Source organism: Coregonus lavaretus, assembly GCF_964263955.1.
Source record: "Coregonus lavaretus genome assembly, chromosome: 3".
In the NCBI taxonomy this organism is placed as follows: Eukaryota; Metazoa; Chordata; class Actinopteri; order Salmoniformes; family Salmonidae; genus Coregonus; species Coregonus lavaretus.
Window position 1 is genome coordinate 49,009,965 of NC_139990.1, and position 72,089 is coordinate 49,082,053.

Sequence of the window (72,089 nt, forward strand, 5' to 3'; positions counted from 1 at the left end):
TCTTCAAAATGTGTTATCTTGTGGTGGTCTGACAACCACTTCAGTGAGTCGCCTGCAGATGGCGGTCAAACCCCACAAATGATTCTTCTAGGCGCCTGTTGGTGGAGCATCTGGTGGCGGAATAGTTAACATGGGGCGGCCCTGGCTTTAGTGACTTTCTTTCTTTTTTGAAGAAAAAAAAAGAACCGACGGAGCGGCAAGAGCCGTGGGATGCAAAACTGAACTGGACATACTGAGGGGGAAAATAGAGGGAACGCTGATGCTACAAAATATGGAGTCTTGCCCGATGTACCTGTGTGTATTGTACAATACATTGATGTAGCCAGCCAATATTTTATATTTATCTGAACCGTTTTTTGTGTGACATCTGCAATGATGCGGGTCGGGGATTTGAGCAGGACCGCAGCGATAGTGCTCTGTCTTTTGGGATGCAATGTGTGGAAAGCGGTAACCAAAACCCTGCAGGAAGACAACGATATAAAAGGTAACGTAGGTAGCTAATACAAATTGTTCACTTTATTTAAACTACTTGTGCGATGTTATGCCCAATAAGTTCGTCTTGCTAGCTAGTTACGTATATAGCTAGCGATACCTTGGCTTTGATGGCTTGTTATGTGCTAACGTTAGATAGTTAGCTAGCTACGTTCGTTAGCTTTTCAATTGGCCAGCTATATAATTTGGCAGGTTTTTTCAGCCACGAAACGTTATGAATATCGCTCTCTGTGGTCGTTCGTGTTTAATCTAGCCAAGGTATTATATCGTTTGAATGGTTTAAAGTGATTTTGTGTCTCACAACGTGCCTTCCACAGAAACAACACCACATCTTACCTAGCTGATATTGCATGTTGTTGGCAAAATAGGCTAGCTAACGTTAGCTGCTGTAGCTAACGTTAGTTGATGACAAGTTATTCTGCAGCCTCTCAATTGAAATGGATACTTTTGGTTTTTACTTTGTTCCTGATTCAGATAAGGTGGAAACGTGATTTGAGCTAGATTTTTTTGCCCTTTAACATTGTGTAATGGATTGTTTTCAGACCAGCAGTATTCCACGAGAGAGAACTTTAATGCATTTTGTGTATTAATTTGACTACGTATACAGTAGATTCCTCTAGACATGATTATAAGCTAGATACTGCAGATGTGAGTGGGAGGAGGAATGTCCCTCTCTCACATACACACACACACACCACCCTCTCTCTATAAAGAGTGAAAGGCAGTATATGACAGGTGGCTCTTGCTTCATTGCCTCTTCCTTCACAGCCTCCTGCTGAATTGGGGGCAGGGCTGGAAATGGTTTAGGCTGGGCCCAACCTATTTGGATCATTCTGTTTTTTTTTCATTGTTACAGACATGAGTAAAATGGCAGCAGAGGTAGTTCATTCAGCCACTCCAAAGCTTCCCTTTTATAAAGAGTAGAGTGCTTCCAAGACTAGCCGCATCTGTTTCTCCCATTTACTCACTCATTCACTCATTCTCACACACACACACTACTTTGCTTGGAGAACTGTGCAGCTCTGTGTGTTGCTTCTTCAGTTTTGATTCTAATTTAGTTTCTTAATCATATTGCTGTGACTGTGTGTGTGCGCATAGTTGTGTGAGAGACTCTAACCAAACAGTAATGTATTAGACTATTTTGTGTCTGTCTGTCTGTGTAACTGAATATGAAGTGTCCCCAACTATCAGGTGATGTCAACATGAGGTAGTAGCCTATTAAGTTCTGTAGCGAAAATGATTGATGCCTTCTGAGCATCTCAACTCAGTTTTGTAAATTGTTATTTTATTTTACTGTCTCTCTCTCTCTCTGACCCAGTATAACCTTCAGCCCTCCTTGGGGCTCTGGTCGATACTGATGGCTTCTCCTCTTCTCTCCTCTCCAGACGCATAGCTAGCTATATACAGTTGAAGTCGGAAGTTTACATACACCTTAGCCAAATACATTTAAACTCAGTTTTTCACAATTCCTGACATTTAATCCTAGTAAAAATTCCCTGTCTTAGGTCAGTTAGGATCACCACTTTATTTTAAGAATGTGAAATGTCAGAATAATAGTAGAGTGATTTATTTAAGCTTTTATTGATTTCATCACATTCCCAGTGGGTCAGAAGTTTACATACACTCAATTAGTATTTGGTAGCATTGCCTTTAAATTGTTTAACTTGGGTCAAACGTTTCGGGTAGCCTTCTACAAGCTTCCCACAATAAGTTGGGTGAATTTTGGCCCATTCCTCCTGACAGAGCTGGTGTAAATGAGTCAGGTTTGTAGGCCTCCTTGCTCGCACACACTTTTTCAGTTCTGCCCACACATTTTCTATAGGATTTAGGTCAGGGCTTTGTGATGGCCACTCCAATACCTTGACTTTGTTGTCCTTAAGCCATTTTGCCACAACTTTGGAAGTATGCTTGGGGTCATTGTCCATTTGGAAGACCCATTTGCGACCAAGCTTTAACTTCCTGACTGATGTCTTGAGATGTTGCTTCAATATATCCACATAATTTTCCTTCCTCATGATGCCATCTATTTTGTGAAGTGCACCAGTCCCCCCTTTTTCCTCTAAACATAACGATTGTCATTATGGCCAAACAGTTCAATTTTTGTTTCATCAGACCAGAGGACATTTCTCCAAAAAGTACGATCAGTTGCAAACCGTAGTCTGGCTTTTTTATGGCGGTTTTGGAGCAGTGGCTTCTTCCTTGCTGAGCGGCCTTTCAGGTTATGTCGATATAGGACTTGTTTTACTGTGGATATAGATACTTTTGTACCTGTTTCCTCCAGCATCTTCACAAGGTCCTTTGCTGTTGTTCTGGGATTGATTTGCACTTTTCGCACCAAAGTACGTTCATCTCTAGGAGACAGAACGCATCTCCTTCCTGAGCGGTATGACGGCTGCGTGGTCCCATGGTGTTTATACTTGCGTACTATTGTTTGTACAGATGAACGGGGTACCTTCAGGCATTTGGAAATTGCTCCCAAGGATGAACCAGACTTGTGGAGGGCAAAAAAAAAAATTCTGAGGTCTTGGCTGATTTCTTTTGATTTTCTCATGATGTCAAGCAAAGAGGCACAGAGTTTGAAGGTAGGCCTTGAAATACATCCACAGGTACACCTCCAATTGACTCAAATGATGTCAATTAGCCTATCAGAAGCTTCTAAAGCCATGACATAATTTTCTGGAATTTTCCAAGCTGTTTAAAGGCACAGTCAACTTAGTGTATGTAAACTTCTGACCCACTGGAATTGTGATAGAGTGAAATAATCTGTCTGTAAACAATTGTGGGAGGGGACTGTGTGTGTGCCTATGCATACGACACACTGCATTGCAGCACTCTGCTTATCCTCGGGGCTTGTGCACAGACTACTAAAACAGTGCTTTATACACACATGCACGCACGCACGCACATGCACTAGCACAACACCTGTATTCGTTGAGGCATTGCTGCAGTTTTCCACCAGATCTATAATTTAGTAGTACATATATTTGTTTCTGTTCTGTCTGAACGAAATCAATGACATAATGCTAATTAATAACAGAAAAATATAACATATTTATTATTGGATTAAGAGGGACTGAATATGATCTGTGACTTTTGTTAAGCACTAAGCAAAACACTGAATAGTGTCTGTTGTGTACCTTCAAATTACATTTTTTAAATTGTATTTTTCTGTCACAAAATAGATGTTATAGCCTAGCTAGCACAGTAACAGTAGCTATATTGTTTGGAAATTTAAGAGTTTATTTCCAAAACACTATATCCACAAATGTTTCACATTTGTGTTTTTTCATCAGAAATGAATGCTTATGGGTGAAGTTCTATAGTTGCCGAGGCAGAGAGCTCATGTAAATTCTGTACATATTTAATCGTTTTTATGTATTTCTTTATTTTTTATAAAATGTGTATTTTTCATGAACTAAATGAGTGTAGATCAAGTCTTGATATCATGAATTGGATTCCTGCCTGTAACTTGATGAAAATCAGCGTTGTCAACAAACTAGCTAATGCTAGCAGAGAAGTTGGAGACGCCCTGATAACACTGAGCTGCCTGCCTGCCCTTGGACATGCTGACATGACCACCACCTCTGCTGACCATCTAGCAGAGTTTCTAAATCCTCTCATGCGCGCTGCCCATCTGCTGGAGGTTTGAAGAAGCACTCCGACTTCATCTAGCTACTGTTGTAGCCTAAATTACTTTACTTTTTGTTGTTAATTTTGCTTAACAAGCTCTTTGAGATTCTGTCTGCAATGAAAAGCACTATAAAAGTTTAATACATTATTATTTATGTGTGTGTAAAATATTACTGTCCTCAGATTTTTAGTTAATAGATTTTAGATGGTTTTGTTGCAAAATGCTATATATCCATTGTTTAGATGGAATAGAATGTTTGTATCCTGTATATTTAACGTATATGAATTCAACACATCATAAATTAACCTCATGCTATAGTGTTTGGTTAGAGTTAGGCCTTGTCCCAAATGGCATCCTATTTCCTATAAATTGCACTACTTTTGACCAGAGCCCAGATCATATGTATTGATACAGTTTTTAATATATTATTTTATGTTGACGTCACAAATGTATCAGTTGTACCATTTTTAAATTAAAGGTCCAATGCAGCAGTTTTTATCTCTATCTTACTGTGATTGTTTCCAATTTAAAAAAACAGACTGACAGTTATTTTCTAACAGTTCTTACACTAAAAGGGCACAATCATAATTTTCACAATTTCACAATATTATCCCAACTTTTAGTTTTTGACTGCACTAGGTCTTAATTATTTTAATGATTTGTCACATTAGACTGTGTAAAACCATGCAGTGCAACTTTTTTCACTGAGAGTGAGGTGAATATATCTAGTTTTGAAACAAAATGTGATGGTTTGTTTCTCTGACATGAAACCATCTAGTGATAAGTTTCAAACAAACATGTCTGTCATTTAACAACCCCAAGCCATGATTAGATGGGGGGGGGGGGGAACACACCAATCTCTTTCAGAAGTTCTTTAAACAAACAAAAAATTGATATATAGTGATTTGGAATGAAACACTTCAAATATACCTTCAAGTCAGTTTGCATTGTTTGTGTCACTGAAAGTGAAGGTTTCATATAAATACACACAGTACCTGAGTATGTTTTCTGCAGTTCGTCCACTATGTCTGTGAGTTTATCCACCCTAGCCCAGATTGGTCCACTATGTCTGTGAGTTTATCCACCCTAGCACAGATTGGTCCACTATGTCTGTGAGTTTATCCACCCTAGCCCAGATTGGTCCACTATGTCTGTGAGTTTATCCACCCTAGCCCAGATTGGTCCACTATGTCTGTGAGTTTATCCACCCTAGCCCAGATTGGTCCACTATGTCTGTGAGTTTATCCACCCTAGCCCAGATTGGTCCACTATGTCTGTGAGTTTATCCACCCTAGCACAGATTGGTCCACTATGTCTGTGAGTTTATCCACCCTAGCACAGATTGGTCCACTATGTCTGTGAGTTTATCCACCCTAGCACAGATTGGTCCACTATGTCTGTGAGTTTATCCACCCTAGCACAGATTGGTCCACTATGTCTGTGAGTTTATCCACCCTAGCACAGATTGGTCCACTATGTCTGTGAGTTTATCCACCCTAGCACAGATTGGTCCACTATGTCTGTGAGTTTATCCACCCTAGCACAGATTGGTCCACTATGTCTGTGAGTTTATCCACCCTAGCACAGATTGGTCCACTATGTCTGTGAGTTTATCCACCCTAGCACAGATTGGTCCACTATGTCTGTGAGTTTATCCACCCTAGCACAGATTGGTCCACTATGTCTGTGAGTTTATCCACCCTAGCACAGATTGGTCCACTATGTCTGTGAGTTTATCCACCCTAGCACAGATTGGTCCACTATGTCTGTGAGTTTATCCACCCTAGCACAGATTGGTCCACTATGTCTGTGAGTTTATCCACCCTAGCACAGATTGGTCCACTATGTCTGTGAGTTTATCCACCCTAGCCCAGATTGGTCCACTATGTCTGTGAGTTTATCCACCCTAGCACAGATTGGTCCACTATGTCTGTGAGTTTATCCACCCTAGCACAGATTGGTCCACTATGTCTGTGAGTTTATCCACCCTAGCCCAGATTGGTCCACTATGTCTGTGAGTTTATCCACCCTAGCCCAGATTGGTCCACTATGTCTGTGAGTTTATCCACCCTAGCCCAGATTGGTCCACTATGTCTGTGAGTTTATCCACCCTAGCACAGATTGGTCCACTATGTCTGTGAGTTTATCCACCCTAGCACAGATTGGTCCACTATGTCTGTGAGTTTATCCACCCTAGCACAGATTGGTCCACAATGTCTGTGAGTTTATCCACCCTAGCACAGATTGGTCCACTATGTCTGTGAGTTTATCCACCCTAGCCCAGATTGGTCCACTATGTCTGTGAGTTTATCCACCCTAGCCCAGATTGGTCCACTATGTCTGTGAGTTTATCCACCCTAGCACAGATTGGTCCACTATGTCTGTGAGTTTATCCACCCTAGCACAGATTGGGTCGGGATCTTGGCCCCATGCCCCAGAGAGACAGAACAGCAACACCAGCTGAGCTACAGCACCCCTCATTCTCAATCAATACCTCTTCGAAAACAATGTAGTCTATCATGCTCTGTCCCCACGTCTTTATACACACAAAACCAGGAAATAGATGAAGGAAATTGAGAGAGTGTATGTTAAAGAGGCCTAATAAGAGCAGAAACGGAGAGAGATGGGGAATCCCCCAAGTATTAATGAGATGACTCAAAGTATTTACTTTCGTCGACCACAGAACACTGTAGTTTCCTAGTGTACCAAGGAGGAGTTTGAAAGGTTGTGATGGTGCCAAAGAAAGCCTCTCGTGCAGAGTTGATGGAATTATTTTCTCTATACTTTAATCTCTGCCTACTAATTTACTATACTGGAATATTCATCAGGATATTTTAAAGATAGAATTTGATAGGTTATGTTAAAGATATTGTGGTGGGTTATCCCTATCCTAGTACCTGTGTTGTGTGTTTGCGTTGAGCCGGGAAAAAAACCTGTTTATAAAATCAACAGCAGGGGTTGAACAGGTACACACACCAGGAGTTAACGGTATCTAATAATAATAATAATAATATCTAGGACCTGATCTGACAATTAATAACCAGTGACAATTAATAACCAGTAACCATGGATACCATAAGCACAACCAGTCGACCTTTAGCACAGCAGCCCTCCGTCAGAGCAGCTAGTAGCCACAGACAGAGGAGGCTACTGTCCTGCCATTATTATGGCTCAGTGATGATGCCCAACTCCCTCTACCTCACAGCAGGGTCTGATAATCAATAACCTCCACACACTCACACAAACATAATGAACACACTGGCTCTTCCTCGCACACCCATACTGTCTGTCTCACACACGCCCTGCTGCTCTGGCTGCTGTTGCTTGGGCTAATTGGTGGTAGATCTCAGCATCGGGTCAGGAAAAACTCCCTTTGATGCCTTTATCCTCCATATGGCACACACACACACACATACACACACATACACAGAGAGAGACCGGGAGCCAGTTACTGAGAGAACGACTGGTTTAACAGGGCTGCTAAAACACATTTCTCTTCTTACACACATTTGTGTGTGTGTTTTGAGATGCACCTCTCAGAGGGCTTTAGCCTGTTTAAGGATGATGTCACCAGCGATTTATTGGATCAGAATGGGGAGGTGTGTGTGTAAGTGTGTGCGCGCACCACAGTCTCCCAGGGGAGCTCTTCAGAGTGAGCACAGCTGGTACCCCTAAGGAAGGACGGAACACTGGGACAGGAAGTGATGTACCATTAGAATGCCTCCCTCTCACTGACCTCTGTGTTGGGGGGAACGCCATGGTAACAGTGGATATTTTCACTACCCTTAAAAGACCCACTACAGTGAAAATTAAAATGGTTGTTGCAACTAGTTTGAGAAAAGTGATATATAGATAGAGAATCTGTAGTAGTCCGGCTCATTTCATTTTTTACATTTCAGTCATTTAGTAGACGCTCTTATCCAGAGCGACTTAAAGTTAGTGAGTGCATACATTTATTTTTTCCATACTGGTCCCCCATGGGAATCGAACCCACAACCCTGGCGTTGCAAGTGCCATGCTCTACCAACTGAGCATGGCTCCTATAGGACTCCACCCTATAGTCTGTATTTGTCTGATCCTCTGTGTGTCAGTGTATCTGTTACATTAATAATAATCTAGCCTGGGGAGATGGGAGAGCATGTCCTGGGGTTGGGGGACGGGGTAAGTGTGGGTGTGTATGTAAGGGTAAAGGAAGGGTATGTGTATGTTCGGGAGGGGGGACAATGATCAAACGCCTTAATTAAGGGACAATGATCAAACACCACTTCCATTATCACAGAGACAAGCGTCTGCCATATGGAAACATGTAGATTAGAGAGGGGGTGTGTGTGAGAGAGGGGGTGTGTGCGTGAGAGGGTGTGCGTATGTGGGCATGTATACGACAGAGGAGTAAGTAGATGGTGTAATAGCAGAGAGATGAGGAAGATGTGTGTTTTGTGTTGCTGAAATTAATTGTTCCCCTTGCTGTAGGTGACTGTACTAGACGGCGCTCCTACTTATTTCAGTGATGAAGTATGGCTAAAGTAGCCTTGTTAGATATTAGCACACATTACTGTTGTTTACATAACCTGCCAGACCAGACATTTGTTTACAGTGTTGGTACCAAGTCACCGTTAAGGTGTTAGCCAAGCTCCTTTATGAAACAAGCTGAAATGGGCTTGTGTGTGTGTGTGTGTGTGTGTGTGTGCATAATCGGACTGTTTTTAAAGGTCTAGGCTTGAAACACAAGCTCTCTTTTTTTACCTGGTTGTTCTCGCTCTGTCTCTCTCTCTGTCTCACTCACTCACACCGTATGACTCCTGCAAAGTGCCGTTCTCCACAATGGTAAAGGTTAGGGTTCTGGCCTGGGTAAAGGTAAGTGTTACCTTGCCAATGTTAGCCTCACACAACTCACGCTCAGTGTTCTAAATACTTGGAGTTCTCTTGTGAAACTTGTCTCCCATTTGGCTCTTATTTTCTGTTTATCAGTATACTCTCTCTATCCTCCATCCTTGTTTTATAAAGTAGCGCCGTATAAAATCTGCGATACGGATGGAATCACGGAATCCAGACAATAAAACAGAATTCAACAATATAAAGAAATGTATTGAACAGTAGGGAATCAACTAAATGTATTGAACAGTAGGGAATCAACAAAGTGTATTGAACTTTGTAGGGAATCAACTAAATGTATTGAACTTCGTAGGGAGTCAACTAAATGTATTGAAACATTATTAATTTGGCCAAGTTTATCATAAGACATGAACAGAAGGCATCAGTGATTCGGATTTCCTGCAACTTTCTGAAGAGGCAACGAGAATTCCCCGTCTGTGTGTGTGGTGCGTGCAGCTACCTCTGTGTAGCCGTTAGCGATGATGCTAATGAAAACAGTCTTCTGGTAGATGGAAAGGTTTTCCAAAAACATTCTCAAGTAAATGTTAACTACAAAGTAGCCTATGCTTACCTGGCAGAATTATATCATGATTATTTGCATCAATCCAGTGGGTATTTGTTTTGCAAACTCTACCAGAAAATATTAAGTGCTCACTGGAATTAAAGGTTATCTACACCCAAAAATCTACATTTCTCAAATTTTTCCCGGACCTCAAAAGTGGTGTCCTGATGTGGTTTTAGCATGGTTGTGGACGTAGAACATCCAATTTAGTTGTTGTAATCAAGTGCAATTTTGAGAGTGAACCTGAAAAAACAGGGGAAAACGGAAATCTGGAAAAACTAAACGGAATCAGGCAGAAAATTCAACAGATTTGATAGGACCCTAACAAAGGTCTAGACTAGACAAGCTTGGCCAGTCTGTGTGTTCCACTTGATAGAGTGGGTTGTTGCTCTGTCCCAGTTTAGCTCTGGCACTGTGTGTGTGTGTGTGTGTGTGTGTATCTGTGGCAAGCTTTACAATGCTCTGCTATCCAACCGAGTTAATGGTTTAATGGAAGTATGTTATTCAGCAGTTTCCAGGAAGGTGTGTGACAGTAATAAAGGAGATGTGTGCTCAGAGACTTCCTTCCTCAGCCATCAAGAAACAGCGAAAGGGCCCATTGTTTTGACAGAGCCTCACTATTGGCTGGTAACCAGGAAATTGGGTTTTGGCCACTCACTGTGATTGGCTGTTAACTGCCGATGTCAAATGTAACTGAGTCAGAAAGCTTATCCTGACTACTGTATATATGCCTAGGCTATGTTCTAGGATTCATCTTCTGTTGGGCTGGACATGGATACGCTTCATTAGGCAAAGTTTGTTCATTTTCAGATCAAATGGGACTCATTAGAGATTGAAGGCCAACTAATTACAGACAATTAGTGACAAGTCTGAGTCTGTGTGGTGCACGCTTACCAGTGGTGGAAAAAGTACCCAATTGTCATACTTGAGTAAAAATAAAGATACCTTCATAGAAAATGACTCAAGTAAAAGTGAAAGTCAACCAGTAAAATACTACTTGAGTAAAAGTCTAAAATTATTTGGTTTTAAATATACTTAAGTATCAAAAGTAAATGTAATTGCTAAAATATATTTAAGTAGTACAAGTATAAATCATTTAAAATTCCTTATTAAGCAAACCAGACGGCACAATTAATAATAATAATATTTACAGAAAGCCAGGGGCACACTCCAACACTCAGACATAATTTACAAATGAAGCATTAGTCCGCCAGATTAGAGGCATAGAGATGACAAGGGATGTTCTCTTGATAAGTGTGTGAATTGGACCATTTTCCAGTCCTGCTAAGCATTCAAAATGTAACGAGTACTTTTGGGTATCAGTCAAAATGTACATTTATTTTATTTGGGAATTTAGTGAAGTAAAAGTATAAGTTGTCAAAAATATAAATAGTATACTAAAGTACAGATACTTTCAAGTATTTTTTACTTAACTACTTTACACCACTGACGCTTACTTAGCAGTGTGTGTAACTCTCTCTCTCTGTCTCTCTGTGTAGAGGTGACTCTGAAGGTTCACCTGAGTGATGCCAGCACCCACCAGCCCCTGGGCGGAGCCACCATCGAGCTCTTCGCCAACCACACCCCTGTAACCACAGAGACCTCCGCTGCCGACGGCAACGCCTACCTGCGCTTTCCCTACCGCCTTGGAACCCTGCTGGTCGTCACAGCAACCAGACAGGGCTACGTGCCAAACTCCGCCCCCTGGAGACCCACCAGACTGCCTGGTAGGTCAAAGTAGTAAAATCTACAAAGTGTGTATGTGTGTGTGTGAACAATCTGAAAGTGCTGTGTGAGGATAATGGGGGTGTTCCATTACAGCTTTATTATAATAAGTGACCACGTCTCCGTCCCCCCCTCACACACACACACACAGCCCTCCCAAGAGGCCATGGGGAGAGGTGTGTGTGTGATGGAGGAGGGGGATACTTATTATAATAAAGCTGTAATGGAACACCCCCATTATCCTCACACACCACTTTCAAATTGTTCACACACACACACACGCTTATCAGCACTAGGAGTGACAGAGAGGGGAAAGGAGGAGTGACCGAGAAAGGAAAGGAAAGGAGGGGTGACAGGAAGACAGCGGAAGTAGGAAAGAGTAGAGAACTTTGGTCTGTTGTATGATATTTATTCAGCCTTTATTTTACATTTTAGTCATTTAGCAGACGCTCTTATCCAGAGCAACTTACAGTTAGTGAGTGCAGACATTTTCATACTGGCCCCCCGTGGGAAACGAACCCACAACCCTGGCGTTGCAAGCGCCATGCTCTATCAACTGAGCTACAGGGGACAGGGTGTCAATGCTGAGACCAGCGTCTCTTTTCCAGATGAGCCCTGTATAGCACCACAATACACATCACAATACAATAAACACATTCAACTACACATTCATATAAAAGGTCCCCTAACAACCATCTGAAATGCCCTAGAGGCACCAATTCCTCCACGTGTATTGTAGATCATTCCCCACGTAAGGTGCAAGGAATTTAAAGGCTGATTGACCTAACGCTCTAGACACCAAAGGAGTCTCCAGAGTTAACCAACCATGTGAACGGATTTGATAACTTGTCATTTTAAATCTTAATAGTTATGTTAGCTAAGGTAAGTCGGAGGTTTGTGGAGCAGGGCTTTGTAAACAAAAAGAGAGGAATGATGTGATCTACATGACTTTAAAGAGGTCCAGACAACCTTTTGGTAAAGAATACAGTGATGAGTAATAGAACTGTCTCCTGTGATAAAACGAATGGCGCTATGAAAAACAGCATCCAAGGGTTTAAAAGTAGAGACAGATCACAGAGAACATAAAAGGGAAAGCTAGAGATTTAAACTAGTCAAGTAAGATCTTCAAATATGTTTTCCTACCAACCACAATGTTAGAAAATAAAGAAAAGTTGAGAGGAAAACCAAAATTCAATAGATTACCTTTTATTAGTGAGAATGAAAAATGAGCCACAGTGTGGTTTAGTGTGGTCTAAGGCACTGCATCGCAGTGCTAGCTGTGCCACTAGAGATCCTGGTTCGAATCCAGGCTCTGTCGTAGCCGGCCGCGACCGGGAGACCCATGGGGCGGCGCACAATTGGCCCAGCGTCGTCCAGGGTAGGGGAGGGAATGGCCGGCAGGGATGTAGCTCAGTTGGTAGAGCATGGCATTTGCAACGCCAGGGTTGTGGGTTCGATTCCCACGGGGGGCCAGTATGAAAAATAAAAAATAATGTATACACTCACTAACTGTAAGTCGCTCTGGATAAGAGTGTCTGCTAAATGACTAAAATGTAAAATGTAAATTAATAAATTAATGACTGGGTCCCGTGTGGCTCAGTTGGTAGAGGATGGCGCTTGCAACGGCAGGGTTGTGGGTTCGATTCCCACGGGGGACCAGTACAAAAATGGATGCACTCACTACTGTAAGTAGCTCTGGATAAGAGTGTCTGCTAAATGACTAAAATGTAGAAATGTGTGTATTCCAGTGTTTTCCTCTCTCAGTCTGGAGCTGCTACCAGAGAGAGCTGCCACTCTGATGGTGTATGAAGACCTTATACAGATTAACTCTGGATCCCAAGGTCAGTGTGAGTGAGAGAGAGAGAGAGTACTTAGACACGGTCCTTGTCCCAGTGACCTCACACACATTAATAATGAAAGATGTCCACCCCTTTAAACCATCTCTCTAATGAAAGCAACACACAGGCAGCACGTGTCCTCTGTTCCTTTTACAATTACATTAGATACATTTTATCAGATCACATGTAATTTAATTGAACTGTATCTTTGTGTGCCTGATCAATGTGCTTGTTTTGCTTTCTGTGTGTGTCTGTGTCCCTCTTCAATAACCATACTCATTTAGAGTGTCCCATCCCATCTGCCCTTCTGTTGCTCTCCCATCCTCTCTGAGTGAGGTTCTGCTGCTGATACTCCTTTAAACATTGCTGACTGAGCTGTGTGTGTGTGTGTGTGTGTCCGTCCTCCAGGAGGGCAGGATAATTATGCTACGGTCTGGTGAATACAGTGTACCCCCTCCACACACACAGTGTGTTGTATCATGGTATTTTGAACCTGGAATCCCACTGGAGCGATAGACCTTGTCATGTGGCAGGAGGAGAGAGAATGAGTGAGGGGAGGACTGAGGGGAGGGGGGGGGGAATGAGGGCAGAGGAGAGAGAAGGAAAGGAGAAGGCGGGAAGAGGGGATAGGGGGAAGGGTGCAATGTCCAGGCTGAGGGAGGAATATCCATTGTAGAGGGAAGAAAAGAGAAGGAACTCTCAGGAGGAGAAGAAGAGGAAAGGGGAGGAGGAGAGGGGCTTTTTGGATTGGCACAGGAGACCCCCCCCCCCCCCCCCCCCCCCAGGCTGTTACCTATAACTCCTCTCCATTTTGTTACTCCAGTCCTGTTGATGTGATTATATCCCAGACCACCTCCAACACTGGACGTTCAGATCAATACCAGACCAATTCCAACACTGGACGTTCAGATCAATACCAGACCAATTCCAACACTGGACGTTCAGATCAATACGTGACCTCCTCCAACACTGGACGTTCAGATCTATACCAGACCAATTCCAACACTGGACGTTCAGATCAATACCAGACCAATTCCAACACTGGACGTTCAGATCAATACCAGATCAGGTTTACTGCAGGCAGAGGCTACACAGAGCTAGAGAAAACACAGACGGCTGCAGCGGTGTTTCATGGCCCAGGAATGCACACTCACCACAGTGGAAACACTATGACATCACCGCTAAGCCCCACTATACACACTTCTCTTTTGCACAAACACACAGTCTTGTTTAACTAACCTTGTGGAGACACACAATTGATTCCCATTCAAAATCCTATTTTCTCTAACCCCTAAACCTAACCCCTAAACCTAATCCTAACCCTAAACCTAACCCTTAATTCTAACCCTATCCCTAAATCTAATTCCTAAGCCTAAAATAGCCTTTTTACAAGTGAGGACCGGCAAAATGTCCTCACATCTCAGAATTTTTGGTTTGTTTACTATTCTCGTGAGGACTTCAAGAAATATCAGCCCAAGGAGGGAAGCACGAGATTGAACTTCATCCCTAGTCAATCTCCAAACATTTCTGTAAAAAACCCTTTTTTTTTTTTTTTTTTTTTTCTTAGTCTCGGGCTGTTGGAGGTCGGTGCACCCGATTCAGCTGCCCTGCGCACCGTGTAGGCAAACTGTTGCCATTTTGAACCATTTCATGTGTCTGAAGGTACAAACTCTTCCTTCCCGGCGGGCCCGGAGAGCAAATCAAGTGCACTATAGGCCTACCGCTGGCCAATCGGATGGCTTAGATTACCTTGTCTGCAGTAACGTAGCAGATATAAAAGAAAGCTACAGCAAAGTTGATACTGTGAGATTTCAAAACATTTAAAACCATGACTAGAGAGAGACTGTCAACGAATATGAGTGAGTGAGTTCATGTTTAAGTTCTTACTCAGCACTGTCAACACTTTGTATTCAACAGTTTTATAAGCCATAAAATGCGCGTTCTTCCTATTTCCACTCAGCTCTACAATGAGCACTGCAGCAGTAATGAATGAGTAGGACAGTGTGTCGATAGGCTTGCGTTATTATTAATAGCGGCTTGGGTCTTTTTTTAATATAGAGGAATATTTTACTTTCTCTGGTCATAGGAGGAACAACATGAATTTGTGCATGAGGCGGAAATAATGCGATGTGACTCGAGTTTCGCCAACAGCTGAAAGAAGGTGTCCCTTTTTGGTCAGTGTCAGTGGAGGAAAGGGAGAGCGGAGGGATGTTGAGAGGCGGACCCTCAGTCTGCTGCTCCCTCCCTCCGCTGAGACTGACCATCAGATGCAGGCACCATCAGCCCAATAAAATAAAAATAAAAAGCAAATTATTTAAATGTGCGCTCACTCAGCTGTGCCTCAAAAGTAATACAACAACGGATCTATTACCGGTGTGATCATATAGCCTACCTCAAATGTTTTAATATAATTTATATATTTCTTAAATGGCCCGAACAACAATGCATTGGCAGGGCAATTCAAGCAAAGCCAATATGCAGTGATAATGTATTGGGCCTATAGCTTACTGCACCAACCTCATTGCAACAGTACTGTTTTTGATTGGTTAATGTTTCATAGGCTTACGTTTATTTTATTTTTTAAATTTTTGCGGTAGATCTCAGCTTGCATTTTGACTCAGAAAGTGATCTTGACTCAGAAAGGTTGGTGGGTAGTGTTTCCTTGTTAACACTATCAACGTTTCCCTTTACTGTGGCAATTTTTATCGAATCAACGCAATATTAGCCACTTTCAATGCAACATACCGAAACAAAACAAACTATGCAAGATATTTTGTTGTAGGCAGAACGCAGAAGGCAGAACGCATCGGAGTAGGATTCTATTGCATTGACACGCACGACTCAGCCCGTACTCTACACAGACCGGTGCGGCATAACCAATCAGAGCTGCAGTAGGCCTATATGCAAATAGACCATTGCCATATATGAATCTGTGCCGTTTACTTTGAACTGGACTGTGTTTACAGCATGAACGGTTGTGAGTAAATGCGCTTGTTTTGAGATTACATTTACATTTTAGTCATTTAAGTTAGTGATAAAAAAATTTTTTATACTGGCCCCCCATGGGGAATCGAACCCACAACCCTGGCGTTGCAAACGCCATGCTCTATCAACTGAGCTACATCCCTGCCGGCCATTCCCTCCCCTACCCTGGACGACGCTGGGCCAATTGTGCGCCGCCCATGAGTCTCCCGGTCGCGGCCGGCTGTGACAGAGCCTGGATTCGAACCAGGATCTTTAGTGGCACAGTTAGCACTGCGATGCAGTGCCTTAGACCACTGCGCCACTCAGGAGATCAAAGCGATAGAGCTGCATGTAGCCACACATGCACATTTTGTTCATATCCTTTGCTAGTTCCATTATTTTACTTTGAGATTTGTGTGTATTGTGAATTGTTAGATACTACTGCACTGTTGGAGCTAGGAACACAAGCATTTCGCTACACCCGCAATAACATCTGCTAAGTATGTTTATGTGACCAATACAATTGTATTTGATTTTAGTTAGGGAGTTATTAGCCCAGTTATAGATAATTTGTAGTCAGCAATAGGAGAGTGATTGCTTCCTACAAGAGCACAAAACGTGTACAATCCTAGACCTCTTTGAAAAGCGAGTCAGGTGAAGAGCTTTTTTTTTGTCTTAAAGGGGCAGTGTTGTATTTTGAGACGGGCTTGAATAAGCTAAGTAGCCAATAGGCAGAGGGTAGCATCAGTATAAAAAATTTATGCACTCACTAACTGTAAGTCGCTCTGGATAAGAGTGTCTGCTAAATGACTACTAATATATATATATATTTTAAAAAAATAAGTGTCTGATTCTCTGTAATAATGCTATGGGAATAATAATGTATTTTATTTTGTAAAGTGGTTTCTTGCATCAAACAACACAAAAACATTTTCAGTCACCTCCTTGTCTGAAGGACAAGTGGATAAACAGGTTAATGTCAAGCCCTGCATGTTTTTTTCAAAAGTCTCATGAAATGTAGGCCTACATTGAACACCACACATTGGCTGCTACTGTAGGCTGAATGATAGAACAGCTATTTCCATGTTAAAATGTTATGGGATGCATTTTCTCCATTGTTTTTGATGGTAGGCCACTCTGGTAGGCCTACATTATGATCAAATAGCCACAGTAGCCTTTTGAGGGAACATTGTTCACAAGTATTGTAAAATGTGTAAACACACTATATACATCTTTCGACACACTTCACGTCTCACACACACACAGAGAGAGAGGGAGAGAGAGAGAGAATTAGAAAGGTGAGATTGATATAGAGGAGTAATAACAGAGTGATGAGAGTGAGCGGAGAGAAGGCCAGCGTTCATCACAAATCTTCCAGACATTAATTTGATAAGCAGCATTAAAAAGGGTTACAGGGGAGATGATCACTAAGGAACAGTGGATCTAAGTGTGTGAGTGGTTCCTGACCCCTCCCCCCTTTCCTCCCCAGGATTGAGGGGTCAGTCCTGGGTTCAGTTCCAGCGTCGAGCCCTGAGCCTCCCTCCCAACTCGTCCTACAGCAACCTCACTGCCCTGCTCACTGTGGCCAACAACCCCAGCCACATCCAGCACTTCCCCTACCTGCAGGGCCTGGGGGGCAACGGAACAGGTACCACCACTGGGACAGACTGGGACCAGACTTAGGTGAAATACACTGTTGGTACTATTCCATTGGTGCCGTTGTATCGGATAAACTAAATCAATTATTTGAAAGTATTTGACATATGGAGGAGGGGGATGAGGGGTGGATGGGGTGAAGGGAGTAGGGAAATTAGGGGTGAAGGGATGAGGGGTGGGTGGGGTGAAGGGATGAGGGGTGGGTGGGGTGAAGGGATGAGGGGTGGGTGGGGTGAAGGGATGAGGGGTGAAGGGATGAGGGGTGGGTGGGGTGAAGGGATGAGGGGTGGGTGGGGTGAAGGGATGAGGGGTGGGTGGGGTGAAGGTAGGGGTTGAGGGGTGGGTGGGGTGAGGTACAGCTCTCTGTAAGAGGCTCCATCAAAGATGCACTACCCAGAAGAGTCCCCTTTAACACAATATAACCTCTCTGTGCTCTCAAACAACCTGTGTGTGTATGTGTCCATTTCCATTTTTATCATTTAGCAGACACTCTTATCCTGAGTAACTTAGTGCATTCATCTTAAGATAGCTGGGTGGGACAACCACATACAGTGGGGGGAAAAAAGTATTTAGTCAGCCACCAATTGTGCAAGTTCTCCCACTTAAAAAGATGAGAGAGGCCTGTAATTTTCATCATAGGTACACGTCAACTATGACAGACAAAATGAGAATTTTTTCCAGAAAATCACATTGTAGGATTTTTAATTCATTAATTTGCAAATGATGGTGGAAAATAAGTATTTGGTCAATAACAACAATAACAAAAGTTTCTCAATACTTTGTTATATACCCTTTGTTGGCAATGACACAGGTCAAACGTTTTCTGTCAGTCTTCACAAGGTTTTCACACACTGTTGCTGGTATTTTGGCCCATTCCTCCATGCAGATCTCCTCGAGAGCAGTGATGTTTTGGGTCTGTCGCTGGCAACACGGACTTTCAACTCCCTCCAAAGATTTCTATGGGGTTGAGATCTGGAGACTGGCTAGGCCACCTCCAGGACCTTGAAATGCTTCTTACGAAGCCACTCCTTCGTTGCCCGGGCGGTGTGTTTGGGATCATTGTCATGCTGAAAGACCCAGCCACGTTTCATCTTCAATGCCCTTGCTGATGGAAGGAGGTTTTCACTCAAAATCTCATGATACATGGCCCCATTCATTCTTTCCTTTACACGGATCAGTCGTCCTGGTCCCTTTGCAGAAAAACAGCCCCAAAGCATGATGTTTCCACCCCCATGCTTCACAGTAGGTATGGTGTTCTTTGGATGCAACTCGGCATTCTTTGTCCTCCAAACACGACGAGTTGAGTTATTACCAAAAAGTTATATTTTGGATTAATCTGACCATATGACATTCTCCCAATCATCTTCTGGATCATCCAAATGCACTCTAGCAAAGTTCAGACGGGCCTGGACATGTACTGGCTTAAGCAGGGGGACACGTCTGGCACTGCAGGATTTGAGTCCCTGGCGGCGTAGTGTGTTACTGATGGTAGGCTTTGTTACTTTGGTCCCAGCTCTCTGCAGGTCATTCACTAGGTCCCCCCGTGTGGTTCTGGGTTTTGCTCACCGTTCTTGTGATCATTTTGACCCCACGGGGTGAGATCTTGCGTGGAGCCCCAGATCGAGGGAGATTATCAGTGGTCTTGTATGTCTTCCATTTCCTAATAATTGCTCCCACAGTTGATTTCTTCAAACCAAGCTGCGTACCTATTGCAGATTCAGTCTTCCCAGCCTGGTGCAGGTCTACAATTTTGTTTCTGGTGTCCTTTGACAGCTCTTTGGTCTTGGCCATAGTGGAGTTTGGAGTGTGACTGTTTGAGGTTGTGGACAGGTGTCTTTTATACTGATAACAAGTTCAAACAGGTGCCATTAATACAGGTAACGAGTGGAGGACAGAGGAGCCTCTTAAAGAAGAAGTTACAGGTCTGTGAGAGCCAGAAATCTTGCTTGTTTGTAGGTGACCAAATACTTATTTTCCACCATAATTTGCAAATAAATTCATAAAAAATCCTACAATGTGATTCTCTGGAGAAAAAAATTCTCAATTTGTCTGTCATAGTTGACGTGTACCTATGATGAAAATTACAGGGCCTCTCTCATCTTTTTAAGTGGGAGAACTTGCACAATTGGTGGCTGACTAAATACCTTTTTTCCCCACTGTATCCTCAGTCATAGAAAGTAAATTTTCCTCAAAGTAGTTGTCAGTGCTAGTAGGAAATAAAATAATAATAATAATAATAAAAAGTATAAAAACATAAGGTCACCCAACCCACCACTTAAAATCTCCTGTCACTCATCCTCTTTATACCCCTCTCCCCCTCTCTTTCTGTTTCCTCTCCTCTTACCTTTTCTCTCTCCCTTCTCTTCCTCTGCTCTTCTCCCTCTCTCTCCCTCTCACTACATCTCTCCTCTCCTTCCTCTCACTACTCCTCTCCTCTCCTCCCTCCCGCTGATCCTCTCACTACAACTTCTCCTCCTACCCTCTCACTCCTCACTGCTCCTCTCCTCCCCCTCTCTCCCTCTCACTGCTCCTCTCCTCCCTCTCCCTTTTCCTCTCACTACAACTTCTCCTCCCTCCCTCTCACTCCCTCACTGCTCCTCTCCTCGCTCTCTCTTCCTCTCACTACACCTCTCCTCTCCTTCCTCTCACTACACCTCTCCTCTCCTTCCTCTCACTACACCTCTCCTCTCCTTCCTCTCACTACACCTCTCCTCTCCTTCCTCTCACTACACCTCTCCTCCCTCTCTCCGACCCTCACTACTCTCATCTGCTCTCCTCCCTCCCTCACTACTCCTCTCTTTTGGCTCTCCTCTTCTCCTCTAACAGGAAGTGAGCGTAGGTTTGAGCTGACTCCAGTGGCGGCCATTTCTGTCCACCTATTGGCCAGCAAGGGGGTGGAGCTCCAGGTGAACGGACCAATCAGCATCTCCGTCCCTCTACCGGCCAATAGCGGCCTGAAGGAGAACCAACACATCCCAGCCTGGAGGTTCGACCCCAGTCTGGGTGAGTACACACACACACTCTCTCACACACACAGCTTTTCTGTTTTTCCCGTTCTGAGCAGGGAGCAGATTTTCTGTGTTTGGGTCCGGAGTTCCTCCTCTCTGAACTTCTAATCAGTGGGATAAGGTGTGTGTGTGTGTGTGTGTGTGTATGTATCCAGAAAGTTTATGGAATGTATGTCAGAGTCAAGCTGGGAAATGCATCACTACATTCTTATCTTTTTTAAAGGAACTGGGAAAAGAAAAGGCACCAGAATGCAACACACACACACACACACACACTGTACAGTGAGACGGGAGATTACAGTGTGGCAGAGTTATGAATGGAATAATTGAGAACTTTATAAAAGATTATCTACCATATTATTGGACATAACGCACCGTATTAAAATGCAAATCAAAACACAATACTTTCTGTTCCTGATTACATCCACATCACAAGATTGGCTAGAAAATGTAGCCTAACCTGTTTGGAAAATCACTCCCTCCCTCCCTCCCTCTCTCTCTGGCTACAGATCAGTACAGTTGTAGTCAGCCTTAGATCTATGGCTCAGCCAGTATTGCAGTGTAGGGATTTAGGAGGATAGCCAGAGTAGGGCTTGAACCAGTCACCCTGTGGCACACTACCAAGTACGTCCTGTGCTATGAAGGTCCAGTCAATGTGACCAACACAACGTGACTTACTGTTGCTGAAGGAGACCATTCACTAGCCCAATGAGTTGATTAGGACTGGGGCTATAGGAGCACACACAGACACACACACAGATATACACATAAGGTGTAAACAATCACACACAGTACTGTACATAGCCCAGTCCAGCACAGACATGTCCTCCTGAGGAGTCAACTCTCACTCTCACCTTTTACATGAGTCACATTGACATTGAAACCCACTGTTCCCACGTTGTCTTACAGCCAGAGGGTATTGTAGTCTTGTGTCAATACACACAAACACACACACACACACACACACACACACACACACACACACACACACGCTGTATGGGGTTAATATTTCCCAGCAACAGCCACCTCTGGTCCTCTGTGTTTTAGTCCACTGTTTCCCTAGCAACCCCCAAATAAAAAACCTAACAGGCCAGGGGCTTTAATTGAGTTTCTCCAGTGACCAGTTAGTGTGTGAGAGAGAGAGTTTGAGATTTCTCCAGAAATATTTCTGCCTGATCATTCTTTCTCCACACAAAGAAGCCAATGTTAGGAGGGAGTTTGTTGTTGTTGACTTGGCCTGCACATGGACAGGCTGCATGTAGAGAGGGGATAACATACACACACTTTCACAGGTACACACACAAGCTTTAACACACAGACACACACTCTCTCAAATCTGTTCTGCTAGTTTAACTGACAGCATTTATTTTATTCTGTGATGTTTTGGAGCACTGAGCTGAATGATGTCATATACTGTAAGAAAGGAGCATGTTTACCTCCTAGTGTGTGTGTGTGTGTGTGTGTGTGTGTGTGTGTGTGTGTGTGTGTGTGTTTACTTACTAGTTCTGTTTGTTCCGAAAGTAAGGCCACAACAATCTTTTGCCTCTGGAGTCTGTCTCTCTGTCTGTGTGTTTGTTGTTACAGATCCTAAAGCATTAGAGGCTCCAGTCCAGTGTTTTTCATCCACACTCCATATATTACAGAGAGGAGTTAATGGTGTAAATACCAGCCAGTTCACATCTGAACCGAGTTCATGATGACATTCTTACAAACACACACAAAGGACTAGTAGCTAATGTAAAGGTGACCGGTGTTGACTCTGTGACAGGGAAAGGCATCTGGAGCACTGCAGGCTATATTGTCTGCGTGTGCATGCTTGCGTGTGTGTGTGTATATGTGTGCGTGTGTATATGTGTGTGTGCGATGCCTTACAGCCAGAGGATACAATACCCTCTGGCTGTAAGGCATCGTCGGAACAGTGGGTTTCAATGTCACTAATGTAAAAGGTCATCCAGTGAGAGTTGACACCTCAGGAGGACATGGCTGTGCTGTGTCAGGCTGGGTTGGGTTGGGCTGTTTCAGTGCTTAGCTGTACTTGGTCCATGGGGATTGATGAGAACAGTGTGTGTGTGTGTGTGTGTGTGTGTGTGTGTGTGTTAGGGATGGAGGCGACCCGAATCACAAAGATGCTGAGTCACAGGCATTTCTCTCCATCTCTTGTTTCTCTCTCCCCCTCCCTGTACATTAGTTCTTCCCTTCTAATTGAATTACATCAGAGCATCTATAATAGACAGAGAATCCTCTGCAGAGCCTACTGCTGCACTGTCATAGCCCCTCTCATACACAGGTCTAGGATCAGCCTACATACCACAAATCCTTATCATAACCAATGGGGACTAAATGAAAAACTGACATTCGATCAGTGTCCAGGTCGTGTTACCTCATCTTACACAATGACTGTGTCTGGCTGTGTTATGATGATTCTAACTCCTATGGCTCATGGCCAGTATGAGTTATGACTGTGTCACTGTGAGTATGCTGCCTCCCTGTGGTTGACTGGAGAACCGCAGCAGCACAGTGACGAGGCCAAATGCTTTACACTGATTTACTATGGTTGAAGAGTATATCTCTAACTCTGTGTGTGTGTGTGTGTGTGTGTGTGTGTGTGTGTAGGGGCCTGGTTGAAGAGCAGTCTGGGCTATGTCCAGAGGGAGGCAGTCTGGGCTATGTCCAGAGGGAGGGAGACCAGCTCAGCCTAACCTACATCGCTCCTCAGCTTGGATACTGGGTGGCTACCATGTCCCCACTAGACACAGGTACCAACACACACCATGTCCCCACTAGACACAGGTACCAACACACACCATGTCCCCACTAGACACAGGTACCAACACACACCATGTCCCCACTAGACACAGGTACCAACACACACCATGTCCCCACTAGACACAGGTACCAACACACACCATGTCCCCACTAGACATAGGTACCAACACACACCATGTCCCCACTAGACATAGGTACCAACACACACCATGTCCCCACTAGACACAGGTACCAACACACACCATGTCCCCACTAGACACAGGTACCAACACACACCATGTCCCCACTAGACACAGGTACCAACACACATCATGTCCCCACTACACACAGGTACCAACACACACCATGTCCCCACTAGACACAGGTACCAACACACACCATGTCCCCACGAGACACAGGTACCAACATACACATTTAAAACAGGTAAAACTTGTGTGTGTGTGTTTCTGCAGGTCCGGTGGTGACAAAGGACATCAGTACGTACCACACAGTCTTCCTATTGGCCATACTGGGAGGCATGGCTGTCATCCTCCTCTGCCTGCTCTGTCTACTGCTGTACTACTGCAGGTCTGTCCGTCTGTCTGGATCAATGGACTTCCCTGCTGACTTTCATAAGTGTGTCTTGTGTGTCAGTGAAGGAGTCTTGAGTTTCAACAGGACTGTCTTCTCTTAACTGAACTTTATCCCCCTCTCTCTCTCTCTCTCTCTCTCTCTCTCTCTCTCTCTCTCTCTCTCTCTCTCTCTCTCTCTCTCTCTCTCTCTCTCTCTCTCTCTCTCTCTCTCCCTCTGTCTTTCTGTCTCGTCCTCTCTCTCTCCATGTCTGTCTCCTTGTCTCTCCCTCTCTTTCTCCCTGTCTCTCTCTCTCCCTGTCTTTCTGTCTCGTCCTCTCTCTCTCTCTCTCTCGCTCTCTCTGTCTTTCTGTCTCGTTCCCTCTCTCTCTCGCTCTCTCTCTCCATGTCTGTCTCCTTGTCTCTCTCTCTCTCTCTCTCTCTCTCTCTCTCTCTCTCTCTCTCTCTCTCTCTCTCTCTCTCTCTCTCTCTCTCTCTCTCTCTCTCTCTCTCTCTCTCTCTCTCTGTGCCTCTCTCTCTCTTTCTGTCTCGTCCTCTCTCTCTCTCCATGTCTGTCTCCTTGTCTCTCTCTCTCTCTCTCTCCCTCCCTCCCTCTCTCTCGCTCTCTCTGTCTTTCTGTCTCGTCCCCTCTCTCTCTCGCTCTCTCTCTCATGTCTGTCTCCTCTCTCTCTCTCTCTCTCTCTCTCTCTCTCTCTCTCTCTCTCTCTCTCTCTCTCTCTCTGTCGTCCTCTCTCTCTCTCTCCATGTCTGTCTCCTTGTCTCTCTCTCTCTTTCTCCCTGTCTCTCTTTCTCCCTGTCTCTCTCTCCCTGTCTTTCTCTCTGTCTTTCTGTCTCGTCCTCTCTCTCTCTCGCTCTCTCTGTCTTTCTGTCTCGTCCCCTCTCTCTCTCGCTCTCTCTCTCCATGTCTGTCTCCTTGTCTCTCTCACTGTCTCTCTCGCTCTCTCTCGCTCTCTCTCTCCATGTCTGTCTCCTTGTCTCCCTCACTGTCTCTCTCTCTCTCTCCGTCTCTCTCTCTCCCTGTCTCTCCCTCACTGTCTCTCTCTCTCCAGGCGTGGTTGTGTGAAGCCTCGTCTGTCCCATCGGAAGCTGAATCTGTCATCTGGTCTGGAGGGCAGTAAGAGAGATCAGGCCACCTCCATGTCTCACCTCAATCTCATCAGCAGCGAGGTCAGTCAACAACCAGGCCAGGGACCACTGGTCTCTTCGTACAAACATGCTTTCTCCCTTTTCCACTGCACTTTGTAACTGCCTTTGCACTTTCTATTGTTAAAATCACAGCTAATATTCTGTTTTTTCACTTTTGTGTTAGTGTGTATTCATGTTATTGTTCCCCTGTGTCATCTGTATATTTTCTTTGAAGAGCATGTTAGAAATGGCGCTGTGCTACTGTCTGTGGAAACTGACACTAAAATCTTGTCTCATCTTTAGGTTCATTTGGAGCTGGTCTCTACGACAACAGAACCCGACATGACCACGCCCATGCTCAAACCCTCCTCCTACGATTGCCATGACTTGGTCTCCCATGGCAACCACAGTCGCATGTCGCTAGGCAACCACAGCCAAAGTCGTCATGGCTCATCGCTAGGCAACCTGACGCCGCGCAGCAAAGACTACCGTCAGTCTGTGGAGACATTCCCGTTAAAGTCAGCCCTCTCCACCGGGACGGATGCCGGCTACCGCCAATCATACACCTCCATCTGCTCATCTACCAATCAGCTCCCAGATAGACTTTCATCCTCAAATCAGGTGCAGGCGTCGGCAGCTCAATTGAGTGGTGTGGGGGAGGGAGCGACTAGTGTGTGTGAGGCTACCTCCCCCTGCTCTCCACCTGTCTCCCCTATCAGAGGGGAGGGGTGTGAGCGCAGACCCCCAGACTACTTCCTGTCCCGATCTGTGGACCACCTGGGCTCCCTGCCCCTCTCCCTCCCCAGGCCGGGCCAGCTGCTGTGCTGTGGCTCTGTGGACCTGCTGAGTGGAGGAGACGGTTACCCCAGGAGGATCCGGCCCACCCTGGTGATCCCAGCCCACTACATGCGCCTGCCGGGGGAACACCCGCTGTGTGGCCAGGCCCTGTTCTTACAGACTGACCAGCAGAGTGACCTGGAGACCATCCAGGCTGAGCTCAACGCCTCACACTCCCAGCAGCCTCTGGGGCAAACACACACCGACTATGCCACCGCCTCAGCCAACCAGGGACTAAGAGAGGGGCAAGGGGAGTGGAGCAGCCTATCAGAGTCCCTGTCTATCCCGACAGCACTTGGGGAGGCAGGGATTATGCAAATGAACGGCGAGGACACGCTATTGGCCGAGAAGAAACTGATGGAACTGAGGGGAGGGAAGCCCCTCACACACCCACGCGCCTGGTTCGTCTCATTGGACGGTCGGTCTAACGCCATCAGACACTCTTACATAGACTTGCAGCGGGCTGGACAAGCCAAGGGGAATCCAGGGGGAGGAGGTAGCCATGGTAACAACAGTGGTGGTAGACATGTCAACGGAAACGACGCAAGTCTGGACTCCGGTGTGGACCTGAACGAGCCCAGAGCGGGGCGGAGGGGGGTAGGAGAGAGGGAAAGAGAGAGGGGGAGGACAAAGAGCGGCCCTCCTGCCATGGCCTACACCCAGCTGGTATATGTGGATGACCTGGACGGGCCGGACAGCGAGGAGGAGGGGGAGACTCCTGAGTGTAGCCCCCAGGACAGCCCTTTGGGTCCAGTGTTGCAGAACACACAGGGACATCAAGAAGAAGAAGAGGAGGAACACAGAGGAGAGGGGATGATACAGGAAGAGGCTCCTTCACCCCTCTCCTCCCCCTCCTCCTCCTCCCCACCCCCCCTCCCAGAGCCAGAAGGCGTGGTCTTCAGGACTGAGCATGACCAGACAGCCCTACTGGCTGTTGCCCCTGATGACCACGGAGAGGAGGAGAAGAAGAGCCCCTGGCAGAAGAGGGAGGAGCGCCCCCTACTGGCAGCCTTTAACCTCAAATAACCTCTGACCCTTGAACTATGACATTACTTCCCCCCACCACCCCACCCCAGAGTGACATGAAGAAGGATTAGCCAGCTATAGATGTCCAGACCATTCAGGAAGTACATCTGCACTGGGAGCTAAATGGAACTGTCAGTGAATGGAAACGATTGGAACAGTTGGAACTCCGTTGGAACTCCATACATCCTAATCTCTTTTATGACATGTCTAATCCTTACTGTGTGTCATCCTAGCCCCACACTACATGGACAGGCCACTGACTAGACATGCCATAGAGACTTTGTCTGAGTGATACAGATGAACTCCTGAAGTTAAAAAAACAACGTCAGAGAACATGTTATGCACAACTGCTATGCCTTTAGTAAATTAGCCAGCAAAAAGAGGCTGTAGAATGAAGCAGAGACAGACAATGAGTGTGCTTCAATACTTATCAGCAGCTTCCTTTCCTCAGTCTTATCTGCTTCAGTCCACTGATCTGAAAAGCATCGGACAAGTAAAAGCAATATGGCGGATGTCTATTGGCAGGTCTAGGTAGAAGGGGTAGTAGTGTTTTAAGAACAGTAACTAGGACACAGGATATACATACGGCAGGAAAGGAAGCTACTCAAATGTACTCTAATGTATAATTCTGCAGGTAGACGTTGCCCAGAGCACAGATCTACGATCAGTTTTCCCCCCACAAGTCTTAATCTGGGCGGCAGGTAGCCTAGCGGTTATAGCGTTGGGCCAGTAACGGAAAGGTCAATGGTTCGAAAATACCCGAGCCAACAAGGTGATAAATCTATCGATGTGCCCTTGAGCAAGGCACTTAACCCTAATTTGCTCCAGGGGCGCTGTACTACTATGGCTGACCCTGTAAAACAACACATTTCACTACACCTATCCGGTGTATGTGACACTAAAATATATTTTGTTTTGTTCTTTTTTTAGTTTTCCACTTTCCAACATTAGGGTACCTTAGATCAGTGTATGTGTAACTTCAACTTCCCATCCACACGACTGGTGAATCAGATAATGGGATACACCCCCCTCTGTTGGTGACTGTGGATATTGCAGCACTATACCAGTGAGGTTTTATATGAAGGTTTTTAGGTGTTGAACCACTGACTTCGGCATACTTTGCTCTGAACGGCTATGCATCACTTTTATACAGTTGCTTGAGATGCCTTGTTTTGTAATTTTAAGTACTCTGTGATTTTAGTTGCCAAACTATTTTACTCAAATGAGTTTATGCTATTTTCTACTCGGATATGTTTTATTGTTTTTTTCCCTTACTGTAAGTACAGAGTTTTAACACACGCACACCCAAGCCTTTTCTCTGATACCAAACTGCATCCTGTCGTTTTGAAACCACTATAATCGACTTCCTCGTTCTCCAAGTGCCTTTGAACAAGTTGACTCGTACACATCAGTTGATCAGTTCAACTAGCTATTTATTTCTCCTCTCCCCTGTTGAGCTCTAACCCTCCACTACCTCATCCCTCTCTCCTCTCCTCCCTCTGTCCCTGGCAGACGGCATGCAGTAACCCCCCTCTCTCCTCTCCTCAGTCACAAAGGGAGGATGCTGTGTGGCTATAGCTAGATTGTTTATTGACTTTTGCATCTGCCTCTGTGTGCCTGTGTTTTGTCAGCTTGAGTGTGTGGGCCCGTCTATGTAGTCATGTCTTTCTGAGCAAGCATGTGCAGACGATATACTGCAGGTCATGTGTGTGTGGGACAGCATATGACATCTGAGGCATATTACAGTGTATATAGTTCTCTCTACATGTTGACGTGTGAGCTAGTGTTGTGAATGACCCCTCATCCTCTCTCTCTCTCTCTGTACTCCATCACCATAGTAACCACTCTGGGAGAGTACTGTATGTTACTGTACCCTCCATTCTAAATGTCTTAACTGGTTGCTTGTATTATAATTTACGCTTATTATTCTGAATAAAGAGACAAACTGGACTTCTGCATCTTCTGTGGATTGTTTAGCACTAGTCTAGAGACTATAGAGCAGGTTTGGGTGTAGTAGAATTAAGGAGAACATAATTGAGTCATCCTCTGTAGATCAACGTCAAATGTGGGCAAGCTTCAGGATTAGACTGTATCCGGATGCATGGTTCACATTCTGCTCTTATGGTTTTTGTTAATGTATCTGATAACTAATGCAGTAGTCATGGCTACATGTTCTTCAGCACTGAGCCACACTGAATTATAGTAAAGCTTTTCATTCACTTATGTTTGACCTATTTGTTTCCATTAGGCTTGTCAGATTTCATGCTCCTTTTGACGGACCTGTATATAGACAAGAAATCGATCAACATCTTGCTGACTGGGAGAACCTGACTCCCCCCTCAAGGCTTTCCCGGTTGGCAGTTACTAACGGGCGGATTTAAGAGAGCAGTATATCAACCCACTGATGGCCATATTGGGACATAACGGCCAGAGAACTTGCAGCTCAGCCGTTTCCCCCCAAATTCAGTAGCTGGCAGACGCACTCCATAGCGTGGCAATGCTGATGTGTTAAAAAAAAATATATATGATAACTTTTGATCTACACTATATATACAAAAGTATGTGAACACCCCATCAAATTAGTGGATTCGGCTATTTCAGCCACACCCGTTGCTGCAGGTGTATAGAATCGAGCACACAGCCATGCAATCTCCATGGACAAACATTTGCAGTAGAATGGCCTTACTGAAGAGCTCAGTGACTTTCAACGTGGCACCGTCATAGGATGCCACCTTTCCAACAAGTCAGTTCGTCAAATGTCTGCCCTGCTAGAGCTGCCCCGGTCAACTGTAAGTGCTGTTATTGTGAAGTGGAAATGTCTAGGAGCAACAACGACTCAGCGTGATGTGGTAGACCACACAAGCGCACAGAACGGGACCGGCGAGTGCTGAGGCGCGTAGCTCGTAAAAATCATCTGTCCTCAGTTGCAACACTCACTACCGAGTTCCAAACTGCCTCTGCAAGCAACGTCAGCACAATAACTGTTCGTCCGGAGCTTCATGAAATGGGTTTCCATGGCCGAGCAACTGTACACAAGCCTAAGATCACCATGCGCAATGCCAAGCGTCGGCTGGAGTGGTGTAAAGCTCGCAGCCATTGGACTCTGGAGCAGTGGAAACGCGTTCTCTGGAGTGATGAATTACGCTTCACCATCTGGCAGACCGACAGACGAATCTGGGTTTTTCAGATGCCAGGAGAAGAACGCTACCTGCCCCAATGCATAGTGTCAACTGTAAAGTTAGGTGGAGAAGGAATAATGGTCTGGGGCGGTTTTTCATGGTTCGGGCTAAGCCCCTTAGTTCCAGAGAAGGGAAATCTTAACGTTACAGCATACAATCACATTCTAGACGATTCTATCACATTCTAGACGATTCTGTGCTTCAAACTTTGTGGCAACAGTTTGAGGAAGGTCCTTTCCTGTTTCAGCATGATAATGCCCCTGTGCACAAAGCGAGGCCCATACAGAAATGGTTTGGTGAGATTGGTGTGGAAGAACTTGACTGGCCTGCACAGAGCCCTGACCTCAACCCCATCGAACACCTTTGGGATGAATTGGAACGCCGAATGCGAGCCAGGCCTAACCTCACTAATGCCTTTGTGGCTGAATGGAAGCAAGACCCTGCAGCAATGTTCCAACATCTAGTGGAAAGCCTTCCCAGAAGAGTAGAGGCTGTTATAGCAGCAAAGGGGGGACCAACTCCATATTAATGCACATGATTTTGGAATGAGATGTTCGACGAGCAGGTGTCCACATACTTTTGATCATGTAGTGTATCACTGACCTCTCCTTGTATCGCTGTGATGTGATTTGGGAACGTAGCCTACTGCGCTGCAAACGTGCTGCGATGTGATTGGCCACTAGATGGCGCTATTTCAGACTTAACCCTCTTTGTTTTTTCCATCCCTCCCTGTCGCCTGTATCATTCAGCATATTTTTTTATATAAATATATATGTTTTCATCCATGATGGCGGAGGATAGCGAGTCCGCAGCCAGCCAGCAGAGCCTGGAGCTGGACGACCAGGATACCTGCGGAATAGATGGCGATAACGAGGAGGAGAATGAACATATGCAAGGGTGAGGCTCGGCTTCTCCAACCAGACAAAACGCAGCAGTCCGGGGAAGCACGCTTCCACGCTCTGATGGCCCGGTGCTGTGTAGGGGGTGGATGAGATTCTTTGGATAAAGAGCTCGCGCACACGTCTAACGTTTAGTTTATTTACGACCAAGGCCCATAGATGCCCTGTTCGCTAATAATGTTTTTATGTGATGATGGACCTCTGTTGTCTGAGTCCTGCTGGCTAGTGGATGTCATGGCAGTGTAGCCATATAAATTAAAGCTAGCTTTTCATTTGAATGAATGAGACTCAGCGTGCTAGGCGTTATGTAGTAATTGCTAGCTAACTGGCCAGCTAGCTAAATTGCCTGTTCAGCATGTGTGTAGCCTGTAGGATTGACTTGTTTATATTTAAAGCAATTGCGTCAATGGAAGGGCATAAGCTAAATGCATATATTTATCTAACTAAAAGGCTTATTTTGTTTTATACTACTGGCGCATTTGCTAGCTAGCTAACGGCAGCGCATATCCTTGGCTATCCTTCTCTGACGTTACAGAAGCAGGCTAGACCTAAAACCGTCTGAAAGCTAAACGTTGTTGTTAGGCAGAGCGATGGCTTCTCCGTTCCGCGTACACCCACTGAGGTATACCCACTATAGCCAACAGCGATAATCGTAGATTTATAAATGTCCTGCAACTCACGTAGTGTATGCATAATTTGGCCCCCATTTTAGCCTGACTTTAATTATTCAGCATGACAGCTTCCACTTGCATGACACTACTACTACTACTGCCAGTTAACCTTTACTCCAGAGCAGAGATGTAGCCAGCTAGCTATCAAATCTGTCTGTGTGTGTAGGAGTCCGGGGGGAGACTTGGGGGCTAAGAAGAAGAAGAAGAAACAGAAGAGAAAGAAAGAGAAGCCGAGCTCAGGAGGGGCCAAGTCAGACTCTGCCTCAGACTCACAGGAGATAAAGGTGCCTAACCTCTCTCTCTCCCCCTGGCCCAATTCCAAATCAAGCCCTATGCACTTGTGGAGATCTGACTGGATTTGACAGGTGTAAGCAATAGGGTAATAGCGCCACCTTGCCCTGAGATAGGCTAGGTGGAAGTTACACCATATTGCATATACCAATCAAATCCTCTCAGATCTCCACAAGTGCATAGGTCGTAAGGGGTCCATTTGGGATTTGGCCTCTCTCTCTTTCTCTCTGAGTGTGTGTGTGTTGTAACCTTCTCACCTGTGTGTAGAACCCAGGGCTGCCCATGCAGAAGCTGCAGGACATCCAGAGGGCCATGGAGTTGCTGTCCTGCCAGGGACCAGCTAAGAGCATCGACGAGGCCACCAAACACAAGTACCAGTTCTGGGACACACAGCCTGTACCTAAACTCAGTGAGTAGGGACACACACACACACACACACACACAGTGAGTGAGACATAAACACTCGATCACACACTTTTATTAAGCTACACAACATTTACATTTACATTTTTAGTCATTTAGCAGACACTCTTATCCAGAGCGACTTACAGTTAGTGAGTGCATAACACACACACCATATCACTAGATCGATTACTCACTAGCAATATGTTAATTCTTATTTTCCATATATCCCATCATCTTTTATTTCTTCATCATTCTACTCTACTAGATGTAAAATGTACATTGTTTTTCCATCTTTAAATTGTTAATTACATTGTTTCTTATTCAGGAGTGGCGTTTCAATTTGTTTTTAAATAAAAATGGAAAACCCTTCACTTAGCACATGAAAATCATGAAATCACAAAATATTAACACTGTTCACATCATACATTGTTGTGTGTGTGTGTCTGCTTGCGAGAGAGCTAAAGAGGGAGTGAGGGCCAGAGAAAGACGGAAGGAAACGTGTGATTTATAGGTTACTGAAGAGTTCGTTCCTCTTGCTCCAGTCCATGGCAGGGGCCTTCTTGGATGAGCGTTTCTGGTGAGCTCTCTCCTTGGCCTGGGCTAGAGACATGCTGAGGGCTTGCATTAGGTTCCTTAGCCGGAGGGGTACCTCTGGTGGAGGGGTGCTGGCAGCAGATGTCGGTAGAGAGGCAGTGGAGGAGGTGCTGGATGTAGACAAACTGACGGACATATACAGTGCCTATAGAAAGTCTACACCTCCCTTGGATGTCTTCACATTTTGTTACAAATTGGGATTTAATTGTCACTTTTTGTCAATGATCTACACAAAATACTTAGTGGAAGAATGTTTTTTTTATATATACAGTACCAGTCAAATGTATGGACACCTACTCATTCCATGTTTTTTTTGTGTTTTTTTTTGTCATTTAGCAGACGCTCTTATCCAGAGCAACTTACAGGAGCAATTAGGGTTATGTGCTCAAGGGCACATCGACAGATTTTTCACCTAGTCGGCTCGGGGATTATAACCAGCGACCTTTCGATTACTGGCACAACGCTCTTAACCACTAAGCTACCTGCCGCCCCCATTTTTCTTTATTTTCACTATTTTCTACATTGTAGAATAATAGTGAAGACATCAAAACTATGAAATAACACATATGGAATCATGTAGTAACCAAAAAAGTATACAGAAGATAGCCCTATTTGGTAAAAGACCAAGTCCATATTATGGCAAGAACAGCTCAAATAAGCAAAGAGAAACGACAGTCCATCATTACTTTAAGACATGAAGGTCAGTCAATACGGAACATTTCAAGAACTTTGAACGTTTCTTCAAGTACAGTCTCAATAACCATCAAGCGCTATGATGAAACTGGCTCTCATGAGGACCACCACAGGAAAGGAAGACCCAGAGCTACCTCTGCTGCAGAGGATAAGTTCATTAGAGTTACCAGCCTCAGAAATTGCAACCCAAATAAATGCTTCACAGAGTTCAAGTAACAGACACATCTCAACATCAACTGTTCAAAGGATACTGCGTGAATCAGGCCTTCATGGTCAAGTTGCTGCAAAGAAACCACTACTAAAGGACACCAATAATAAGAAGAGACTTGCTTGGGCCAAGAAACACGAGCAATGGACATTAGACCGGTGGAAATCTGTCCTTTTAGTCTGAGTCCAGATTTGAGATTTTTGGTTCCAACCTCTGTGTCTTTGTGACACGCAGAGTAGGTGAACAGATGATCTCCGCATGTGTGGTTCCCACCGTGAAGTATGGAGGAGAGGTGTGATGGTGTGGGGGTGCTTTGCTGGTGACACTGTCAGTGATTTATTTAGAATTCAAGGCACACTTAACCAGCATGGCTACCACAGCATTCTGAAGCGATACGCCATCCCATCTGGTTTGCGCTTAGTGGGACTATCATTTGTTTTTCAACAGGACAATGACCCAAAACACACCTCCAGGCTGTGTAAGGGCTATTTGACCAAGAAGGAGAGTGATGGAGTGCTGGCCTCCACAATCCCCCAACCTCAACCCAATTGAGATGGTTTGGAATGAGTTGGACCGCAGACTGAAGGAAAAGCAGCCAACAAGTGCTCAGCATATGTGGGAACTCCTTCAAGACTGTTGGAAAAGCATTCCTCATGAAGCTGGTTGAGAGAATGCCAAGAGTGTGCAAAGCTGTCATCAAGGCAAAGGGTGGCTATTTGAAGAATCTCAAATCTCAAATATATTTTGATTTGTTAAAAAAAAAATTGGTTACTACATGATTCCATATGTGTTATTTCATAGTTTTGATGTCTTCACTATTATTCTACAATGTAGAAAATAGTAAAAGTAAAGAAAAACCCTTGAATGAGTAGGTGTGTCCAAACTTTTGACTGGTACTGTATATTAATAAAAAATGTCAATCTTTGTCATTTAACAGATGCTTTTATCCAGAGTGACTTACAGTTAGTGCATTCATCTTAAGGTAGTTAGGTGGGACAACCACATATCACAGACATAGTAAGTACATTTTTCCTCAAAGAGCTTTTAAGGAGGCATTTATTTATTTTTTATTTTGGTGGGGGATGCTGTGGGATTATTTAAGATACTATTTGAAGAGGTAGGGTTTCAGGTGTTTTCGGAAGCAGGTTCCAACATTGGGCTGCCAGGACAGAGAAGAGCTTGGACTGGGCTGAGCGGAAGCTGCCCTCCCGTAGGGGTGGGAGGGCCAAGAGACCAGAGGTGGCAGAACGGAGTGCTCGGGTTGGGGTGTAGGGTTTGAGCATAGCCTGAAGGTAAGGAGAGGCAGTTCTTCTTGCTGCTCCATAGGTAAGTACCATGGTCTTGTAGTGGATGCAAACTTCAACTGGAAGCCAGTGGAGTGTGCGGAGGAGCAGGGTGACAACTTGGGAAGGTTGAACACCAGGCGGGCTGCAGATTAAACACTAATATACTTTGATTAGATAAGTATTCAGTCCCCTGAGTCAATACATGTTAGAAACACCTTTGGCAGCGATTACAGCTTTGAGTCTTCTTGGGTAAGTCTCATAAGAGCTTTGCACACCAGTATTGTGCAATATTTGTAAATTATTCTTTTCAAAATTCTTCAAGCTCTGTCAAGGTGTTGGGGATCATGGCTAGACAGCAATTTTCAAGTCTTGACATACATTTTCAAACAGATTCAAGTCAAAACTATATTGGCCGCTCAGGAACATTCACAGTGTCTGGTGTAAAGCAGATTGAAGCAGGTTCTCCTCTAGGATTTTGCCTGAGTTTAGCTCCATCCCGTTTCTTTACATCCTGAAAAACTCCCCAGTCTTTGCTGGTGTCAAGCATACCCACACCATGATGCAGCCACCACCATGCTTAAAAATAAGGAGGCAGTTACTCATTGATGGATTTGCCCCAAACATTAGACTTTGCATTTAGGCCAAAAAGTGTATTGCTTTGCCATATTTTTTTGCAGTATTACTTTAGTCCCTTGTTCCATACATATGCATGTTTTGGAATATTTGTATTCTTCTTTTCACTCTGTCATTTAGGTCATTATTGTGGAGTCACAACAATGTTGTTGATCCATCCTCAGTTTTCTCCCATCACGGCCATCGAACTCTATAGCTGTTTTAAAATCACCAATGGCATCATGGTGACATCCCTAAGCAGTTTCCTTCCTGTCCTGCAGCTCAGTTCAGAAGGACTACTGCATCTTTGATGTGTCTGGGTGGTTTAATACAATATTCACAGCATAATTATTAACTTGACCATGCATAAAGATATATTCAATGTCTGATTTGTTATTTTTACCCATCTACCTATCACTGCCCTTTATGAGGCTTTCGAAAAGTTCGCTGGTCTTTGTAGTTGAATCTGTGCTTGAAATTCAATACTTCACAGAGACCTTACAGATGTTTTATGTATGGGGGACAGAGGAAGGGGTAGTCATTCAAAAATCATGTCAACCCCTATTATTTCACACCGAGTCCATATAACATATGTGATTTGTTAAGCCAAATTTTACTTCTGAACTAATTTAGGCTTGCCTAAACAAAGGGGCTGAATAGTTATGCAATGACTATTTAAGTATGAAATGTTTATTAATTTGTAAAAATGTGTAGAATTTTGAGTATTTTGTGTAGTATTTTGTATAGATCAATGACAAAAAAATACAATTAAATCTATTTCAATACCACTTTGTAACGCAACAAAATGTGAAAACGGTTCTAGGGGGTGTAAACTTTCTAGATGCACTGTAAATATTGTACAGATACAGTACTCCCACAATCAGAGAAAGTGAAGCAGATTATTATAGTAAGAAAACACTGGCTGTATTTCCTGTATTTTGTGATTGTGTGGTTGATTGATTGTAATTGTGTGGCTGGTTGTGATTGTGTAGCTGGTTGTGATTGTGTGGTTGTGATTGTCTGGTTGTGTTTTGGCAGATGAGGTTGTAACGAGCCATGGGCCCATCGAGGCTGACAAGGACAACATCAGACAGGAGCCCTACTCTCTACCTCAGGGCTTTATGTGGGACACTCTGGACCTCAGCAACGCTGACGTGGTGAGTGTGTGTATGTTTCTTTGTGTTTAAAAAGTTTATATTCAGTGCCACCAGACATCTAGGTCTTGCTATCGGAAGACTTTACTAAGACTCTCTTTCTCTCTCTGTCTCTCTTTCAGCTGAAGGAGTTGTACACCTTGTTGAATGAGAACTATGTGGAGGATGATGACAACATGTTTAGATTTGATTACTCACCCAACTTTCTCAAATGGTAAGAAGTGAAATCCATACTCGACTTAGATTATGTTCAACTGTCTGTGTTTGGCCTCTGTCTAAACTACTCTACTTCCTTTTTTTTTTTTTTCTTTCTCTCTCTCTTTCTCTCTCTTTCTCTCTCTTTCTCTCTCTCTCTTTCTTTCTCTCTTTTTCTCCTTCTCCCTCAGGGCGTTGCGTCCTCCAGGCTGGTTGCCCCAGTGGCATTGTGGGGTGAGGGTTTCCTCCAATAAGAAACTGGTTGGTTTCATCAGTGCCATTCCTGCTGATATCCACATATATGACACGTGAGTCACACACACACACACACACACCCAACCCCCCCTCCCCCCCCCCCCCCACACACATACACACACAGACCCTAACCACACATCGGACACACATCAACATCGTGGACAGGTGCATGTCAGTGCTGAACTTGATGCACACTTTTTCCCCCTCTTTCTCTCTTTCTCACTCTCTCTCTTTCTCTCTCTCTCTCTCTTTCTCTCTCCAGCTTAAAGAAGATGGTTGAGATAAACTTCTTGTGTGTCCATAAGAAATTGCGTTCGAAGCGTGTGGCTCCAGTTCTGATCAGGGAGATCACACGAAGGGTTAACTTGGAGGGTATATTCCAGGCCGTCTACACGGCAGGAGTGGTACTACCCAAACCTGTGTCTACCTGCAGGTACACACACACACACACACACACACACATACAATTCATGAATTTGTCTTCACAGAATGAGAATGCATAACATAAGTTGCCTCGCTGTATTAAGTTGACTGTAACTAGAGTATGTAACTGGAGTATTGTGTTTTGTGGACAGGTACTGGCATCGTTCTCTGAACCCCAGGAAGCTGGTGGAGGTGAAATTCTCTCACCTGAGCAGAAACATGACGCTGCAGAGAACCATGAAACTGTATAGACTACCGGACGTAAGAACACACACAATGTTACACTTCCACCATTTATCACATTTATCCTACACTGAGCAAGACACTTTTCCCCCAACCGAGGGTGCTAATGAACTTTGCTTTATTGTTACAAGCCTGTGTGAGAAGTGTGATGCTGGGTGTATGTATATAACTCCCCTTTCTCTCTGGCTCTGTAGAGCACTAAGACCCCGGGCTTGCGGGCGATGGAGAGGCGTGACGTGCGTCAGGTGACGGAGCTGCTGCAGAAGCACATGAGACGTTTCCAGCTGGCGCCCTCTATGGGCGAGGAGGAGGTGGCACACTGGTTCCTCCCTCAGGACAACATTATAGACACATTCGTAGTGGAGGTACATTTACATTTACATTTTAGTCATTTAGCAGACGCTCTTATCCAGAGCGACTTACAGTTAGTGAATAATTTTTTTTTTTTTATACTGGCCCCCCGTGGGAATCAAACCCACAACCCTGGCGTTGCAAACGCCATGCTCTATCAACTGAGCTACATCCCTGCCGGCCATTCCCTCCCCTACCCTGGACGACACTGGGCCAATTGTGCGCCGCCCATGAGTCTCCCGGTCGCGGCCGGCTGCGACAGAGCCTGGATTCGAACCAGGATCTCTAGTGGCACAGTTAGCACTGCGATGCAGTGCCTTAGACCACTGCGCCACTCAGGAGGTAGGGGTCTGTCTTTTTGTCTGTTCAATTAGATAATTAGGTGGATATACTGAACAAAAATATAAACGCAACATGTAAAGTGTTGGTCCCATTTTTCATGAGCTGAAATAAAAGATCCCAGTAATGTTCCATAAGCACAAAAAGCTTATTTCTCTCATATTTTGTGTGCAAATTTGCTTACATTCCTGTTAGAGAGCATTTCTCCATGCCAAGATAATCCATCCACCTGACAGGTTTAGCATATCAAGAAGCTGATTAAACAGCATGATCATTACACAGGTGTACCTTGTGCTGGGGACAATAAAAGGCCACTCAAAAATTTGCAGTTTTGTCACACAACACAATACCACAGATGTCTCAAGTTTTGAGGGAGTGTGCAATTGGCATGCTGATTGCAGGAATGTCCACCAGAGCTGTTGCCAGATAATTTAATGTTAATTTCTCTACCATAAGCCGCCTCCAACGTTGTTTTAGAGAATTCGGCCTCACAACCACAGACCACGTGTAACCACGCCAGCCCAGGACCTCCACATCCGGCTTCTTCACCTGCGGGATCGTCTGAGACCAGCCACCCGGACTGCTGATGAAACTGAGGAGTATTTCTGTCTGTAATGAAGCCCTTTTGTGGGTAAAAGCCCATTCTGATTGGCTGGGCCTGTCCCAAGTAGGTGGGCCTGGCTTCCAAATGGGTGGGCCAATGGCTGCGCCCCTTCCCAGTCATGTGATTTCCATAGATTAGGGCCTAAGGAATTTATTTCAATTGACTGATTTCCTTATATGAACTGTAACACAGTAAAGTCGTTGAAATTGTTGCATGTTGCATTTTATATTTTTGTTCAGTATCGATACTGACATCTGTGTTTACCCCCATCAGGGTGCCGGTGGTGTGTTGACAGACTTCACTAGTTTCTACACCCTGCCCTCCACAGTGATGCACCATCCACAGCACAGAAGTCTGAAGGCTGCTTACTCCTTCTACAGTGTTTACACACACGTTCCACTACTGGACCTGATGAATGACACTCTCATACTGGCCAAACTGGTACTGCGCGCGCACACACACACACACACACTTTTCCCAACATAAATACAAAGGTTCAACAGAACTACGATCACGTCCATCTAAATGGTGTGTGTTTGTGTGTCACACAGAAAGGCTTTGATGTGTTTAATGCTCTGGACCTGATGGAGAACAAGGTGTTTCTGGAGAAGCTCAAATTTGGCATCGGAGACGGCAACCTGCAGTATTACCTCTTTAACTGGAAATGTCCCCCCATGGACCCCGACATGGTGAGGCGTGTGTGTGTGTGTGTGTGTCAAGAAGGTGGGGTGAATTCCTGGGTGTTCTGTGAGCATGTGAAAGGATTTCATAATGGATAATCAATCAATCAATAATTCTAATTATGATTCTATCTCTGTCGCTCTGTTTCAGGTTGGCCTTGTTCTTCAATAACTAGTCTGTCTGTGACTGCTACACACTCAGTTAGAGGTCAAAGGTCGTCGCTCGACCTGGACACACAGGAGAAGAGAATGACAACAATCAAAGTGATCGGGAGGTGAGCATCTCCAGAACATTCTCTCTGCTCACCCGGAAGTGGTAACTCTTTTTAACCATCAACATCCTGAATGTGAAATCATGCTCTGCTGAGACAGACTCTCGTACAGTACAGTACACCTCTACACACATATACACACACACACACACACACACACACACACACTACATGAAGAGAAGGAAGATTTGCATCCAAAATGTTTTTCTTTTTTTATTAAAAAAGGTGCATTGGTAACTGTGTTTGTTGGAGAGAGCAGAAATGTAGTAACCTGTACATTTAATGCCAGAACATATTTATTCCTGTAGTGTGGGATATGGGGGGTGGGAGAGGAAAGATCCAAAGTATTTTCTTCACAACTAGCGTAGATGTTATTGACTTTGGTGTTCCTATGAACGGTTAGGAGGGGAGGGGATTCTAGGGATTTTTGAGGAAGAATGTATTTGAAGCACAAATCTTAAGTTCTTACCTGAGCAAAAGGCTCCTTAAAAACCCCCAGGTGCATTTTATATTGATTATTTCTGTTTGTTTTGTGTGTTTAGGTTTTTCAAATATATGTGAGTGTCTGAGAAACATAAAATGCCAGATGGGAATTTTCTCATTTTAAAACTGTTTTTTTTGTGTTTGTGCAGCTAACAGCATATATTCTTTTAAAAAGGTCCCCATTTTTTTCCGCACACAATTCTGATATTTAGGATTGTGCTTTTATGTTGTGTGTTTTGTAATCATTCCTCCCCTGTCTGTCAGTATTTGTTAAAATCAAACGGGCATCTTCACCTATAAATAAAGGTATTGGGTTGGAGTATCAGGCAGCTCCTTGAATAAGATCCAGCACATGAAGGAACCTTGACACAAAACCTGTGAAGAGATAAAGCAGCTGTTGTTCTGTTTGCTGATGTCATCATGGTTACTACAGTTAGATATACAAGTGTCCCTGTCAGTGAGAAACTGAGTTGTGTACATGGGGAAATCTTTTTTTGTTTACATGGGGAAAATACACAATGTACAAAACATTAGGAACACCTTCCTAATATTGGGTTGCACCCCCTTTTGCTCTCGGAACAGCCTCAATTCGTCGGGGCATGGACTCTACAAGGTGTCGAAAGCGTTCCACAGCACTGCTGGCCCATGTTGACTCCAATGCTTCCCACAGTTGTCAAGTTGGCTGGAAATCCTTTGGGTGGGGGACTATTCCTGATACACACAGGAAACTGTTGAGCGTGAAAAACCTAAGCAGCGTTGCAGTTCTTGACACACTCAAACCGGGTGCCCCTGGCACATACTACCATACCCTGTTCAAAGGCACTTATCTTTTGTCTTGCCCATTCACCCACTGAATGGCACATCTCAAGGCTTAAAAATCCTTCTTTAACCTGTCTCCTCACCTACACTGATTTTGAAGTGGATTTACAAGTTACATCAGTAAGGGATCATAGCTTTCCCCTGGTCAGTTTGTCATGGAAAGAGCAGGTGTTCCAAATGTTTTGTACACTGTATATTTCTCATTCTTACTGCTGCCCTTGTGGGGAGTTACTTGCTTTAAGTGTTTCTGAGGTGTGGCTCTGTGAATGTGGTCTGCATCTGGGGCCGTGCCCTAACCAAGGTAATGGTTGTGTTCCTCTGCTCAGACGTTGCTGATGCATGCCAGATCTCACAACGCCTGGATAGGTATTTTACGTATCAGCTAACCACATTATAGCAATCTGGTGACCGACGGCACAGCCGATGACGTGGCACACAACATCTGAGCAAGGGAAGACCACCTATGTTAATGGCACTAAACACTGGGCATCCAAATAAAGATGGCCGAAATAGAACGGATCCCCAAAAACGCAAATCTGATTCAGCCATGTGTTTATTAGTCCCAGGGGCGCCTTGAGTGTTGGATCTGTCGTAGATGTATACTTCAGCTTGTATGAATTTGAGCATGAGACAGTTTTTGATACAATACAGAAGCCCTAGGATGGCTGGGACTGGCCGCTACCCATTGTGAGACCACCCAAAGTACTTGCCTTATTTAAGAGACGTTTGTTTTTATACATGTAGTTTTGAAATGACACACAGCTTTCTCTAACTGAAAAACAATATTTTTATTGAACTCCTTGGCAGGCTGTAAAAGAACTGAGGAATTAGAACCAGCACCGTTTAGACAGGACCTCTCATCCAAATACTGAATATGTTTCAAATACACACGTAAGCTATACCAGCATGGACATTTGATCGAATAAACTCATCCAGACAAGAAGAAAAGATATACATCTGAGTGTGCTGTCTTCTTTATTTAATCATTTAAGTCCTGCATGGGATTTTGGGAGTGTTTCTTCTAGACAGGAAGCAGAGGCCTCTACCTCCAATCAGCATCTAGGGCTGCCTACACTACCATTTCATGTCATCTTTTGTACATAAAATGAGAGAAACCAAAACATTTGATTCAGTTCAAATTGCTTCTACTTTTTCTTAGTTTTCGGTTTCCGTATTTTAGCGGGATTGGGAATTATCTTTTTCACTTTAAGAGGCTGAAGTACGCAGGATGGAGATTCTGTCATGTCTGGAGAAATGTCTTCAATTTTCCGTTTTTGGCCCCTTGTCTCCTCTCCCTTTTCCACCACCATTTGCCCCTCTTCAGCTGTTTCCCCTTCTACCTGCCCCTCAACTGTTGCACCTGTCTCACTGGGAGGGCTTTGTATCCAGGCAACCTGCAGAGCAGGCACTCTGGGTAGGATGGCTTCCACAGTGTCGGAGAATGTTCCATCCTCATTCCCTTCCCCTTGTCTGAATCCCAGTGCCAGGATGCACTTCAGCCCCAGCAGTCCCGCCACACTCTCACTGAGACACGGCACCTGGCATGCCGCCACGCCTCGCGTCCGGCACAGCGCTATCAGGTGGCTCGTCATGTGCGGCGGTTTGACCGACTTGCACACGAGCACCAGCCGGAGCTGGTTCCTCTCCAGAGCCTTGGTGACCTCATTGATGCCGATGGCCAGCTGCCTCCTAGCGGCTACGTCAGTCCAGCCTTGCTCTGTGGGTTTAACAGGACATTCCGGTGTTACAGTGTCGAGGGGTATCTGTGGGAGCTCGGCTACCGAGTCATGTCCTGTAGGCAGTTTCTTATTTCTCTTTTCCCCCCACTGTCGAAACCCTTTCACCTCTTTCTTTTCCAGGCCAGTTGCTGACAGTTTGCTCTTCAGAGTGTCCAGGATGAAGTGTACGTCATCTCTCTGCAGCGGACTCCATTGCAGGCTGTAGGGGGAGTTCAGGGACGTCTTAGCTGGGATCTGCTTCTTCCGCTCCTTTTTCGACACTTTGCCTGGAGTGGCCATCTTTATCTGGAGTGAAGACAGGAGGAATTCACATGAGCTGCTGACTCAACCCTCATATGTTATCAAATTTACCTGCAGGGTAGCATAGAAATATAATATATTCTATTGTTCTAGTTCTGTGGGGTTGACTCCTTGAATGTTAATGCACAGTAGTGATTGAGGGATGATGCTGGGGCGGGGCTTAAACCCTGTAAGCACAGTACAACCTGTGCCATAAAAACTAACACTTAAAAACTAACACGACAGCCTTTGACTATGAGGGTAGATGAGAAAGTGTTGGGGTTAGGTGCAGATCTAGAATCCGATTACACTGTCTGATCAAAGTAAAATAAGGGCTCTGTACTGTGGTCCTCCAACCTGTAAGTATAGGTAGTAAGTTTGCCCTGTAACAATGTTTCCCCCTCAATCACTACTACACATCACTTGCCCACTTAGCTAGCTAGTTAGCTAACTAGTTACTCAGCGACAGACACATTTCCCAGGATGTCCAGAGATATAGCGAGTAGTTTTAAGAAGTTAGCAAACAAACCTAAATTAAACATATCGACAAACTGCCGTCACTTTTTTACCTCAATTATATTTTTTTAAGCAGTTGTAGGTCAGTGCACACCGGTACTCCGCTGTGTCCATGGGCGCAGCCATATTGTATGACCGTGGCTGATGACGTTTCAACAGAGCCACGCCCCTTAAAACGCGCATTGAGCTCATCTTTTTGGGCGCGTGCAAAAGGCCACCAGACAATATTCTAATATTATATTTACAATTTACTAAGAAAAACCAAAGCCACTTAATAACACTAGCTACAAACCATATGACCCACTGGATGCTACCAAGCCTTCAGTCACCTGAATCAGACCCTCAGATGCACATATCTCTGAATCAGAACCACAGACTGCTGAATTAGAACATTTACATTTACATTTTAGTCATTTAGCAGACGCTCTTATCCAGAGCGACTTACAGTTAGTGAATACATATTTTTTTATACTGCCCCCCCGTGGGAATCGAACCCACAACCCTGGCGTTGCAAACGCCATGCTCTATCAACTGAGCTACATCCCTGCCGGCCATTCCCTCCCCTACCCTGGACGACGCTGGGCCAATTGTGCGCCGCCCATGAACCACAGACTGCTGAATTAAAACTGAGTGGAGTCCAGCTGAGCTCCAGTAGGATGGTAGCTTACCATAGCTCATCTTCCATCAATCACTGTTTCTACACCCAAATTACACACACAATAATGTTTACCTAACACTCTCCAAATACTAAACATGCCACAAATTCAATGCAAGTGAATAGTCCCTATATATCATTGAGCTACACAATCAATTTAATACAGTATGATTTGGACATGAAACGCGAAAAATCGAATATTGGCTTGCATTGATGTGAGTGTCCTTTTTAAGTCCTATTTTATTTTAACGTCCTTTACACACCGCGTCTCAGTATGTTAGGTCAGCCAATCAGCTGTTTCTATCCACCCCACTGCGGTCCCGACTCGCGAGGACTTGACCGATATTTACTGTAAGCTCCCAGTCTGTTACAGCTGCAGACTGCAGTCAGAGCTATTCACACAGCCGAGAGGACACTTTGGTCTAATACTACAGTAGCCTACAGAGTTGAACTTGGCGTGATGTCTCTACAGGAAGGCTATGTTTTCCCTGCACCCTTGGCGTACACGTCTTCTATCTAAGTGATGCGTCGATCTAGATAACGGGTTTAGGCCTATGTTTTTATAAGAGATGTGGTTGACTGATGTGGTAGCTGGTGGTAGGTAGGCTTGTACATACAGACTACGTTTACCGTTATGTTCTCTATTTATTGAGTCATGCCTGTGTATTGTTTTAAATGCGTAAGAAATGTAGAGCTTGATTGGCTAGCCATCTCGGAATTGTGCGCAAGGATGCTGAGGTGTATTGGATATCAGCTGCCGTCATCAAAATGCGGGTGCAGATTAAGTATGCAGCGCTGTCATGCTTCCAAGACCAATAATAGCTAGGCGACTGTAGCCTATTAGAATTAAACATTGCATGTACTACTTATTATATTAAGTAATAATGTTGTTGCAGTGCTGCTCCCACTATGTACACAGCACATTTTGCAGTGTTAAATCAACACTTAAAGAGTTCATCTTAACACTATCTCAGAGTACATATCACTCGACAGTTTTTTTTTGTTGTAACTCTTAAATGTAACACACCGAAAGTGTAAAAAATGAACACTGCATTACACTTGCCAGTGTTACTCACATTTAACACTATGGGATAATTAACACTCAGTGTTATTTCTGTTAAACACTAGTGTTGATCAACATGTTACACTGTTTTGGGTGTAAAACCTAATTAGCATATTTCCCATGGTGCCTTTTCTTTTCGAGTGAATTGTAGAGAGTTACCACCCTTGACTCTATTTGTTAGTGACAGATACATGTTTGTTGTATTCTTTCATTTTAAAGGCCTGTGGCTTTCACCAAATAAGTACCTAGGTGAATGTTATCATTAAAATTTAACTTGACAATACATTACATATATCATAAGGCCTTACTTTGATGGCCTAGTTTTACCCTAACAGAGTGGTGTTAGGAAACTCCTGGTTTACCGGCCACATCAGGCCTGCAAGTCACATTATTGTGGCTTGCAAAGTGATGTGTAGTTCTTATTGTAATCCAGCAAGAGTTAGGATATCCAACAGTAGGAATTTTTATTCACTCGCAACCTACATTCAGAATGACTGTCAGGGTTAGGAAACTTGATAAAAAAAGACTACCTAAACCATTTGAACAGGAACAACCATTTCAGTAACGGGGGCAATAAATCTAACCAACTGATTGTATTAAAAACCTAGAGTCACAGGTCCAATGCATATACAGGTGCGTCAAGCTTGTAGTGTCATACCCAAGAAGACTTGAGGCTGTAATTGCTGCCAAAGGTGCTTCAAAAAAGTACTGAGTAAAGGGTCTGAATACTTGTATACATTTGCTAAAATGTCTACAAACCTGTTTTCACTTTGTCATTATGGGGTATTGTGTGTAGATTGATGAGGAAAACATTTATTTAATCCATTTTAGAATAAGGCTGTAACTTAACAAAATGTGGAAGAAGTGAAGGGGTCTGAATACTTTCCGAATGCACTGTACACCCTTTTTTTATTTTGGTTGTACATTCATTTGATCTGACTACAGTGTAAATTGGCCCAGAACCAACCAGAAGAAAATTGAAAGTTAAAACCAACCAGATGATCTTACAGTGTCAACTTTCTTCTGGTTGGTTACACTGTAGTCAGATAGAATGAATGTACAACCAAAATAATAAGAGGTTTATGCATTGGGCCTGTCATCTGGGTCCTGGGTGAATAAAAAGACAAATGCCTAATAAATACTTCAAAAAGTATATTTGTTTAATTAAAACTGCATGTGGAACAGAAATGGGGGGGGGGGGGAGGAGAGTGTGAGTGTGTGTGTGAGTGAGTGAGTGAGAGTTTGAGAGTGTGAGTGAGTGAGTGAGTGAGAGAATGTGTGTGTTTGTGTGTGAGAGTGTGTGTGTGAGTGAGTGAGTGTGTGTGTGTATGTGAGATGATGTTGCTCTAATGTTGTATTTGCGTTCTTATTTTATAGGTATGTCCAAGGAGGATGCCAAGACAGCTTACATCGCACTTGCTAAGGAGATCATCAGCAAATACTAATATGATGATGAAATCGTGTCCAGGGTGTGACTAGAATAGGTTTTTATTTTATTTTATTTCACCTTTATTTAACCAGGTAAGCCAGTTGAGAACAAGTTCTCATTTACAACTGCGACCTGGCCAAGATAAAGCAAAGCAGTGCGATTAAAAACAACACAGAGTTTTATATGGGGTAAACAAAACATAAAGTCAAAAATACAACAGAAAATATATATACAGTGTGTGCAAATGTAGCAAGTTATGGAGGTAAGGCAATAAATAGGCCATAGTGCAAAATAATTACAATTAGTATTAACACAGGAATGATAGATGTGCAAGAGATGATGTGCAAATAGAGATACTGGGGTGCAAATGAGAAAAATAAATAACAATATGGGGATTAGGTAGTTGGGTGGGCTAATTTCAGATGGGCTGTGTACAGGGGCAGTGATCGGTAAGGTGCTCTGACAACTGATGTTTAAAGTTAGTGAGGGAGATAAGAGTCTCCAGCTTCAGAGATTTTTGCAGTTCGTTCCAGTCATTGGCAGCAGAGAACTGGAAGGAATGGCGGCCAAAGGAGGTGTTGGCTTTGGGGATGACCAGTGAGATCAAATCAAATCAAATCAAATTTTATTGGCCACATGCGCCAACAGGTGCAGACATTACAGTGAAATGCTTACTTACAGCCCTTAACCAACAGTGCATTTATTTTTAATAAAAAAGTAAAATAAAACAATAACAAAAAAGTGTTGTGAAAAAAAGAGCAGAAGTAAAATAAAATAACAGTAGGGAGGCTATATATACAGGGGGGTACCGGTGCAGAGTCAATGTGTGGGGGCACCGGCTAGTTGAGGTAGTTGAAGTAATATGTACATGTGGGTAGAGTTAAAGTGACTATGCATAAATAATTAACAGAGTAGCAGCAGCGTAAAAAGATGGGGTGGGGGGGCAGTGCAAATAGTCCGGGTAGTCATGATTAGCTGATCAGGAGTCTTATGGCTTGGGGGTAGAAGCTGTTGAGAAGTCTTTTGGACCTAGACTTGGCACTCCGGTACCGCTTGCCGTGCGGTAGCAGAGAGAACAGTCTATGACTAGGGTGGCTGGAGTCTTTGACAATTTTGAGGGCCTTCCTCTGACACTGCCTGGTATAGAGGTCCTGGATGGCAGGAAGCTTGGCCCCAGTGATGTACTGGGCCGTACACACTACCCTCTGTAGTGCCTTGCGGTCGGAGGCCAAACAGTTGCCATACCAGGCAGTGATGCAACCAGTCAGGATGCTCTCGATGGTGCAGCTGTAGAATATTTTGAGGATCTGAGGAACCATGCTAAATCTTTTCAGTCTCCTGAGGGGGAATAGGCTTTGTCGTGCCCTCTTCACGACTATCTTGGTGTGTTTGGACCATGATAGTTTGTTGGTGATGTGGACACCAAGGAACTTGAAGCTCTCAACCTGTTCGACTACAGCCCTGTCGATGAGATATACCTGCTGGAGCACATTCTACGGGTGGGTGTTGCTATGGTGACCAATGAGCTAAAATAAGGCGGGGATTTGCCTAGCAGTGATTTATAGATGGCCTGGAGCCAGTGAGTTTGGCGACGAATATGCAGTGAGGGCCAGCCAACAAGAGCGTACAGGTCACAGTGGTGGGTAGTATATGGGGCTTTGGTGACAAAACGGATGGCACTGTGATAGACTACATCCAATTTGCTGAGTAGAGTGTTGGAGGCTATTTTGTAAATGACATCGCCGAAGTCAAGGATCGGTAGGATAGTCAGTTTTACGAGGGCATGTTTGGCAGCATGAGTGAAGGAGGCTTTGTTTGCGAAATAGGAAGTTGATTCTAGATTTAACTTTGGATTGGAGATGCTTAATGTGAGTCTGGAAGGAGAGTTTACAGTCTAACCAGACATCTAGGTATTTGTAGTTGTCCACATACTCTAGGTCAGACCCGTCGAGAGTAGTGATTCTAGTCGGGTGGGCGGGTGCCAGCAGCTTTCGATTGAAGAGCATGCATTTAGTTTTACTAGTGTTTAAGAGCTGTTGGAGGCTACGGAAGGAGTGTTGTATGGCATTGAAGCTCGTTTGGAGGTTTGTTAACACAGTGTCCAATGAAGGGCCAGATGTATACAAAATGGTGTCGTCTGCGTAGAGGTGGATCTGAGAGTCACCAGCAGCAAGAGCGACATCATTGATATACACAGAGAAAAGAGTCGGCCCAAGAATTGAACCCTGTGGCACCCCCATAGAGACTGCCATAGGTCCAGACAACAAGCCCTCCGATTTGACACATTGAACTCTATCTGAGAAGTAGTTGGTGAACCAGGCGAGGCAGTCATTTGAGAAACCAAGGCTATTTAGTCTGCCAATAAGAATGCGGTGGTTGACAGAGGTTGACCGCTGTTCTGTCTGTGGGAAGCGCTGCGTGGATGAAGCTGGCCTCAAGCATCACCAGAGGCTCCACCGTCAGGAGTATGTCTACTCCTGTAAGTTCTGCCTCAAGCCATTCAAGGCCCTGGAAGACAAGTGGACCCATGAGAAGAACGACCACCGGGTCAAAAAGTTGCACTATAGGTGCTCCGAATGCCCCCAGGGATTTTACAACATCTTGAAACGGAACCGCCATCTCAGACAGCACGAGTCCAAGAGACACATTTGTCACGCGTGCTACAAGGAATTCCCCCAATTTAGCAAGTTTGAGAGGCACGAGCTGAGCCACAGTGACAACAAATTTTTCAGGTTGGTGCTTTATACTGCCTTCTCTGTTAGTTTGATACTGAACACATCTCCCTCTGTTGAAATGTCTGTTTTGTTTGTATTACCAGCTGAGAGTGGACAGTAAAGTGTTAACATGTTTTCCATTACGTGCTGCTCCTGCTAGGTGCCAGGTGTGCCAGCGTTCCTTTGCCCAGACCAGCCAGCTGAACACCTGCGCGTCCACACTGGGGAGAGGCCCTTCCAATGCCAGCGCTGTGACAAGAGCTTCAACCACAACGTCAGCCTCAAGAACCACGTCAGACGCTACCACCAAGGGGAGAGTGGGGAGGCAGAAGCTTGGACACCACAAGAGAGTGGGGAGAGAGTGGAGGTGGGAGAGCGGAGGAGCAGGCGAGTGGAGGAGCAGGCGACAGGGAAATCGACAGTGGAACTATGAGGAGGAGGAGGAGCGTCAGAATGAGAGTGACTTTGACCTAGAGGAAGAGGAGAAGACAGGGAGGAAGGGGAGGGGTACTGGCAGAAGCCTCCAGGAGAAATACATGTGGACACTGCTGTTGAACAGCTGGATACATCATCATCACCACCTCAGAGAGAACCATACCAAAACCAGGAGCCACTTAAAATAAAATATATGTTATCGGTTTTGTCATGTTGACCATAATGTTTTGGCTTTGAACATTTCTTAGAACTCTTGAGGCTGTTGTTTTTTCACTTCTACAGTTTTGGTAAAAAAATATATAAATATTGTTAAAGAAAATGTGTTTCACTGTTCTACATCATCAAATGTCCAGGAAAATCTGACGGGTTTGTGAAGTGAACACGTTACAAAGAATTTCCTCCCCACAGACGTTATTGGTATATTGCGTTTTGAGTTCTCCTGGCCGGACCGGCCCACTAGTTAAGAAGTATAGAGATAGACTCATCTTGGATATAACCAGAGAGGAAGCAAGAGGCTTGACTCTGATATAAAATCTGTCAGTGCGAAATACAGCGTTAACCAGTGGAAGTGGGGATTTGTTGTATGGAGGTCAATGAGAGAATGTCGAATTTGGTCAACATAAAATGAAATTGCTAATTGCTACGTAAGGCTTATTTGATCGAATTGAAGTTTCGTAATGTTTATGTTATGAATGTACTGATATAAGTGGGCGTACGTGGCATTTTGGAAACTTGGAGAAAAACAATTTTATAATGGAGTTGTGCTTGTTGTTCACACACGTCTCTGCCCTCTCATTGGCTAGAATGTTTTTTTATTTAGTTTTACCCCCAGTCCAGTTGGAGGCGACAATACACCTTTTGAGTGTAGTTCGCCATAAAACCCAAAGAAGAAGAAGAATACTCAGCTGGCTCTTTCTCTGTGCCTAAATGGGAGAGAACCTAGGGAAACCTAGCCCTGGTCAGACAGGACCAGGGAGACTGTAGGAGCAGTTAAGTTATAATTCTGGAAGGTCGGAAATGGCGGCGAGTAGTGCGGACAAAATGGAGAATAAGTTGGTGAAGCAACAGCTGTGATGGAATGCGAACAATATGGGTGTCAGTTCTGATGGTATGGAGCGGGAGGATGAGGGTCAAGGACTGGAACGGTCGGTAGTGGAAAGACATAGGAAGAAGAGGGATCATGATACAGAAAGCAGTGGAGCGTCTATTAAAGAAAGCATAAAGAGGGCCAACGTAGAAAGCAAGAGTAGTGATGTGTTGGAGTGGAAAGTGGTGATAGTGTTTGATGAGACCACAGGGCCTCACTTACACCCTATCTGACTGACTAATGCCGTAGAGAAAGAGGTAGGTGAAGTGAAATTAGCTCTGTTCATTGGAAATGGTAGATTGTTCATATTGTGTGGTAGCCAGGCTCAGCAAGAGAAGATTCTGAAAATGGAAAAGCTTAATGGGAAGGAGATTAAAAGCCATGTCCCTAGTGCTTATGCTAGATTGAAGGGTGTCATCATTGGGGTCCCAATATCTGTGTCCACAGATTATATTAAAGAAAATGTGACGGGAAGCAGAGTGATTGAGTCCAAAAGGTTGATCAGTAGGAAAGAGGGTCAAAGAAGTGAAAGCTTATCAGTGATGCTGAGGTTTGAGAAAGTCTTGCCAGGAAAAGTACAGATAGGATTCCTTAGTTTCAATGTTAAATAATTTGTCCCATATGCACTGCAGTGTTTTAAATGCCAAAGAATGGGACATGTAGCTGCTCAGTGTAAAGGGAACAAAATATGTGCCAAGTGTGGAGGGGCACATGATTACGGTGAATGTGGAAGCAATGTGAAGGTTAAGTGCTGTAATTGTGGGGGAGAACACAGTGCAGCATTTGGTGGATGCCAGGAACAGAGAGAGGCTAGAGAGGCTCAGAGATATAGGATCAGTCATGATGTATCGTATGCAGAGGCCGTAAAACAGATTGGTGGAACTACAGTGCGGACTGATGGAGCTTCCATGGATGTACCTGTAGTAAGTGGACCTACTGTCGGGCTGGTGCTTCTGATGGTCCTGGCATGGTTACAAGGCCTGTTCAGAAATCTTGTGCTCATGAATATGCGGTGTCAAAGGACACTTTGATAATGAATAAAGTTGACTTCATAGCGTTTATTGGTAAGGCTATCAATACTACACTGGCTGTGGAAAGCAGAAATGCCAGGCTGAAGGTTATTGTGGAGACAGCAAAATAGATTTTGGGGGTAACAGATGTTACTGTTGAAATGGTTGTTGACATGCTGAACAATCCATACGGGACATTATAAACTGTAATATCTTATGTTTCACCGAGTCATGGCTGAACGACGACATTGATAACATACAGCTGGCGGAATATACGCTACATCGTCAGGATAGAACGGTTGACTCCGGTAAGACAAGGGGTGGCGGTCTGTGTATATTTGTAAACAACAGCTGGTGCAAAAAATCTAATACTAAGGAAGTCTCAAGGTTTTGCTCGCCTGAGGTAGAGTATCACATGATAAGCTGTAGACCACACTATTTACCAAGAGAGTTTTCTTCTAAATTTTTCGTAGCTGTCTATATACCACCACAAACCAATGCTGGCACTAAGACTGCACTCAATGAGCTGTATATGGCCATAAGTAAACAGGAAAACGCTCATCCAGAGGCAGCGCTCCTAGTGGCTGGGGACTTTAATGCAAGGAAACTTAAATCCGTTCTACCTAATTTCTACCAGCATGTTAAATGTGCAACCAGAGGAAAAAAAACTCTAGACCACCTTTACTCCACACACAGAGACGCATACAAAGCTCTCCCTCGCCCTCCATTTGGCAAATCTGACCATAACTCTATCCTCCTGATTCCTGCTTATAAGCAAAAACTAAAGCAGGAAGCACCAGTGACTCTGTTAATAAAAAAGTGGTCAGATGACGCAGATGCTAAGCTACAGGACTGTTTTGCTAGCACAGACTGGAATATGTTCCGGGATTCTTCAGATAGCATTGAGGAGTACGCCACATCAGTAACTGGCTTCATCAATAAGTGCATCAATGACGTTGTCCCCACAGTGACCGTACGTACATACCCCAACCAGAAGCCATGGATTACAGGCAACATCCGCACTGAGCTAAAGGCTAGAGCTGCCACTTTCAAGGAGCGGGACTCTAACCCGGACGCTTATAAGAAATCCTGCTATGCCCTCCGACGAACCATCAAACAGGCAAAGAGTCAATACTCTAGTCAGTTGTGTTTATCCCATATGTAACTCTGTGTTGTTGTTGTTTTTATCGCACTGCTTTGCTTTATCTTGGCCAGGTCGCAGTTGTAAATGAGAACTTGTTCTCAACTGGCTTAAAGGTGAAATAATAAAATTAAAAAAATACAGGACTAAGATTGAATCGTACTACACCGGCTCTGACGCTTGTCGGATGTGGCAGGGCTTGAAAACTATTACAGACTACAAAGGGAAGCACAGCCGCGAGCTGCCCAGTGACACAAGCCTACCAGACGAGCTAAATCACTTCTATGCTCGCTTCGAGGCAAGCAACACTGAAGCATGCATGAGAGCACCAGCTGTTCCGGATGACTATGTGATCACACTCTCCGTAGCCGATGTAAGACTTTTAAGCAGGTCAACATTCACAAGGCCGCAGGGCCAGACGGATTACCAGGACGTGAACTCAGAGCATGTGCTGACTAACTGGCAAGTGTCTTCACTGACATTTTCAACATGTCCCTGACTGAGTCTGTAATACCAACATGTTTCAAGCAGACCACCATAGTCCCTGTGCCCAAGGACACTAAGATAACCTGCCTAAATGACTACCGACCCGTAGCACTCACGTCTGTAGCCATGAAGTGCTTTGAAAGGCTAGTCATGGCTCACATCAACACCATTATCCCAGAAACCCTAGACCCACTCCAATTTGCATACCGCCCCAACAGATCCACAGATGATGCAATCTCTATTACACTCCACACTGCTCTTTCCCACCTGGACAAGAGGAACACCTACGTGAGAATGCTATTCATTGACTACAGTGTGTGGTGCCAGGATAACAAACTCTCCCTCAACGTGATCAAGACAAAGGAGATGATTGTGGACTACAGGAAAATAAAGAGGACTGAGCACGCCCCCATTCTCATCAACGGGGCTGTAGTGGAACAGGTTGAGAGCTTCAAGTTCTTTGGTGTCCACATCACCAATGAACTATCATGGTCCAAACACACCAAGACAGTCGTGAAGAGGGCACGACAAAGCCTATTCCCCCTCAGGAGACTGAAAACATTTGGCATGGGTCCTCAGATCCTCAAAAAGTTATACAGCTGCACCATCGACAGCATCCTAACTGGTTGCATCACCACCTGGTATGGCAACTGCTCGGTGTTACGAGAATTTCTATCCCAATGTTTCAAAAATGAACTTATTACTCAGTCTGTATCCCAGAGGTTGTAAATCTCTAATAATCAGACCAAGCAGCCCAGCATACAATCATCAGGGTTTATTCATGAGAACGTTCTAAAACAAAATGGTCGTACAATATTGTTATATGCACACGTCAGAGAAAAAATCCCTCCCCTCTGTATGCAGGCTGTAGTTTTCCACTTTATAATTGCTCTCCTGACCATCAGTTCTCACACACACACACACACACACACACACACACACACACACACACACACACACACACAGTTTCTCTCCTCCCTAAATTCCTCAGTTATCTTGGTTTCTCAGTTGCCTGTAGACTGTTCTCCTTGTCCTTTGTTGTCTGGCCTAACTCTTACTCACATTGCTAAATAGTAGCACAATGTCATAATCTTTACTGGTCCTACACTCACACATTACCAGGTAGTAGATTCTAACACATCTCACACAGTTTCAGAGTGTAATAATTAGTCACTACTAAGAAAGTACTAATCATACTTAAAACAAGAACATTTCACAACTATATTTAAGGGTGGAACATTTAGTCATTACTTTTAACCTGATTCCTATATCAATCCACCCTTTGACTAAATTATCCACACTTTTAATACACAGAATATCATTACAATTACTTTTAAACTAGAGATTTATAGTTCTAGGTAAACATCCAGTCTCAAACTATCTGAATCGTCGTCGTCCTCCACCAAGCCTGGTGGGTCATATTCTTCATTCCTTAGGTCGGAGTCCGGTATTGGGCTGTATATCACCATCTGCTGTGATTCTGCATTCTCCAACGCCTCACCAACCCTCGGACACAGGGAATAAGACAACATCCACAAAGAACAAGCATACCCATAGATTGCCGCACCTAAAATAGCTACAACAATAGTTTTCCATTTACCAAACATTTGATCAAACCAACCAGTCATTGATGTATTCACCCCCCAGTTCTCAGCCCATTCTTTACTTAATGCAGTGAGACCTGCCAGTGCTCTAGTTACTGTACCATCTGGGGCTGTATTGTTGGGGATAAACATACAACAATGACCTACCACCATCTTGTAAATCCGCCCTTCTCTGCTAACAGCATTTCGAGAACCAAACTATTCTGCAGGTCATGAGTGAGGTGGCGGATAGTTGGCCTGAGATTCTCTTCACTGCATCCCTTGTCTAATTAACGAACCTTTGTAGATGCAATTAATCCAGTCAACATTTTTATAAATTGTAACCCACCAGAAAAACGTTGTTGTAAACCCTTCTCCAATTTGATCTGTGATTCGCATTACTTTGGTGTCTATAAAATTGATAATCTCCGGGGTTCATGGTGAATTGGGGTGCCTTAGTATTATCCTTTTTAAGAGTGGTTATTTTAATATCAGAACAATTAGGTGAGGTTTGGTTTGATCCCAAATCTATCACACGAGAACATGGTCTGAGGCATAGGTGCAGTTACAAGGGTTGGCCTACCTGTTGAACAGGCATAACAATTAGTTTGACCCAACGCCCTAGCTGTGTAGTTCATCCACCTTACCCAGAAGTTCTCATTTGAAATTCCTTCTACTTCTCCTTGGTTCATTTCCTGCAAGAGGAAATATTCTACCCTTGGTGGTTTAGTGCTATTTAGGATTCCTTCTGAGGGTCTTCCAATGGGTATTAGACTATTTGTTGATACCTCTGGTGATAACATTAGATCTACCTGCTGTTCTGTCTCGGGGGTGGAAGATTCATTTCTCTCCTGAAAAATGAACCACAAACATACAGTGAGGGAAAAAAGTATTTGATCCCCTGCTGATTTTGTACGTTTGCCCACTGACAAAGAAATGATCAGTCTATAATTTTAATGATAGGTTTATTTGAACAGTGAGAGGCAGAATAACAACAAAAAAATCCAGAAAAACGCATGTCAAAAATGTTATAAATTGATTTGCATTTTAATGAGGGAAATAAGTATTTGACCCCCTCTCAATCAGAAAGATTTCTGGCTCCCAGGTGTCTTTTCTACAGTTAACGAGCTGAGATTAGGAGCACACTCTTAAAGGGAGTTCTCCTAATCTCAGCTTGTTACCTGTATAAAAGACACCTGTCCACAGAAGCAATCAATCAATCAGATTCCAAACTCTCCACCAGGGCCAAGACCAAAGTGCTCTCCAAGGATGTCAGGGACAAGATTGTAGACCTACACAAGGCTGGAATGGGCTACAAGACCATCGCCAAGCAGCTTGGTGAGAAGGTGACAACATTTAGTGCGACTATTCGCAAATGGAAGAAACACAAAAGAACTGTCAATCTCCCTCGGCCTGGGGCTCCATGCAAGATCTCACCTCGTGGAGTTGCAATGATCATGAGAACGGTGAGGAATCAGCCCAGAACTACACGGGAGGATCTTGTCAATGATCTCAAGGCAGCTGGGACCATAGTCACAAAGAAAACAATTGGTAACACACTACGCCGTGAAGGACTGAAATCCTGCAGTGCCCGCAAGGTCCCCCTGCTCAAGAAAGCACATATACAGGGCCGTCTGAAGTTTGCCAATGAACATCTGAATAATTCAGAGGAGAACTGGGTGAAAGTGTTGTGGTCAGATGAGACCAAAATCGAGCTCTTTGGCATCAACTCAACTCGCCGTGTTTGGAGGAGGAGGAATGCTGCCTATGACCCCAAGAACACCATCCCCACCATCAAACATGGAGGTGGAAACATTATGCTAAGGGGGTATTTTTCTGCTAAGGGGACAGGACAACTTCACCGCATCAAAGGGACGATGGACGGGGCCATATACTGTCAAATCTTGGGTGAGAACCTCCTTCCCTCAGCCAGGGAATTGAAAATGGGTCGTGTATGGGTTTTCCAGCATGACAATGACCCAAAACAAACGACCAAGGCAACAAATGAGTAGCTCAAGAAGAAGCACATTAAGGTCCTGGAGTGGCCTAGCCAGTCTCCAGACCTTAATCCCATAGAAAATCTGTGGAGGGAGCTGAAGGTTCGAGTTGCCAAACATCAGCCTCGAAACCTTAATGACTTGGAGAAGATCTGCAAAGAGGAGTGGAACAAAATCCCTCCTGAGATGTGTGCAAACCTGGTGGCCAACTACAAGAAACGTCTGACCTCTGTGATTGCCAACAAGGGTTTTGCCACCAAGTACTAAGTCATGTTTTGCAGAGGGGTCAAATACTTATTTCCCTCATTAAAATGCAAATCAATTTCAAAATTTTTTTACATGCGTTTTTCTGGATTTCTTTTTTGTTATTCTGTCTCTCACTGTTCAAATAAACCTACCATTAAAATTATAGACTTATCATGTCTTTGTCAGTGGGCAAACGTACAAAATCAGCAGGGGATCAACTACTTTTTTCCCTCACTGTATATCTGCCCCGAAATCATCAACACAGGCCCAATAGTTCCTTGCTATGTCATCTTGCATAATTGACTTTACCGTTATCACCAGTTCCGTTTTACATTTATCATGGGTTTGTTTAATTCCCCATCGGTGTACTGCGTCCATTCCATTCTCATAGTATGTTCCCCAGGTATGTTTAAACACCCTTGCCCAAGGACATGAGCGTTCCCCAGTGCAAATGTATTTACCATACCTTCTAGGACCGAACTTTCTTGTACACGCCCCCTTCTTACCAAAGCCCCCAAAACCTCCTATCTCTTCATGGGAGAAGTTGAATGGTATCTTGAATCCCCTATCTTGTCCTAAACTGACTTTAACTATTAAAATAATCATTCCCCCAATAGTCTTTCTTGGTTTCAGTATTTCTACGAGATCGAATCAGTGCATCAGTTCCCTGTTTAGGTTGACCTGGATTAATCCATAATATGGTTAACATGATGATGCAGCTCCGAGTCCCCCAAAATCCCCAAAACCGCCATCCCAATCCTGTCCCTGACCCACCTGCCTGGTACTTCCCCATACCCACACCTCTATAAACACCCCACAGTGATGAAAGGTCGGGGTAGGGTTTCTTCGTTAACAGAGTTTACCCCCGAACCCTAGTGGGTCAGTTCTTCTCTTTAACTCTGTGTGTGTTCAACGGTGTTGGTATGTGGGCCTACCTTTTTGCAGTGGGTAACGTGGACCCAAGTGGCTCTCTCAGCTATTCTTATAGCGAAGGCAGTTACCAATAGGACTTGGTATGGTCCCTCCCAGCAGGACTGCTTTCAATCCTTTTTCCTCAACGATTGGATCCACACCCAGTCTCCAGGTTATATAGAGTGGGTCACCTTCTCCTTTAGTTCACCTGTGGGGCACAAAACCTCTGACATACAGGTGTGGTTTATAAACTACCTTCTCACGTGTTCTGCTAGGGTGCTCTCAATTTCTATTTCTGCCTGCTCCGGTCCTTCTACCAAATCCCTTCTCCAATGGCAATAACCCTTCTTTATCTGGAGTTCTCCTGATTGTCATTAATACTATCGGTAGACATTGTACCCCATTTCTTCCTGCTCTCCTGTGTGTTTTCCTTAACCCCTCTCTAATCATACCGTTCACATTAGTATTCTCTTTCTAGACTGTATCTAAAAAAACTTTTATTTTCTATTTTTAAGTATTTAATCTTTACTTCGTCTATTTATCTTTAATCCTACCATCTTCCCAGCTCTTGATACATGTCACTGCCCATGTGTAAATATTACCACCTACCTAAACAATCACTTAGGTAATATTGGTAATTGGTCATGATACCAAATCCCCTCCTTATTAACTGCTCCTAGCTTTTCCCATTTAGTAACTTCTTTCATTGAGGCTCTTAATTGACTTTCTATCAGTAAGTCTGTGTCAATACTCACTTCCTCTTTCAGATGTAGCTGAGTGGTTTGGGGTTTACTGCCTGCCTTCTTTGCTTCCTCATCTGCCTTCCTGTTACCATTGCTAATACTGTCTTTCCATGTAGTATGAGCGTCACACTTGCAAATAGCTATCTTGTCTGGTAAGAGAACAGCGTCTAACAAATTTTAAATCAATTGAGCATGTGTTATAGGTTTGCCAGAAGTAGTTACCATTCCCCTATTTCTCCATTGTGCAGCGAATACGTGAACTGTATTAAATGCATAAGCACTATCTGTGTAAATGGTAACCCGTTTTCCTTTACCTAAATGACATGCACGAGTGAGAGCCACTATTTCTGCCTGCTGTGCAGAATAATTTATAGGTAAAGATTCCGCTTCTAGAACGTCTGTCTCTGTTACAACTGCATATCCTGTGGCATTAGTGCCATCAGGGTTTTTTCTGGACGAGCCATCTACAAACATAGTTATTTCTCAATCGGGCAAGGCTATGTCTGTTAAGTCAGGTCTTGGCAACACAAGCTTCTCAGTTTCGGTTACACAATCATGTGGGCTCCCATCTGTTGCAATGGGAACCAGAGTAGATGGATTGAGAGTTGTGCATCGTTCTATGGTCAAATTGGGCATGTTTAACAAAATGATCATACAAGATAAGTGTCTAGCTGGTGACATATAGGCCATGTTATGCTCTAATAATAAAATGGACACTGCGTGTGGTACTTTTAGCATTAAGTCATGGTAAAGTACTACTGAAGCTGAATCCTCCACTGCTTGGGCAGCTGCTACTACAGATTGTAAACATAAAGGCATGGCTTGAGCCACTTCATCCAATCTGGAGGAGTAATATGCAATGGGCTTATTTTCCCCCCATGTTTTTGTGTAAGAACTGATGTCATAAACCCCTGTCTACAATCTACAGTTTGTGTAAAAGGGCGGTCATATCTAGGGAAGGCTAGAACTGTATTTAATGTTAATAGTTTCTTTATGTTAGCAAACTGTATCTCAGCCTCCTCTGTCCACTCGATCTTATCCTTAGCAGCCATTGCTTTTCCATAAATCAGTCCACTTAGCTTCCCCGTATGTAATGCAAAGTGTAGCACCCAAGCCCTGCAGTAGTTAATCATACCCAGAAAACTCATCATTTGTTTCTTGTTAATAGGTTTTGGAGCCTCTAAGATAGCCACCTTCTTAGAGTCATTCAAAGTCCTTCCCTCTTGAGTTAGTGTATGTCCTAAATAGATTACTTCCTCCTGCCATAGTTATAACTTTTTTTTACTGACCTTGTGACCCTGCTCTGCCAAGAACCGCAACAGTGCTATGGTATCAGCCTTGCAACCTTCCTGGGTGGGGTTTGCAACTAATATGTCGTCCACATATACCAAAATTTGGCTGCCCTCCTGAGGATCAAACTGGCCTAAATTCCGGGTTATTGCCTGACTAAATATCGTGGGACTCTCCGAAAATCCTTGGGGAAGACGCAAATATTTCAATTTCTGACCTTGAAAGGTAAAGCCGAACCAGCCTTGACTATCTGGGTGTACCGGTATGCTAAAAAATGCATTAGCTAGATCTATCACTGTAAAATAAGCATTCTCAGGTTTCAATTGGTTCAACAAAGTATGTGGGTCAGGCACACAAGGTGCCCGTGGAATTATACTATTTACCCCTTGCAAATCCATCACCATTCTCCAATCTGTTCTTGGAGCTGCTTTCTTAACTGGGAACAGGGGAGAATTACAAAATGCCTAATCTCCTGGAACAATTACCCCTGCCTTCCTTAACTGTTCAAAAGTTGGAGTAATACCTTTTATTGCTTCTGGTTTCAAAGGGCATTGCTTCTGATATGGCCTATGATTAGATTTGGGTATCACTTGTACTGGAATTACCCTTTTTATTAATCCTACGTCTGCTGGACCCCGGGATCACAAATGCTCTGGAACTTCTTTTAAGTCTGACTCCTGTTGTTTTGTCAACAGGTATTCCTCTCCTCAGTATCTGCTATTCTCATCTAAATGTACTCCGGGAACTGAATTGGCTCTCCAATTCAATTTCCGACGATACCTATCTGTGGATGGGCTGTGTTGATCTCCACTCACAATATTGACCCAATCAGTGATCCTCTTGCCCATGTCTTTCCAGTCCTCTGCTGGCTCCTTTGCTAGGGACACATGTGGGCTCCATCTTTCCCTGAACAGTCTCTGACTTTGGGGCCCTAGTTCCATATTGTCTCTGACTATGTGTGCTTTCATTCCTCTCTCAGTGGAAATGACGGCCACATTCAATTTAGTCATTACATCACGTCCTAGTAAATTTACCGGACACAGCTTAGATATCAGGACGAGTATGGTTGCCTCTCCTCCTGATTGGTCATGTTTTAGGGTTATTGGGGCTGATAACCTTTCAATAAATTGATGACCAGAGGCAGATCGCACTATGATTTTCTCCCCATCAAGCCTGACTCCATCTGGCTTGTCTGTTGCACAGATTGCTGTCCTGCAGGCTCCCGTATTACAAAGGAATGTAATTTTCTTACCCATTACTGTCAATGTCAAATAAGGTTTCTGTTCCTGTTGAAGTGCTAAGTCAATAGTAGCCAATTCAAACACCTCACAATTTGGATCAATGGGTTCCTTAGTCTCCCCCTCACTAGAGTCTACTCTTTCTCCCTCAAGGACTAGTCACGCATTATCTTCCTCTTCCTCACGCTCAAAGCTGGGGAATAGACGTCTGTTAGGCTTCTCTCTTTTTTCTTTCTTTCCCTTTCCTTTGGGTTAGCATTGAAAAGAGTTATGGCCTGTCTTACCACAGTATCTGCATGGGGCCTCACACTCTCTGGTGAAATGCCCTCCTTTGTTACAGTTGAAGCACCGACCTCCCCCGCTGTAGCCTTCACTTTTCCCTGTGTTTCTGCCTTTACCCGCTATTTCCCCAAGAGTGGCCATTAGGTACTCTGCTCCTTTCTACTCTTTCTTGGCTCTGTCCTGTCTGTTATTCTGCTCATGATGAATTGCATATAGTTTAACCTCAGCTAGCAAACCACCCCCCAACCAACCAAAGTCATTTTAATGGTTCTGCTTATCTCTGGTCTCATTCCACTGAAGAATGCTATCTTTAATTGCTGATGGTAGGGCGTATCATTCCCCAGTGCCTGGTCTGGCTCGGGTATGCCACTGTTTGCATTGAACACATCCCTAAGCCTCTCTAAGTATTGGCTGATAGACTCACTATCCTCTTGTTTACACTCATGTACCTTAGAGAAGTCTGCGTGACGATGGTAATGTTCCCTGAGGCTATTACACAAATCAGTTATTTTCCCAACATACTCTCCGTGATCGGCATATGGCAAAAGTGCCCTCTGGGCATCCCCTGAAACCCACTGCCCGCTAACGGCAGCCCAATCCTTACTATTCCTGTTTTGGGGTACGCCATTCCTTCTACCGCTCTGGCCACGTCCTCTGTGTTCATGGCCTGTCTGCTAAATGGCATATTATTATTATTATTATTACTGTATACATCTAAAGTTACTGGGGCCCCTTTCATTCCCCGCCAATAGATTAGGTAAGGCTATCAGTGGGTACTGGCCTCCTCCTACTCTCTCTCTCTCACTGCTTCTTTCTCCTTTACACACCTTATGTATCTGTTTAAGCATGGATTTGAGTTTATCTGCGTCCAGACGTCCCTCAAAACCATACCTCTCCCTCCACCTGGTTACATAATGGAGATTTCTTCTATCCCTGGATTCCATAAATCTCTCATCTCCGGTTGACCCCGGGACCTCCTTGGAGGGTTTGCTTCCCATATTGGCAGGACTCTTTGATCGTCCTATACCCAAAACTTTGAACAATTACTTTATGGCTTTTACCAAATTCCTGAATCTCACCTTTATTTGAATTTAGATTACTTCCAACTCTCTAATAATAGTTTTGGTCACTTTAACTGAGTTGTTAGGTATTAAATAATTTTAAAATTTTGCTTTTAATGATTTATTCGATCTTTAATTAATTTCTTATATGTTTCTTCCTCAAAATAGTCAATCATAATTACTAACAGTGGGGGAAAAAAGTATTTAGTCAGCCACCAATTGTGCGAGGCCTGTAATTTTCATCATAGGTACACGTCAACTATGACAGACAAAATGAGAAAAGAAAATCCAGAAAATCACATTGTAGGATTTTTAATGAATTTATTTGCAAATTATGGTGGAAAATAAGTATTTGGTCAATAACAAAAGTTTCTCAATACTTTGTTATATACCCTTTGTTGGCAATGACACAGGTCAAACGTTTTCTGTAAGTCTTCACAAGGTTTTCACACACTGTTGCTGGTATTTTGGCCCATTCCTCCATGCAGATCTCCTCTAGAGCAGTGATGTTTTGGGGCTGTTTCTGGGCAACACGGACTTTCAACTCCCTCCAAAGATTTTCTATGGGGTTGAGATCTGGAGACTGGCTAGGCCACTCCAGGATCTTGAAATGCTTCTTACGAAGCCACTCCTTCGTTGCCCGGGCGGTGTGTTTGGGATCATTGTCATGCTGAAAGACCCAGCCACGTTTCATCTTCAATGCCCTTGCTGTGGAAGGAGGTTTTCACTCAAAATCTCACGATACATGGCCCCATTCATTCTTTCCTTTACACGGATCAGTCGTCCTGGTCCCTTTGCAGAAAAACAGCCCCAAAGCATGATGTTTCCACCCCCATGCTTCACAGTAGGTATGGTGTTCTTTGGATGCAACTCAGCATTCTTTGTCCTCCAAACACGACGAGTTGAGTTTTTACCAAAAAGTTATATTTTGGTTTCATCTGACCATATGACATTCTCCCAATCCTCTTCTGGATCATCCAAATGCACTCTAGCAAACTTCAAACGGGCCTGGACATGTACTGGCTTAAGCAGGTGGACACGTCTGGCACTGCAGGATTTGAGTCCCTGGCGGCATAGTGTGTTACTGATGGTAGGCTTTGTTACTTTGGTCCCAGCTCTCTGCAGGTCATTCACTAGGTCCCCCTGTGTGGTTCTGGGATTTTTGGGATCATTTTTTGGGGGGGATCTTGTGATCATTTTGACCCCACGGGGTGAGATCTTGCGTGGAGCCCCAGATCAAGGGAGATTATCAGTGGTCTTGTATGTCTTCCATTTCCTAATAATTGCTCCCACAGTTGATTTCTTCAAACCAAGCTGCTTACCTATTGCAGATTCAGTCTTCCCAGCCTGGTGCAGGTCTACAATTTTGTTTCTGGTGTCCTTTGACAGCTCTTTGGTCTTGGCCATAGTGGAGTTTGGAGTGTGACTGTTTGAGGTTGTGGACAGGTGTCTTTTATACTGATAACAAGTTCAAACAGGTGCCATTAATACAGGTAACGAGTGGAGGACAGAGGAGCCTCTTAAAGAAGAAGTTACAGGTCTGTGAGAGCCAGAAATCTTGCTTGTTTGTAGGTGACCAAATACTTATTTTCCGCCATAATTTGCAAATAAATTCATTAAAGATCCTACAATGTGATTTTCTGGAGAAAAAAAATCTCAATTTGTCTGTCATAGTTGACGTGTACCTATGATGAAAATTACAGGCCTCTCTCATCTTTTTAAGTGGGAGAACTTGCACAATTGGTGGCTGACTAAATACTTTTTTTCCCCACTGTACTTCCTCACACAACCTATTTTGGTCCCTGTCTTTGGAATGTATTCTTAGATGTGACTTTTGAGCAAATATTAAGTCTCACACAAGATTATTGGTTAACACTATCGGCAACTTGGAGTTTGTACTTAGACAAATTACGGCTCCAGTTCCATGACTTGGAGTTTGTACTAAGACAAATTACGGCTCCAGTTTCATGACTTGGAGTTTGTACTAAGACAAATTACGGCTCCAGTTTCATGGAACGGATAGAGTTACTGCTAATCTACAGTTGTTTATGACTTATAATATTCTATTTCTCACACATACTATTTTAAATTCCCTTTACTTGATATTTATTGACGATCCCAGACCGTCTCACTATCACACTCTCTTCCTTTGAAGTTTCACCCCCGTTTTCCTATTTATCTAGAATACTCACACATGGTTTTCTCTAGATAAACGTCTAAAAAACGCTAAAGTTTACTCCCTTCTTGACAATCCTTGATTGTCTCAACACAAGGCTAGTTTATGTTCGGTAATGGCCTCTCTACCCGGAGTCTATTTCGGACCCCCCCCTTTTCTTTTATCTTACACCCGCCCAGCAACGGTGATTGGACTGTGTTGAAAACGCAACTTTTCAGGCCAAAAGCACTCTACCACAACATTCAAGTTAAGGTGGGATGAGAAGTGGTTCAACTTGGAAATTGCAACTAAGGACTCAGCTCTATGAATCCTACATACTGTGCTTAGCCTACATGTTTTGGGGATAAATCAAATGTGCTGGTGTTTGTGGTTGTTACATGTTACGAGATTTAAAGGGAAACTTAACTCCATAAGCAAGTGAACACGTTTTGAGTAAAGATAAAAGATAATCATAAATTGAAATTAAGATGAGTGTTTTATGAAAAGTGGTGTTAGCCAAGCTTAAAGGGCAATTTAAGCAAAGTTTAAAGGGTACCTCCACTGATGTGAAATTATTTTATTATGTGAAGTGATACATGATTGAATGCATTATACGCATATTCATTCTGTGATTAAGGTTTATACTAAGTTTATTTGTACCAAAGTAATTTTCAATCTTATTTTGAAATTGAAGTCAACTTGAAGTCTAGCTAAGTTTAAATGCTGATAGTTATCTTGATGCAATATTGAAATTTATATTTAGAAGTTAGGCTACCCACCTAGTCTTCACACAGTTAAGGAATTCATACAGTTATTAACCTTCCTGGCTAATCACATTTAGGCCTACTGTAGCTTACATTCACCCATAGCCTAATATAAATCCAATTCCAGCTCAATAGTTGAGACACATATACCACATCCATCTCAAAATGTCAGACACAAGCACTGAGACATGCCATGAAATTACCAAATCACCTGCTCAACCCTACGCGACAGACACAGAGTCTGCAGAAGAAGTGGAAAGGCTACGAAGAACTGAAAGAACCCGATCCCTAACAGAGAAAGGAAAATAACTTCAAGAAGAAAGGCTGAAGAGTGTACAACGTCGGTACAGGATCATCCATGAGAAGTGGAAGTATCATGCAAGAATAGGCAAGGAAATATTGACTGATTCGGCCTCTGAGGATGAATTAAATGAGCTGATTGAGAACATGAAAAGCACCTGTTCTGATGTACAGGTAATTTATGAAGAGTTACGTAGAATGCAAACTCCTGAACCAAACCTGCGACGCAGAGTTGACACGTGCATTTCGCTTTCAGGATTTATCATTCAAAAGGCAGAAAGGCAACTTAAAGGGCATTTAGCAGATGAGGAGGAAGAACCTTGGCCTGATGTTGGCTCGATCCTAGACTCAACAGGTTCTCTATCAAGGCCACCGTCTCGTCGATCAAAATGTGGTTCTATCCACTCTAGCATCCACTCAGTCAAAAGAAATGAGGCTGCAGCTGAAGCTGCCGCATCCAAGGAGATTTTGGCAGTGTTGGATGAACAAGAAAGGGAAGCGATAGAACTTCAAAGGCTAGAGGCTGAAGGAAAACAGCGGCTGACACAATTTGAATCTGAGAACCTAACCAGACAACAGGCAATGCAAGACAAGCGTAGAAAGCTTGAACGTCTAGAGGAAGTGAAGGAGTTGAACGCTGCAAGAGCTCGAGTAAAGGTCTACGATCAAGTCAAAGACAATTTTGAGACAACTGACTTTCTGCATGATGTTGAACCAGCAGGAGAACATCAAGTTCTTAACCTCACAGTTCCTCCAGACCGCCCTCAATCTCTACCAGTCACAACGCAAGCCCTCTATGCCTCAAGTCCCTCATTCATTCCTCAACCTCTACCAGTTACAAGTCAAGCTCCTAGTCCCCAAAGTCCACAATTGGTACCTCAAGCTCCACCAACTTCAGTGTCCATGCATCAAGTGCAGAACAGCTCTGATCTGGTCAACATGCTAGCAGAAGCTATAAGTGCCAATCGTCTCCCAACCCCAGAGCCTGCATTATTCATGGAGATCCTTTGAAATTCAAAGACTGGCAGCTATCTTTCAAAACATTAATAGACAGGAAAAACATTCCAAAGAATGAAAAACTGAGAAAATACCTAAGAAAGTACTTGGGTGGTGCCGCAAAGAAAGCTGTTGAAGGATTTTTCCTACTAGGCACTGAAGCAGCATACGACTCAGCCTGGCAGCTGTTGCAAAAACGTTTCGGAGACCCATTCATAATTGGGAAGTCCTTCAGAGACAAGCTGCATGGATGGCCAAAGATAAGCTCTAAGGATGGTTGTGAACTAAGAGACTTTGCAGACTTCCTCAAGAGCTGCGAGGCTGCAATGCCCCACATTAAGACATTGGAAGTTCTCAATGACTGCAATGAGAGTCAAAAGATTCTGCTGAACTTGCCAGATTGGCTGGTATCCAGTTTGAACCGCAAAACGATGGAAGTCAGACAAGCAAACGCTGGGTACCCACCATTCAAAGTGTTTGTAGACTTTCTATCGAAGGAAGCAGATCTCGCTTGCAATCCTATATCCTCAATACAAGCGCTCAAGAGTGTGGAAAGCGAGAAACCAAAGCATCCACAAAGTCAAACCATTCAAGCAAAGACACTGTCCACAAACACAACACAGAGCAACATCCCATCATGCATTTTTTGCAAAAGAACAGGACATGTCCTCGTCAAGTGCAGAAAGTTCAGTGAACAGACGGTTCAAGATTGTGTCAAGTTTGTGCAAGCAGAAAAGCTTTGCTTTGGATGTTTGAAGACTGGTCATCACTCAAGAATGTGTGATAACAAGAGTACATGTGAAAGATGTCAGAAGAGACACCCGACATGTTTGCATGATGACAAGTTCAAGGAACATCAAAGGTCAACACCTCCAAAGGTAGACGACTACTCAAAGCAGAGCAGACACCAAAGAAATAGCTGCAGCAGCAATTACCAACAGAGTCATACAAGAGGGCCTAAGCACACAAACGTCCTCAATCATACCAGTCTGGGTCTCGTCCACAAAACAGCCAGATCAAGAAGTTCTCGTCTACGCGCTCTTAGAAACGCAAAGCGATACGACTTTCATCCTAGATTAAGTGGCCCAAGACCTCAACACAAACAAAGAGAATGTCAGTTTGCGGCTGTCCACAATGTCTACAAGATCAACAGTCATACCCTGCCAGAAACTGACAAGTCTACAAGTGAGAGGGTACAACTTAGAGAAAAGGATCCCATTGCCACCACTTTTCACACGAGAATTCGTTTCAGCAGACAGGTCGCACATTCCAACTGTTGAAACAGCTCTAAAATGGCCTCATCTGGAACAATTGGCAGACAAGATTCCACCACCACTGGATTGCAAAGTAGGCCTTCTGATCGGCTATAACTGTCAACAAGCCCTTCTTCCAAGGGAGATCCTGTCCGGTGAAGAAAATCATCCATATGCACAGCGAACTGATCTCGGCTGGAGCATTGTTGGCTGCTCGACTCAAGCAAGTGACTACGGTGATGCAATAGGAACCAGTCACAGAATCATAGTGCGACAAGTGACACCTGCCGTGCAGCCATCAGTTGAGCTGAAAAGAGAAGTACACTTTGTGTGCAAAACTCAAGTCAAAGAGATCAATCCAACAGACATAATCAAGGTCCTCGAATCTGACACAGATCACACTGCAGATGATAATCCAGTTTCTCAGGAAGACCTTCTCTTCTTGTTTAAAGTGAAAGAAAGTATAAGGCAGAAGGAAGACGTCACTATGAACTCCCATTTCCTTTCAAGACGGACAAACCTAATCTCCCAGCCGACTACGCCTCAAGAGGGCTGAGTGCAGTTCAGCTGAAAGAGTCTAACTGGCTGAAAGGACCCGACTTTCTTTGGCAGCGGAGTCTTCCACGTGAAGTGGAAATGGTGGGAGAAGTAGAAACAACAGACCCTGAGCTTCACAAGGCCCATGTCCACGCAGTCAAGACTAAATTAATTAATTTAATTCAATAGCGAATCGCTTCATTAAGTTTTCTGACTGGTCCAGAGCAGTGAGAGCCATCGCCAGGCTCCAGAAATTTCTCAGGGAATTCAAAGGACTTCAACCAAGAACGAATGAAGCAACTAGCCTTGAAGAAAGAAGAAAAGTGGAAATCTTCATTATCAAACTGGTGCAAGAAGAAGCCTTCGCTGAAGACATCCATAAAATCAAGCTCCAGAAAGAACACACCATGAACAAGCGCAACAAGTTACACCAGTTGAATGCCTTCTTGGACAAAAACAATGTCCTCAGGGTGGGAGGACGGCTATCCCAATCAGCATTGCACCATGACATAAAACATCCCGCAAACATCATCATGTGCGTGTACACCACCAAGGAAGAGGCATGACTATGAACGAGTTGCGTGCAAACGGAATATGGATCTTGGGATGCGGAAATGTGGTCTCCTCACACGTTTACAAGTGCGTACAATGTAGGAGATAGAGAAGAACTACAGAAGTTCAACAAATGGCGGATCTGCCGGGTGAGAGAACAGAGACATCCCCTCCCTTTACTTACTGCAGTCTTCATTGTTTTGGCCTCTTCATCGTAAAGGAAGGAAGAAAGGAATGAAAACGATATGGATTGTTGTTTACCTGCCTATGCTCCAGAGCAGTGCATATTGAAACACTAGACGACTTGACAACAGACGCATTCATAAATGCACTTCGAATGTTTGTAGCTATCAGAGGACCTGTACGCCAATTGAGATGCGATCAGGGAACAACTTTCATGGGTGCTAAAATAGTGTTTTTTGAGTTGCTCAAGGGAATGGATCAAGAACGTCAATGAGCAATCGGTTGTGAATTCGTTATGAACGTCCCACCAGCAAGTCACATGGGTGGAGTCTGGGAGCGCCAAATTCGAACGATTCGGAGCATTCTGACTACCATGCTCGACTAGTCCGCAAGCAGACTCGACACCACAACTCTGAGAACATTCCTTTACGAAACAATGGCTATAATCAACAGCAGGCCACTAAGTGTTGAACATCTTCACGATCCCACCGGTCCAGAACCTCTCACTCCTAACCACATACTAACTATGAAATCTTCAATTATTCTGCCCCCTCCTGAACAATTCTGCAAAGAAGACCTCTATCTGTGCAAAAGGTGGAGAAGAGTGCAGTTGCTAGCCAATGAATTCTGGCGAAGATGGAAACGAGAATACCTGCTAAACCTCCAACAACGACAGAAATGGCAAAGAAAATCACGAAACTCACAAGTAGATGATATTGTGATTCTACAAGATGACAGCTCACCAAGAAACGAGTGGAAGCTTGCCAGGGTTGTAGAAGCTCATCCTAGTGCAGACGGCATGGTGCGAAGCTGAAGCTACTAGTCAGTGACACTACACTTGGTAAAGGAAAACCACACACTAGATCAGTCCACCTTGAAAGGCCTATCCACAAGGTAGTTACCTTACTAGAGGCTAACTAAATCACATACGTTCATCACGTTCATTCAGACTTAAAACATTTTATTAATTATTTTCATAATTCTTGTTTAAAAGAAAATCCCACATTCCAAGTTAATGAGTGATTTGGTGGGAGTGTAAGTGGTGTTACATAGATGCTGTGTTCACGATGCATGATTAATACATAATTAATGGTTTATTTGATGTAGTAAATAAATAAATGATTCATTGATGAATAGGTAAGAATTTAAATGTGATATAACAGGTAAAATTAACGTTAGGCCATTGTTTGTGTTTTTATGTTCCATCCCGGAACTAACGTTCTCTGTTGTGTTACTGCTACGGAATTTGTTAATTGACTGTGTGCAATCTAACTTAAGCAGATCTTAGTCTGAGTTATAATTGTTGATGGCAGAGGCCAAGAAAGACAGGAAAGGGACTTTCAAGGGACTTTAAGGATTCAATAACCTATTTTCAGGACAAGCAGCCAACGAGGTATTTTGTTCAACCTGTAGAACTTTGTTTATATTCGCGTCAAGTGTATTGTCGAGCCAAGCGCCATTTGTATTATTTTGTTTCAGTACTGTATAATTTATCAACGTTACTGTGTTCATTCAAATATATAGTTCTCACGGCGTGACGTGGATGCATCGGAGAAAAAGACGTGCAAGGCAATAAACGCCCGTTTCAAGGAACCAACCTGTGTCTGTTGTCGTGAAGAGAGCTACAATTACTGACCTTATTCTTGTAGCTGGGACTCAATTTGGTTGGATCTCGTCACCATTCCTGTCGTGAACCAGTTCACCGCCGGCCTGGAT

General features: G+C 44.0%; 3 protein-coding genes across 3 annotated transcripts; 2 read left to right on the top strand and 1 right to left on the bottom strand.

Annotated features, from left to right (window-relative positions):
- The first annotated feature begins 367 nt into the window (after positions 1 to 367).
- On the top strand, positions 368 to 29,014 carry LOC311123699 (protein FAM171A1-like). Its single transcript, XM_084158209.1, is given in 10 exon segments — positions 368 to 484; positions 11,057 to 11,284; positions 13,031 to 13,123; positions 17,574 to 17,732; positions 20,567 to 20,743; positions 23,362 to 23,409; positions 23,412 to 23,504; positions 23,967 to 24,081; positions 25,133 to 25,250; positions 25,512 to 29,014. Coding segments are annotated over 10 exon segments (2,703 nt in total). The 5' UTR covers positions 368 to 372; the 3' UTR covers positions 27,072 to 29,014.
- Positions 29,015 to 31,037: 2,023 nt separating this feature from the next.
- LOC311107675 (glycylpeptide N-tetradecanoyltransferase 2) lies at positions 31,038 to 40,325 on the top strand (the record flags this gene model as incomplete). The annotated part of the gene is made up of 12 exons (XM_084150196.1): positions 31,038 to 31,147; positions 31,987 to 32,104; positions 32,379 to 32,520; positions 36,948 to 37,066; positions 37,186 to 37,277; positions 37,450 to 37,566; positions 37,776 to 37,946; positions 38,089 to 38,197; positions 38,374 to 38,544; positions 39,747 to 39,914; positions 40,025 to 40,162; positions 40,305 to 40,325. 12 exons carry the CDS (start codon positions 31,038 to 31,040, stop codon positions 40,323 to 40,325), a joined length of 1,476 nt encoding a protein of 491 aa, XP_084006322.1.
- A 2,176-nt stretch (positions 40,326 to 42,501) lies between these two features.
- LOC311110097 (ribonuclease P protein subunit p38-like) lies at positions 42,502 to 44,404 on the bottom strand. The gene is made up of 2 exons (XM_084152971.1): positions 44,315 to 44,404; positions 42,502 to 43,751 (listed from the first exon to the last, which is right to left on the bottom strand). Exon 2 carries the CDS (start codon positions 43,743 to 43,745, stop codon positions 42,873 to 42,875), a length of 873 nt encoding a protein of 290 aa, XP_084009097.1. The 5' UTR covers positions 43,746 to 43,751; positions 44,315 to 44,404; the 3' UTR covers positions 42,502 to 42,872.
- Positions 44,405 to 72,089: the final 27,685 nt, after the last annotated feature.

Excerpts from the sequence above, each read along its gene's own strand:
- LOC311110097 (XM_084152971.1), bottom strand. The coding sequence starts at position 43,745 with ATGGCCACTCCAGGCAAAGTGTCGAAAAAGGAGCGGAAGAAGCAGATC.